At 35.4% G+C, this 72,089-nt stretch overlaps 3 protein-coding genes and 1 pseudogene across 3 annotated transcripts; 1 reads left to right on the top strand and 3 right to left on the bottom strand.

The window, feature by feature from the left end:
- Positions 1–14,932: 14,932 nt before the first annotated feature.
- On the bottom strand, positions 14,933–17,529 carry LOC145070244 (pentatricopeptide repeat-containing protein At3g04130, mitochondrial-like). Its single transcript, XM_079017179.1, has 2 exons — positions 17,244–17,529; positions 14,933–16,574 (listed from the first exon to the last, which is right to left on the bottom strand). The coding sequence occupies exon 2, from the start codon at positions 16,524–16,526 to the stop codon at positions 15,063–15,065; it is 1,464 nt and encodes a 487-aa protein (XP_078873305.1). The 5' UTR covers positions 16,527–16,574; positions 17,244–17,529; the 3' UTR covers positions 14,933–15,062.
- Positions 17,530–25,680: 8,151 nt separating this feature from the next.
- Positions 25,681–27,135, bottom strand: LOC145068115 (pentatricopeptide repeat-containing protein At3g04130, mitochondrial pseudogene; annotated as a pseudogene).
- A 6,023-nt stretch (positions 27,136–33,158) lies between these two features.
- Positions 33,159–33,584, top strand: LOC145066142 (uncharacterized). The gene has a single exon (XM_079013330.1). It carries the CDS (start codon positions 33,159–33,161, stop codon positions 33,582–33,584), a length of 426 nt encoding a protein of 141 aa, XP_078869456.1.
- A 2,215-nt stretch (positions 33,585–35,799) lies between these two features.
- On the bottom strand, positions 35,800–38,254 carry LOC145068337 (glyceraldehyde-3-phosphate dehydrogenase GAPC1, cytosolic). The gene is made up of 9 exons (XM_079015291.1): positions 38,131–38,254; positions 37,998–38,030; positions 37,804–37,904; positions 37,155–37,370; positions 36,904–37,050; positions 36,662–36,820; positions 36,443–36,585; positions 36,172–36,345; positions 35,800–36,084 (listed from the first exon to the last, which is right to left on the bottom strand). Exons 1-9 carry the CDS (start codon positions 38,132–38,134, stop codon positions 36,036–36,038), a joined length of 1,026 nt encoding a protein of 341 aa, XP_078871417.1. The 5' UTR covers positions 38,135–38,254; the 3' UTR covers positions 35,800–36,035.
- Positions 38,255–72,089: the final 33,835 nt, after the last annotated feature.

Below are 72,089 nucleotides of genomic sequence, written 5' to 3' on the forward strand. Positions count from 1 at the left end.
ATAAACATAATTAGGGTGTATATATATATATATATATATATATATATATATATATATATATATATATATGTATGTATGTATAGATATATATATATATATATATATATATATATATATATATATATATATATATATATATATATATATATTATATATACAAAATAATTATGAGATCAAATATTATAATTATCAAATATAAGATAAAAGCTTTATATTGTGATAATTATAAAATATCCCTAGAAATGATTAATATAAAAGATAAAAAGATAAAAAGATAAATACCTAAGCTCAATGCGTTAGTGAGCTATTAATTCATCTAAAGGCCTTGATTAAATTCAACATTCCCCATATACCTATAATCATTAATCTTGTGAGAGCTAGAAAGATATGTATAGATCCATACAGGGATTGACAATCCCACCTGTGATTGCAAACTACAATCCCGACAGGATAAATTTCTTATTATTCGCTCTTCGACGTCCGATGAAGCGTCAAGATGGGGAAAAGTTATTAGTCAAACAACATTGATTATGGGGGCTCATGGTAATACATTAGATCACCTTAGAGTTCAAATTACAATTAGGGGCACCTTATAATGGTAGATAAAATATGCTAGGATTGTTAGATATCCTACAAAGATAGTAAACTAGGATTAATAAGTATATCCCAAAAGATAATAAAATATGATCACTAGATATCCTAAAAGATGTTGATAAAATACTTTAGGAAAGGTTTTTCTAAAAGAAAAAGGATTCTTTATTACCTAATAAAAGACGAAAACTATAAAAACATGTGCACTCACCAACATTATGTGGACGTTTTCAAAAATACATGTATTCTTAGGGAGATAAGTGTAGAGGATAGTTGTGCCAATGAGGAGGAGGATATTCATGTCAAGAATGAGGAAATCTATAAGGAAGTTGTTGAAGTTTAGTACCATCTGCTTATCATCTTTAGTCATGTTTAGGAATTGTGCTTGTCTTTTAAAACCAATGTAATCCCAGAATAATTTATAATCCATAAAAGAAATGTTTGTGATATTCTTTATATATATATATATATATATATATATATATATATATATGTGTGTGTGTGTGTATGTATGTGTGTACCTTGACCCAATCTCCCCTCCTTCATACTACCCGGCGCTTTCGCCACCAGTCGCGGGTGTGACAATGTGTTGCATTAAAACCCTAATCCTTGGGGTTATGAACACTATTTAAAGGCTCAAATCCCGTGAGGCCCTCTTCATGCTCAGCCACCACCTTTTTAAGCAGTCACCTTGAAACCATAGCCATCTTGTGAAAGTTTTGTGAGCTTAAAGTGTTTATGTGCATCTTTGAAGGAAGAGATTCATTGGGGAAGCATTGGGGAAGCTCCAAGCTTTGTGGATCTACAATTTGCATATTATATCCTCCTTCACAAGGTATAATGTTTCTACATCGATGATATTTCATGTTAGATCTAGTTACTCTTGAGATTTTTATGCTTTTGTCCCCATAACCTTGATTTCTATGAGTATGAGCTACTCTAGACAATTTGAAGAAGGGTTTTGAGCATCTAACACTCCTATGGTGTACATGCAACCGTATAAACCTTGGATATATGTTTTCTCTATTATACATGCAAATATTTTAATATTCTAAGGTTTTAATCCTAACTAGCATAATATGAAGCAATTATACTACAAAGCCTAGTTAAATGACATACCTTTTGATGGAGCTTGCAGACTTGAACCTTTAAGAGCTTAGTGCCCCAAGTGTTGCACCTCAAATGGAATCACATAACGCCAAAAACAACTTGGAATAACTTGAGAATAAGGATACTTAGGTTCAAACTTATGAAATCGGCCTTGTCCTCTTTTCTGTGCAAAAGTGCCCATTTCATGAACCAAGTACCTCTTTATATAGTGTAGAGGATAAGGGTTACATTCATGTAAACCCTAATACCCATTACCTTTCATTTCCATAGGATCCATGGGTTAAACACTCCATGGACTACCCATGAAAGCGTAGCCCAACCTAAATGAACATGGCCCACCACACACACACACACACACACACACACACACATATATATATATATATATATATATATATATATATATATATATATATAAGAGTCCATATTTAATTAGTTCCTTTTGATCACTAAATTAATTCTAGATCAATACTAGTTAAATAATACGATTTCATATTAATATATTAGAACTTATAATATATTAATATAAATCACTAGTATCATTTTTCTCATTTTGTCTATCCAATTTTTCCGATGCCATACAATCCAAATGGACCATGCCAAATCGGGTCAAGTACATACCAATTATAGTTATGGACTTAAACACTAATCCACTCATGAATGTTGTAGCAACTCTCGTAATGTCCAACACCTTAGACATCTACAAGCCAGCTTCATGACAGTCTTGCCTTAATACCTACTTCCAATGTATTATCGACTGTGGATGGTTTGAATAACTTAGTCATTCGGGAAGAATGACCTAGTTATTCTGGAAGTCAAAACATGTAAAGTGAAACACAAGAATAATCGAATCCAATATGGTCTCAGAACTTATGAATATAAATAGAACACCTTTTATTTATCACCATATTGATTACACATTATTCATTGTATAATGTTTCAACTAATCAACTTTATACTTGAATCAAAACAATAGTCATGCCATGCTCTAAGCATGCATACTATGTTTATCCAAACAATAGTCATGCCATACACCAAGTATGCACACTATGTTTGTCTATGATCTTTACTTTGTGAAATAGATCAATTGAACATAATTCCAATGATTCTCATTTCACAATCCCAAATCCTTATCGTAAATTCCAAATTCCTACCATTTACCAAAATCTGTTAGATTTTAAAATTATATGCATTGATCCTCTTGTAATGATTATGCACAAAGTCACAAAGACTTGTCAACAGTCATTATAGAGTATTCCAATAGCGATCAACTCCATGGAAATGAAGTCTCATATTCAAAGTACATTGCTTTGAACATCCTTCTTGCATTAAGTTTTCTAATCTTACATAGATTCAATAACTTCCACCTGTGGAGACATTTCCATATTCCCATTTTGACTATCACTTCTGAACAAGAATTGCCTCCTTTCAGAATATGTCAATATGGTCCATCCAAAACTAACACTATACTTCCAACTATCCCTAAGCAACCAATTATTGGTAAACCTTAGATTGTCCTCGACAATTGCTTAATCATTTTAGTCATATCCAATTCTAGACCTTTTCCCCTCTTAATGCCCCTAGACGTTTGGAAAAATTTAGAAAGGATAAATATTATAGCACATGCAATCGATCCTATACCCAGAGCATATGGGACATGATTCATGATGTCTCACATAAAGACATGATTCTAAACCAGTCTTTTGCTACAATATTTTTATTTGCCATGTTTCCATAATTCAACCATGAAGAGGGATGCTGTAATCATAATCGAATTTTGAGAACGCAATATATATAGAATTTCCTTAAGTTGATCCATTCCAACATAAAATTCATATATATATATATATATATATATATATATATATATATATATATATATATATATATATATATATATCCTTGACTAAAGATGATTAAAATCTCAATCTAAGCTTTTTAGAATTGAAATGAAGTATAATTTCATTTCCCTTAATTATATCAAAACAACTTTTCCCAATTGAAACTTTTGTTTTCTATAATTAACATTGCTAACTTGCAACACTTATCATAATTATCATGCTCCCACTAACATGATGATTACCAGCATAACACTTATGCTCCTACTAGCTTTGACATGTACTCAAAAATCAGGTGGACTTCTAGAAATCAATACTTTATTGACTTTCTTACCAAATTTCAGACTTCTGATACAAGATGTTTTGATAAAACTTTATCAAAATCATACACCTTTCCTTAGATAGCACACATGTGTGTCTAAACAATTTTAGAGCTATGAAAAGGGATGTCATAATCATAGTCTCAATTGTTTAGACCTTTGCCATTCCTCACAAGTCCATGTTAGTGTGTTGGTTAACCACACATGCTCCACTAACAACTTTGAGAATGTAAATGTCACAATCGCTATCTACTTAAAATCTTCTTAGTGAAAGCGTTTCCTCACCATCATGTTCATGAATCAAAGAGAAACCTTATGACACTTAGAATTTTATGGTGTATGTGTTCCTATCCATGTGAATTTGTCAAAACCATAATCACAAGACAAGGTTAGTGACAAATCCAAACTCATATGGACTAAACTTGTGCAGTCTTAACTTCTTGCCACCTGGCAGCACAAGGGTCTGCCATTGCTTCCAAGTTTTTATGCAACCAATTGAGAACTCTCAGAACTCATATGCAAAACCAACTTTAACTGGAATGGGCACAAAATTAGGAATATGTCAACACGATAGGTTATAAACCTCAAGTCGTGTGTTAGTGATAAACTACAAGATTTATTCTTGATTAGATCTTGAAACTCTTTCAGCATCTTTTAGACTCCCACTTTCCTCTTGGTATATAAGAATCTCTTGCCAAGACCCATTCCTTGACAAACAAAAATTCAAGTGATAGTGCGGATTCTTATCAAGACAAACACTTCACACAATTTGGCATTACTTGGTCTTTGTTTTATCCAAAATATCACAGCTTACCAATTTCAAATGTACAAGAGTAGAACACATTTTACTCTTACATTTTACAAGTGTTATAAACCTTCTTTAAGATGTGTCACTCAAGTTACAATCTTGGAGTATGACTCTAAGACTTGTTTTGGAACGACGTATGACTCATCTTCTTGATTTAACCACTTCAACAATTCATGACTCCTCTTCTTATCCATAAGAATGCACTAAGATGTCCTTAGAGGATGAATTGTGATGTGTTCTCATAATCATTAAGATGATCATAAAAATGATATTAAAGTACTCTCCCATCTTTTCATATTTGAGAAACTTTTATCTTTCTGCCAAATTTGATTCTTCTCATTCGTTCTGCCATACATCAAAACTTTTCCAATGCTTCAGAATTATACCTAAAGTTGTAAGTATAACCATATTAACGAAACTTTATTAAATCATGACGAATAGTCTTATCATCTTTGTGGTGGACCTGACCAGCGCACAACCAAGTGTACCCAATCCCTTTTTCCTTCACTTGACTCACATATACATGCAAACAAGGAATTAGTCTTAATTTTCCAAAGATGAAAATTCTCATTCATCATACAACACAATTTGCATGATTCCAAGTTTCGGTCCAATTGAAACTTGGGTGATGAGAATCTTTCCTTATTAGGTAAACTTAGACACTACCACAAATGAAAGAATCAAATTCATATTTCCATAATTGCTAGAAACATAAAAACATCAATTTTCCATAAATGCCATTGCAAGGAGATATAAAATAAAACAAAACAAAATTTTATTTATTTAATAAAATGCGGAACCTTACAATGCAACTTTAAATGAAAACGATGCTATTACATATTTCCTAGCAATCTATCATAACTCCTAAGTAGTAGCTAAAGAATCTGATCTTCAAACCATGTGATTGAAATCCATCTTTGTGATCAGATTCAACATACTCTTCCTTTAAGTTTCCTTCCCTTTGCTTGATCCTGCCAAACATCAAAATGCAACCTAGTCACATCTTGTATTAAGAATCAACAATTAGGAACTTAATTGAGTTAGATAGTGGACTTTACCTGAAGCATAGTCAAACTTTTTAATTCTTCCTTCTCTCAGATCTTTTAGGTAGCTAGGGCAGCTTCACAACCAATGTCCCTTCCTTTGGCAATAGAAACATATGGACCCTTTGGGAATGGTAGATGGGACAATCTCAGACTTAGCCTTTCTCTTTACCATTTGGTCAACCGAGTTGACTATGGCCGATCCCTTTCCATTGGGAAGACAAGTTTTTCTGGATTTCCAATGTTACCATTGTCAATGTCCATGGAAATTCGGGAAGTCGATCTTCCAATCAAATTTTCTTTACCAGTGCTCCAAATCATTGTTGATTCAGCAGCATCAAGCAAATAGGTAAGATCATTAAGGGTAATGTCATAGTCTGTTACATAGTAGTCCCAAAGGAGCTCACTATGTGACTTAGAAAGTGATTGATGAACCTAGTCAACAACCAACTTCCTCAAGACTTTGACACCCAACTCTCCCGGCTTGTCAATATATGTGACTTCATCTCCGAGATGTGAGCACACATAGACTTTGACACCAAACTCTCCCGGCTTACCAATAGGGCTTGAGTGACCTTGAACTATTCAAGAACTTGTGGGTTAGGGAGAATAATTGGAGAAGGTGGAGGAAGAGAAGTATGATTTCCATGATCTAATCGCGGGACATCATCTTCATTAGGAAAGCTTGTTCCAAGAGATTTAGGAATATCATAGTTGTCTGAACCAAACATCTCCAATGATTAAAATTCAAGTTAGTTGATTTAAGTCCTTAATATAACACCCAATATGAAATATTAAGGCTAGGACCCAGCATATGTCACACCCCCAAACCAAGGATGGCGGAAACGTCCGGGGGTGGAGGACTTCATGTGTAGTATCATAACAACAATTACAATAGTGCTCAAAGTATAGACACCCAACATAAATATAATTGAAAAAGTTACATCATAGTATATGTTTACATGTTTCCAAATCAATTACATTATGTTGACAAAAAGAAATGAACGTTTGATGCCTTAGCGTTCCATCCTCAAAAGCGGTCGATTACCTGTTTTATTTATTCCCTGAGAATACAAGTAGTTTCGAAAAAGTGTCAACAATTAAGTTGGTGAGTTCATAAGCTTTTGAAAGTGATACTTAAAATCCTCTTCATGTAAAAGTGATGTTTGTTCGAGAAAATCCAATATTTTCCTTATGTAATGCATTGTAGTCTTAAAAGTCAAGACCGATGTGTACAAGTATTTTACCATACTTAAGGAAATTTATGCAAGTTTGAATGGACATAAAACTCGTTAAATTTAGAAGTAGAACCCGTAAATCTTATGTTGTGTTAATACCCCATGTGAGTTATTATAACCATACTGTGACTTAGATGGCCTCATAATACGAAGTTCTTCAGGCGTCGCAAGTTAAATGACACTTGTCACCCCAGACCTGTCGATCTAGCTGCTGCATGCAGCTCAAGTGTAGGTTTGTCAGACCCAATATAGATCTATACACAACTATCACGTTCTCCCTACAAGAGACTCTGGTTACAATTTACAGGACTTTGATTTCGTTACTTTGGATGTAATGCGAAGCGAATGTCTCACAAATTTATTCATTAACAGGTTTACATGAACTGAACTGAAAACCTTTGGTAATGAGCTTGAAATGTAAATGATACATAAACTATACCTATTATAGTTTAACATAATTGTTTGTAATGTATATGTAACATAAACTATACCTATTATATTTTATCCAAAACGTTTGTAATGCAAATGAACCCCATTTTATGTGAGTCGAATGTATAGTAAGAACATAACCATGTTTATCATGCCTTATCTTGTATTATTTGTAATGACAAAGGACTCTTACCAATCAGTGAGTATTTTCTATTATATAATTATACCACAACGGAAAAAACAGGTAAAATATGAAATCATCAAAGATTAACACTTTGCTCGACATGTTACAAAGTGTGATGAAAGTTGTAAGTTGTTAACTTGTTTTTAACATTTCTGCACTGTTTTGGAAAAATCACAGAAAAATCATACAAAGTCAAAAAAAAAATCCGTAAACTCTGAGAGTTTAGAAAATGTGTCTAGTTTGTTCATAAATTTTATTATGATTTTTATATGTCTCTAACTTGTGTGAAAATGTTCATATTCACAGACTGGTCCGAATTCGTAGCTACAGTGATAGGTAGTTTTGTAAAAATCGTCATAAAGTGTAGAAAATTTTTATGGACATGTTCAAGTAGTAATTTTAAAGGTATAAACCTGAACTATTTGGATCTAATACATTTTTGAAAACTAAAATGTTTAAGTTGACCAAAACAGTCTGTGAATGGAGTTCAACTTTTCTGATGAAAGTTGTTGGATGAGTTTAGTTATGTTCTTGGTGTTTTAACTTGTATTCCCCCCCCCCCCCTTAAAACTTGAGAAAAACATGAAAATATAGGGGTATGAACTCACCTTGATTGTTCTTAATGGATGGATATTGAAGAAAAGAAGTGTTCCAGTCAAGAACACTTAGAAGATGCCTTGAAGATTCGAAGATCTACCACAAATGTGATGTTGTTTATGTAAGATATCCATGATTTGAGTGGAAGGAAGTGAAATAATCATATGGAGGATGATAATACTTACCCAAAGTAGAAGAAAGCTTAATGATCAGCCCTTGAATCTCGAATTTTAGTGAGAGAGAAGTGAGAGAGAAAAGTGTTTGCTCTTTGGTGGAGTAGGAGTGAAGTGGGAAGAGAGATGAGGATTTTCCAGCTTTTGTTCAAGAGTATAGCTGGAATAATTGGAGGAAAAAGGACAATGATTGACCAAGTATGGGGGAATAGTGGTTGGGTATGGTCTTGGAGTGAGTGTGGGAGGTTGCTTGTGTTACACACTAAGGTAAAGTCAACACCCCACCCATAAATCTTTCCCGCTAGATTTTATTCTTAGGCAAGGATTTTCCCCAGAATATAATTAAAATATGAATATTTAGGGTTTATTATGTTAAAATACGAGTTTGGGTGAAAATCCCACGTTAAAATCACGAAAAACGGACTTAAAACGTGAAAATGGTCAAAAACCGGGAAAATATGCGAAAATCCGAGATCAGGGCCGGAGGTTCGGTCCCTTATGATTGGAACCGAAAGTAAGAGGGAGCCGAAGGGAGGGCTCGGTCGTAGGAGGGGAACCGAGAGAGAGGTTCGGCTGGGAGGTGAGAACCGAGAGCGAGGTTCGGTTGGGTACTTTCGCAGGCGAGGAACCGAACTCGGAAAAAGGAAGCGAAGACGAGGTTCGACTCTGACATGATCGGCTGTGACAAGCTCGATTCGGCTCCCAGGGCTTCGACTGATGCGAGGTTCGGTTCTTTGGGAGGCTTTGGCTCCTTAAGGCTGTTTTTCGCATAGCCTTCCGTTTTCGAGCGGTTTTTGACTAATTTAAGGGCCAGGATCCCCCAAGTGATTATAAGAAGTTGAGAGATAGATTTTGAGAGAGATTTGGGAGAGATTTGACATACATGGGGAGATTTCTCACACAGAGAGAGATTTGGGAGAGATTTCACATACTTGGGGAGATTTCTCACACAAAGAGAGATTTGGGAGAGATTTCACATACTTGGGGAGATTTCTCACACAGAGAGAGATTTGGGAGAGACTTTGTTTGTGACCCTTTTTGGGTGTTTAGCTTTTCAACGCAAGGTTCGTACACCCCGTTTAGCTTAGTTATGATGGTTTTATGCCCCCGAGGGATATGAAATAACGTTTTATCGCATAGTTTCATCACTTACTCTAATTAGGGTTTGAAATTTCTAAATGAATGAACTTTCCAAGTGATAACTTCTCTTTAAAATACTGAGTTGCATAATAGTACATAGTGTAAGCCCTAATATACAAGGGTTAGATGAGTTGAGCGGTTTGACCGGTTGACTTTGACTTGATCGGAAATTTGACGGTTGTCACAACATAATATTTTATAACTTGGAAGAGGGATGCCGTAATCCAAGATATAAAATATTTGAAGGTAGGTGAATGACGATTCACCAACTTCCAACATGAAAAACAAAATAGGAATTAGGTTTTAATTGGTTTTAAACTCCTAGATCTTTTGAGATTCATTGAATTTTTCAAAGGCATGTTTAAATCTCGATTGTGCCCTCTCAAGTTTGTGACTGGGATGCCGAGGATCACAAACAAGGTGTGAATAACCATGAAAATATACTTGGTGCCCTTAATATTTATCATTTAATTAATGTGTAGGTTAACCACACGCGCTCCACCGATCCTATGATAAACATTAAGTTACAATTTGCATACCTTGTTAAATCCAAGTTAGTGTGTCGATTAACCACACATGCTCCACTAACGACTTAAGAAAAGTGCAAAGTGTAATTTCATAGGTTAGCACCAAACTCACATTTTCCTAAAGTAACAAAGATCGGGAATTTATAAAAGGTTTGGTTACTTTATATTTATCATTATACTTATAATGAAGGGAGAATTATAGTCATTGTCCTACCCGTTCGGCTAACGAACCTCCACCAGTCAAGGAAGCGGTGGGTGAGAGTGGACATATTTAATTAGTTCCTTTTGATACCAAGCGGTGGGGTGTTTAAAGTGGGACTTCCAAACAGTATACTCCATATACCAAACGGACCCTACCTCCGATATGATCCTACCTGGTTATTCCTTACTTAATAGATCTTGATGCAAAAATTGGGATTAATGATGAATCTAAACTATCATTAGTCACCAGGAATATAAGACTAAGACTTAGTGACATTTGTACCTAGGTCACATGGAGGGAAAAGTTAAGGTGTTAGGCAGAGCATTGTCGAATCCTCCACTCACCCACCTAAGTCAAGTGAGTGCATAGTCCATTTCATGAACATGATTTTAATACTAGTATTAGATAAAGTATTAAAATATATGTCAAAGAGTTTATATGTGAGCTTTATGTTTATTGTCAAGAATATGTGTTAGAACAGTATTTGATAATATACAATATATGGTTCTATATGTATTAAGATATATATCTATTATTTCATGATAATAATAATAGGAGTGTTATTAGAAAGGAAGGTAAAAGTATAATAATACCAAAAATACTATGTGTCAAATAAACACACTAAGATAGAATAGTTTGCGTAAAGCGGAGTTTGTATTAAGAGTTGAGCATCGTAGTCTTACTAAGAGATAAGATAAGACTTGTAAAGGAGGCTTAGGTTTAATTAAGTTGGATATTTGGTAGCATCTTCTAAAGAGTGCCTGTGAGGTGTGAACGGAGGGTATAATTTTGAAATTGATGATCTGAGTGTATGGACTAGGTACAGTTAGTCATTCGTTCCTGATTCGAGGGTATGGACTAGGTACAATCATTTATTCCTGGTATGGGAGTATGGACTAGGTACAGACATTCATTCCTGATCCAAGAGTATGGACTAGATACAGTCATTCATCACTGATCCGGGAGTATGGATCACATATAGATATTTACCGCCAATCCAAGAGCAAGGATTAGGTGTAGTCACTTATTACAAATTTCGAGAGCACGAATTAGGTACAATAAATCAAGTGTTCCATTATTTACCCTGTTGTCTTTATTGATCCTTGGCTACTACTAAGGAATCCCCGAAGCAGCATAGTCAAATTATTGTTCACATTAATCTTTCTGGTTAAATGTCATAAAGTCGTTGTATAGAATCAATATGTGAGGATCGAGGGTGGGGTAGATTGTTTATATGAGATATATCTGAGTTAATAATAAAAGCAGATCTTGCAAGTTTTTATATATTTATCATTAAAACATTGTGAGATTGAAAACCCTATGTACTCACCAGGTTTTCCAACCTAACTCATTGAGTTTCTTTGTATCACATGTATCGGTACACATGTACACGGATAGTCATCTGATGAGATATTGAAAGAGATAAAGGCCATTAGTAGAATAAGATATTGTAAGTCCTATATTGAATACGTTTATTCATATGTTTCTTGTCAGTTATGAAATCCTAAGTTTTTAATAATCAATGAAAACACTTATTCAGAATACTTTTTATAGGACAAATTCTGCATTTATAAACAAACTATGTTTTAAAATAAGTACAAATAAAAAGGTTTTCCTAACCATGAAATTAGTGGTGTCACATGATAGGTTCTAGCCTCTACGATTTTGGAAATCATAGGTTTAGAATATTCGTATATGTCAAAAGTTACAACACTTTTCAGTTACTATATTTCAAGGAAAAATATTAGTATTTTGCTAATAATGTATAAGGGTGTTATGGGCATTGTGGGCAAGGGTGTGAGAAAGAACTGAAACCGAATAACTAAATCAAACATAATGATGTTTGGTTTATTTGATTAATCGAATAAGGATAATCTTTTGGTTTTGGTTAAATTTTTATTATTTTAGATAAATCTAATAACCAATTAAATCTATATTGTTTTATATTTTATTTTTATAAATTAACATATATATATATATATATATATATATATATATATATATATATATATATATATATATATATATATATATATATATATATATATAAGAAGTGGATGGCTTTAGGAATAGTAATCTTTGGGCGTTTAGGAGTTTTGCTACAACATTTTTGAAAGTTGGCAACTTTGGTCCCTGATAAATAGTATATTTTCTTAGTTTCGTAGTTTTGCCACAAAAGCCTTAGAATTTAATAGATTTAGTCCCTATAATTTTGTAATGTATAGAAAAGGTCCCTATAAGGTTTTTTTTACAAGAACAGTCTATATGTTTAGGATTTTTGTATGTTGGCAGGTTTGTCTCCTGTTTAGAAAATAAATTACAAAAAATGTCCCCATAATCTATAGAAAAGGTTCTTGTGCAACTTTTTTTTACAGAAACGATCAATATGTTTAAAAAATAACAAAAATAATCCCTACTTAATAGAAATTTTGCAGATTATGTCCTCCCCCCCCCCCCCCCCCCCCCGCGCACAGTAATATATTGTATTGTTTCGTCCCTACACTTTCTTTTTATTGTTTCATGCTTTTGTCACATGTTTTGTATATTTACAGGTTTGTTCCCTACACTTTCATCGCTAGACAAGTTATTACCCCCTGAAGCGGGGGTAATAACTTACTAGTTACTTTTAATTTTAAAATTCTACCAACAATTTCTTAGATCATTTTACATTCCGCACCAATTGTTACCCATTCCCATATAAATTTTGGATTTAATTTAACCATTTTCTTAATTTAAAGTCTAAAGCAACAACATGTTTTTTTAACGATTGGAAATGCATATTTGATTATTTAACTTGTAATGGAATTGTTATTGCTATTTGGTTTAATTTAACCTTTTGCTTTAACTTGTATACCGGAGTTGTTTTTATTTGGTTTAATCGAAAACCGTAACGAATAACTTAAAACCGATTAAAACAAATCTTATTTAATTTACTTATAGTTATTAAGAGATTTTAAAAAACCGATTAAATCGAACTAATTTAATTGATCTAAGAATCTAAATGACCGAATAACAATCCTAATTGCGGGACAAAAGAATAGCACTTGAATTCCATGCGCTCCAAGTGAGGAGGGTCTAGGTAAATCCATGTATGACCGAGAAGACTATGTGGGGTGTTGAGGGGGGGGGGGGGGGGCAGTTGTACAAGACTCAGTTGTTATTATTATTATTATTATTATTATTATTATTATTATTATTATTATTATATATATATATATATATATATATATATATATATATATATATATATAGTTTCTGTGAGGACTCATTTTAAAATGGGGACACTTTAAAAAAATTGAAATAAAATCTTAAAAAAATACAAATCATAAATCGAGCATAGATCCATGTCTTGGAGAAAAAAATTGGAATTTTTTTTTTTTTTTGCATCATTAAAATTGATCCATGATTCAATTTTAATAATTCAATTTTTTTCCAATTCTTTTGTTTTCTCGGACGTAGATATATTATGCTCGATTTTATGATTTGTAATTTTTTTTAGATTTTTTTCAATTTTTTTAAGATGTCCTTACGAGTTCTCACTTTAAAATTAGTCATTACCCAATCTTTTATATATATATATATATATATATATATATATATATATATATATATATGATATTTAAGGATATTTAAATCATCAAGACCGGTCACAAAGAAGAACCAATTCAAAAGATTTATCGGGTCGGTGTGTGGTCACCGGTCAGCACAAAACATAAACATACATTCATACAGTCCATGTGAAGGCTAGGTGTCTAACTTTGACCTCATTTTGACCATGAGATTAAGGGTTTTGTCGCCATTTTCTGGCCAAACCTCTCTAGTACATGTATGTTAAGACTAAGGTAAAAATCTTCAATGCTCGGAGCAATCAAGTGATTTCAAATAGGAAAAACAAAGCTTTAAGTTGTTTTAACTTGGATTAAAGGTAAACAGGTTTTTATTTTTCATTTACTAGCATAATTTCAAAGATTTCAAGTGTTCTCATTAACCTTAGTTTTTAAAATACATCTTTCATGTTGGATTGAAGTTTAAATAATCATAAATTAGGTTGAGTAAATATGATTGAAGTTAATTACTTTTATTAACATGTATTGAGCAAATATAAGATTGTGTCTTCATGAAATGGAATCAAAATAAAAGAAGCTTGTTTAATTGGATTTGGTGATGCTAATCACGATGAAATAACAAGTTGCTTGTTGCAAATTACTCACATTTCTCATGAGTATTGAAATAGGACAAATTTTATGATTACAATCTTATTGAAGCTCATCATGTTGATTAAAGAGACCAAAATTGGTTAGTTGAATGTGAATTCAACCATACCTCTAGACAAGGGTATCTCTTACATATTGGGAAAAAGCCATGTAATATCATAAATAATATATTAGGATGAAATAAATGATAGAATATTTGCATTGACATAATATGGAAGCTTATCTACATGTGTTGAATACATTACTGATGATTAAACCATTATAATGGCACAACTCACTAGGCTTGAAGGAAATAATTGGACAATGATAAGATTAGAAGTTAGACAACCTAAAATATCTTTTTGAAATATCATTTATCTCTTTATGAAAATATCTTTTTGAAATATCATTTATCTCTTTATGAAAATATCTTTTTGAAATATCATTTATCTCTTTATGAAAATGTAAAATGCTTTAAATTGTATTAGCAAAAATTATTAAAGCTTATTGCTTGATACATAATTGCAAATAATGTCATATACTTATGAGATTTCCATATGATAAAACATTAAAGATGGGTTGGTAACAAAATTATTGTCAAATGAAAATGGTGAATAAATTCCTTAACAAAAACAACAAAAGTGCAACATGTGGATCAAGATTTGGTGCTCAAGATGATTTCATACGCTTTATATATCCTTCGATAAAATCAGCAGCATCATAATTCTTCATCTGTTTAATTTCCTCCAAAAGTAAAGCACACGTATAATATCTCGGTTTAATATCTTTACCTATCATCTCCTTAAATAATCCATACGCCCACTCACATTCATTAACTCTACATAATCCATGAATCAGAAGACTATACGTACACAAATCAAGACTAAGATTATACTTATTAACCATTTCATCCAACAAATCACTCAACCATAAATCCACCTTTCTTGTTCTTAACCACATCTTCAATAAAGGATTAAACGACTGAATATCCGGTTTACAATCACCCAAATTCCCCATATTCTTGACCACATTCATCGCTTCCTCATCTTTCCCATGATGACAAAACATTGCAATCATCGTATTAAAAGTTGATGTATTTCTAGAAACCTTAAATCTCGCCATTTCAACTTCAAACACATAAATCGCCTCTTGAATTTTCCCGGATTTTGCTAAAGTATGAATCAAGGAATTGTAAAAAAGCGTATCGGGTTCACATCCAAAAGATTTCATTTTTTCAGGTATTCCCAATGCTTCCTCAAATTCCCCAAATTTTGTCAAGTAACACATGATTATAGTGAATGTTACAACATTAGGAGGGCAATTATGTACTTTCATCTCGTCAAGTAACTCATAGACTTTACCGAATTCAGAATCTTGACAATATGACTTGATGATTGTTGAGTATGTGATAACAGAGGGACTAAATCCGTACCCTTTCATTTCTTGAATTGTCCAATGTGCTTCATCAACCCTTTTAACTTTACACCAACCATGTATGAATATGTTAAAAGTATGAGGAGTAGGTGGGATGCATGATTTTAGCTCCAAGAAAATCTTGCGAGCTTGTTCTACTTTATTCTCTTTGCACAAAGTGTCAAGTAAAAGATTCATGGATTCAGAGTTCTTTTCTAACCCAAATGTGTGTAAGTCATCAAAAATCTTTACAGCTTCTTGCCATTTTCCTACCCCACAAAGCCTTCTCATAACCTTGGTGATACTACCAAGTGTAACATGATGATGATGATGATGATGATGATGATGATGTATTTGGTTGACTAGTGACATCATCTTTTCTATCTGTTTTGTTTTTCCTAATATGTCGAGGAGTATCTCGTATGATTTTGGTAATGGTGTGTGATCTTTAATGGATTCTGCCCATTTGAATACTCCCAATGCTGACTTCCAATCGTCTTTGAATCGGTGTAGAAGGTGAGAAAGAAGGGTGTCAGAGATGGGTATGGTGCTACATGCTTGATCATGCATGAGAGACTGGAAAATCTCATCATAAGTTGCTCCAGATTGAACTTTGGAAATGATAATATTGATGTTTTTGGGTGCATTGGTGGTGAATCGGAGGGAAAATGAGGCATGAGATTGAAGAATAGAGATTTGTTTCACTGTTGCTCTTGGCATAGAAGAACATGAAGTGGGTTGTATAAGATGATTGCTAAACTAGTAATCCTGCAAGTTCAATTAAGAACATGATGAATGAACGTATTAGTAATAAAATAAGAAATGATAGTAATTTGGTGTTCTTCTTAAATAAGCAAAGATTCATTAAGGTTAAGCACCCAATTGGGTATTATATATACCACACCAGTCATGGTTTAGGCTACTAAGCATTTCATCGAACACCTTGTATGCAATATTATACTAGGAAGCATTTCATCAAACACTTTGTATGCAATATACATGAAGGTGTAACGAGTTTGCTTCAAAACGCAAGGTGTACTTGATGGAATCATGCAACATAACAACGTTTCTACTAATGACGAAAGGTATGAATAAAAGATTGATGTATCATTTTTGGTTTTGTATAAGTTAACCAATCTCACAGACTCCCTTAATCTGTCAACATTGAAATTATGGTCAGGTTGAATAAGCAAAGAAAAAATGCAGAAAGTTGTAGGAACAATTTGATGTTTGGAACATTTGATTTTAACATCAGATTCAGCTAATCACATTGATGACAGATATGAGAAATCACAGGAACATCACAGCAACATCACAGAAATCGAAAATTCACAGCAACATCACAGATATGAGAAATCACAGAACATCACAGCAAATTCATAGAAATCGGAAAATCTCAAATGTTTTAGAAATTCAGAAATCGAAACAACCACTTACCTCGGTGTTGTCGGTCGATTTTAGAGAGGGGATGTGAACAGTAAAGTCACGGTCCAATATCCATGAAACACAGTCGACTGTCGAGTCGTTTCCAGCAAAACAAAGCTCGTGACGTGAAGACCGGCGGTGAGGCAGAAGGGCGTCGAAAGGCAGTGAGGCGGAAGGGCGTCGACAGGCGGCCGATGACTCTGTCGTCGTCTCGTCGACGAAGCTGATGACGGGATTGGGCTATTGGCGTCTTGGGTGGGAGTGATATTTGAGAAGTCGCCGTTTCAAAATGAAGAAGGAAACGAAAAAAAAAAAAAAAAGTCAATCTAATCAATTTTTTTTGACATTTGATTTAATATTTTTGTTTAATTTCTTTTTTGTTTTTTTAGATTTGATTTGACTTTATATATATAGTAGACACATCTATATAATTGAAATATTTACAAATACATGTAATAATATTGTTAAATTTGATATAATAATTCTTATATTAAATTGATATAATATATTATTATTTTGATTTATATGATAATATAAATATCTATTTTAATTGCATAATCTTAACCGTTTGAATGACTTCTACTCGCGAGTTACTCATGAATAAAATTATATATAATATATGGTTTAATGTTATTTATAGTTGTTATTGTTAATTAATTTTTTAAAATTTATTTGCTTAATGTTTTAATTTCTATAATTATAATTATTTAAAACATTAAACATTGTTTTTTTTATTTTAAAGGTAACAATATAATCATTTCTATAGAGTTATTTTTAACTATTATTATTGTAATTTATTTTAAGTTACTTATTTGAAAGCCATTAACGATTATAAAAATATCTTTAAGAAATATTTTAGTTAAATTGAGATTATAATTAAGGTTTTGCATTTAGCACCACAATTTTTCACTTTTAACTATTCACAAAATATGCATTAGGTTTTTTGAGTGGAACTGAAATTTATATTTAAGTTGACACTATAATGTTATATTTAAATTAACAATTTAAGTATCTTGTCCTGTGACAACCCGTAATTTCTATCTTGTAAAAGTCAAACTTGGTTAACTAAAGTCAAACATATCAATCAAAGGTCAAATTTATTTCTTTTATTATCTTAATATAGTTAGGGTAATGAATTCATAAGTGTATAAACCTAGCATTCTTAGGTGTTATGAGTATTGGAGGAAAGTCATTTGGAACCGAGAACCGCAAACCTTGCTTAGAACGCAAACGAGCCTTCGAGCCGTGAACGGACTTCGGACCATGAACCCTCGGTTTGTGGTCGTGATTTCCCCTTATATAAGTGAGTGTTGACTGATTTTACCTCACTTCTTCCCTTCTAACCGCAAACTCAAGGCTTTTCTCCCAAAGATCTTCAACCGAAAACACCTTCCTCTCAACTATCATCCATTCCCTTTGAATCTTCTTAAGATATTGCTAAAGATCTTCAAGTATTCTTCATTCTTCAAGATCCTTGGGTCGTAAACTCAAGAACATCAAGTTGTTCTTGGGCCATGAACCCTTGCATCATCATCATTTGTCAAGAACATCAAGTCGTGAACCTAAGATCATCAAGATCTTTGGGCCGTGAACACTTGCATCATCATCATTTCACCAAGAACACACACTATAGTGTAGGCCATGAACTCCTTCCAGCCTTCCCTTTTCAACTCTAGCACCCTCTTTTGTATGTTAAGCTTGCAACTCAATCCGTTTTCTTATTATATTTATGATTATGATCACTAATGGTATACATATATGCTATGTGAAATACATTTTAGGACTCGTTTTGTCTCGGGATCTAACTTGGGGAACTTATCATCCTATATCGAACATTCAATCGAATCACTCCCACAAGGTGAGTTCATACCTCTACGATCACAGTTTTAAATGCTTTTTAGGGGGAGAATACAAGTAGAACACAATATAATTGTGTTAACCACTTTCGTGTGAAAACATCAAATAAAAGGATTTCTTATACTCAAACACTTGTTAAAACCATCTTAAAACTCTTTTAAACTATTTTTAGACTTCTGTTTTTATCAAAATCATATTCGCGTATATATTTATGTATAAGTATGCTTTAACGGACTTAGGACTATTGCTAAATACCGTAACTCCGGTTCCTTGTTTGGTTGTGGGCTTAGGGTAGGATCACTTGTCCGATTGTCTGCTAAATCATAGTTATACTTATTAAATGCATACATGAATATTAAACCCCATTTTTTAAGGAACATACTTAACTCAATTGCTTATATTGAACAATTGAGTCTTTTCTACAAATCAGTAACATTTCAAACAAACATACTAGTAAACTATAATAAGTATAGTTTAGAGGATCACTACATACTATTTCTAGAACAGAGAAACATACATGAGTCAATACATACATACTATTACTATTCATTTGTAAGAACAGAAAGGAACATACATATTATAACAAGAACAATAAGGAACATACATACTATAACAATAACAATAAGGAACATATATACTATAACAAGAACAAGATAACTAAAATGTGAGATACTATTTCATGGCATAGCAATATTCTTGTTGTGTCACGTTTTATAACTAGAGTCTCCTGGAGGGATAGCATGAGTTTGTGTATAGATGTATACGGGATTGACCATCCTACACCTTGCTGCTAGCTACAGTGGGACCTGCGGGTCTACGGGTAACAAATGTCATACCATTTTCGACGCCTGAAGAACGTCGTGTTTTATACTAGTCTATCAAGTATGGTTATAACCTAATCACAATTTACCTTAATTAACAGTTTGGTTTTAAGGTAGTTAGTGCTTCAGTAGAGTATTTTTACAACACTATTGTACATCTTCATTTTCCATTACATTCATACAGTGATATTCTCACATAAGAAATGCATACTATTTTTCGAGTAAAGATAGTTTTACAAATATGGAAAACACATATTTATACTATTTCAAGTACAAACACACGGTTTACACCATTTTCAAAGAGAACAGAACATACAAACAGTAGAGTCTTGGTAGGAGGCTAATTTTCATTTTAGTAGAAAATTTAGGATTTTCTAGGAAATATACAAACACTTTCACCAAACAATACAAACATTTTCATGAAACAAATGCAAACCTTTGACACTAAAATACTTATGAACTCACCAACTTAAATGTTGATACTCTCTTTCAAAATAACTTGTATTCTCAGGTCACCAGTAGACAAGTACACTGGACCAGGTTTTGAGAAGACAAAGCATGTTCAAGACTCGTATTTTATTTTGATATATTTTTGGTGTCTTACAACTATACTAAGAACACACATGTATTAACTATATTATTAATGCAATGGATGTTGTTGTTTGTTTTACTATTATGCTTTGTTATGATACTATACATGACGTCCTCCACCCCAAACGTTTCTGTCGTTCTCGGTTTGGGGGTGTGACAAATTGGTATCAGAGCTTTGTTTATAATGAACTGAGTATATCAACACATAAAAGATATACAACTATAAACACATCAGGATTAAAACACTCTGACCAAGAGTTTATACTTTTAAAATAATAAAATAGTTTACTAAAGTATACATACATGCATTCATACTAGGACAGTGTCATACTAGATTAGAACAAAAGTATTGTGGTTGTTGAATAGCACAAGTAGGCTTGGGGACATATAGTCAGGACTGTGATGGATATAGCCTGATCAACTATATCTACCCGAGAAGTGATTAGCATATGCCTAGGAATAGTTGTTGTGTTGCAATAAGTCTAAAAACGTACCAGCTCTACTATAATGTAACTCCAGAACATAACATAAACTTAAAATACTATAGGAGTATTTTGTGGTACTATAATTACTTATGTGAAAACTAAAAACAACCCTTACTAGTAGGTTTATAGTTGCTGAGTGGATACGCTTAGGTTATATGTGACCAAGATGTTATAGACTTAGAATTTGTGATCTTCACTTTACTTCCTGTTCCTTTTTTGGTTGTTGACTTAGAGTTGGATCACTTATTCGAAAGTCTATTCTATCTTAAGTTATGTATAACCGGTATGCACTACATAAGTATAGAAGTAACTGGTAAGGATCATCTTATAATTATCTTTAGTAGTACATCTAATGTATGTTTCTTACACCCCTATTCTCTCTTAGATAACATGACTGGATTTCATCTGTCGGGAGACCCGTACTTTCCCGATCAAAGGAATGGTGGATGGCTTGGAGCTGATCCAGAAGAAGATAACTCGGTAGTCCCAGAGGAAGAAGACTTCGTGGAGAGTTTTAGGAGGAGAATGAAGATGAGATGCAAGAAGACTCTGACTCGGAACCCGAGGTGTATAATCCACCTCAAGTTGCCCAGAATCCTAACCCTAGACCGACATTTCAAGGCCCGACGCCTCTGTGGGCAGTGAAATTGGGAAGGTGGAGCAACGAGCAGAGACAACCACCTCCTTACAATGGAGACCGAAGCTTCTTCAACTTGAATGATGGAGGCTCAACAGACAGAGTCCTTCCTATCTTGGTTCGTCGTGTTGCTCGCAATGTTGAACAAGGAAGAGAGACCTTCGACCAAGTCACGGAAATCCGTGCTAACTCAGGAATCAACACAGTTCGCCTCCACCATCTGACCAATGACCAGGAGTTAGCAAGCACTCACACTGACACCCTACAGATAGAACTGAATGTCTGTCAATCCGAAGCTAGGGATCTTCGACAGAACCAGGTGGCATTGCAAAGGCGTGTGTGGGAAACAGAATAACAGTTAGCTGAATCCAGGGCAGAATCAAGTACTAACTAAAACAACACTCCTCGCGAGTAGAGCCTAATATACTCTCTCTTTTGGATATAGATTAGGTCTATGTATAGGCTCTAGTATTATTTTCCTGCTTATGTTTAAGACCTTGAACTTTCAGTCTGTTAGGTCTTTGTGCTGTCAATATTTTCTCTTTTTTGGTATGATATAAGACATACTCCAAGGTCAATTTTCCTAAACTCTATGCATCTATAATACCAATGATATTGACAGACATCTAATTGTCTTAGAAAAATCTTTATCCAAATTCTTTCATCTTTCTAGTAGTAGAACTTTATTTCAATCAATTACAAGGTGAACAATGGTGATTTAGTTCAAGGAACACTCTCATTATGCTCACTATTGAATTCTTACAATTATCTTCATCTTTTAAACTTACAGTTGGAAGATGCCTCCTCGCAAATCGAACAAGTGCAATCCGCCAATAACTCCAACTCAACCTCCACCTCCACCTCAATTCGATCTTGTAGTTTTTCAAGCTGCAGTGATTGCGGCTGTAACGACAACATTAACTCAAATCAATGCTAGCGGTACTAGCAGGGGTGGAATGGGTGTTAACTCTACCCTTTTTATAATTTCAACCAATTATTATATTATTATGAAATTAGTGACAAATATATATATATATATATATATATAATAATAATAATAATTTATTATCATTTCTTAATAACTAATTAATAATTTAATTAAAATTAGTTCTAAATTTTCACCGTGGTGTCCACGGGTTATAACCTAATATATATATATATATATATATATATATATATATATATATATATATGTATATATATATATATATATATATAGAGAGAGAGAGAGAGAGAGAAAGAGAGGAATAGTAATCTAAGGGCGTTTAGGAGTTTTGCTACAACATTAAAGTTGGCAACTTTAGGTCCCTGATAAATAGTATATTTTCATAGTTTTGTAGTTTTGTCACAAAAGCTTTAGAATTTAATAGATTTATTCCCTATAATTTTGTAATGTATAGAAAAGGTCCCTATAAGGTTTTTTTTTACAAAAACAGTCTATATGTTTAAGATTTTTGTAAGTTGGCAGGTTTGGCTCCTGTTTAGAAAATAAATTACAAAAATTGTCCCCATAATCCATAGAAAAGCTCCTTGTGCAACTTTTTTTTACAGAAACGATCAATGTGTTTAAAAAATAACAAAAATAATCCCTACTTAATAGAAAATTTGCAGATTATGTCCTACACCCCCGCCCCCCCCCCCCCCCCCCGCAGTAATATATTGTATTGTTTCGTCCCTACACTTTTTCATGTTTTTGTCACATGTTTTGTATATTTACAGGCTTGTTCCCTACACTTTCATCGCTAGGCAAGTTATTACCCCCGTGAAGCGGGGGTAATAACTTACTAGTTACTTTTAATTTTAAAATTCTATCACCAATTTTTTAGATCATTTTACATTCCGCACCAATAAACTACACATTCCCATATAAATTTTGGATTTAATTTAACCATTTTCTTAATTTAAAGTCTAAAGCAACAACATGTTTTTTTAGCGATTGGAAATGCATATTTGAGTATTTAACTTGTAATGGAATTGTTATTGCTATTTGGTTTAATTTAACATTTTGCTAGTATAGTGGAGTTGTTTTTATTTGGTTTAATCGAAAACCATAATGAATAACTTAAAACCGATTAAAACAAATCTTATTTAATTTAGTTATAGTTATTAAGAGATTTTAAAAAACCGATTAAATCGAACTAATTTAACTGATTTAACCATCTAAACGACCGAATAACAATCTAAATTGCGGGACAAAAGAATAGCACTTGAATTCCATGCGCTCCAAGTGAGGAGGGTCTAGGTAAATCCATGTATGACCGAGAAGACTATGTGGGGTGCTGAGGGGGGGGGGGGAGTGGACAGTCGCACAAGACTCAATTATTGTTATTGTTATTATTATTATTATTATTATTGTTATTATTATTATTATTATTTTATATATATATATAGGGTCTGGTTTCTGTGATGATTCATTTTAAAGTGAGAGCTCGTGAGTACACCTTAAAAAAATTTAAAAAAATCTTAAAAAAATACAAATCATAAAATTGAGCATAGATCTATGTCTTGGAGAAAAAAATTGGAATTTTTTTTTTGCATCATTAAAATTGATCCATGATTCAATTTTCATTTTTTATTTTGCATCATTATGATCCATGATTCAATTTTAATGATCCAATTGTTTTTCCAATTCTTTTGTTCTCTCGGACGTAGATCTATGCTCGATTTTATGATTTATAACTTTTTTAAAGTATCCTCACTTTAAAATGAGTCCTTACCCGATTATATATATATATATATATATATATATATATATATATATATATATACACACACACACATAACATTTAAGGATATTTAAATCATCAAGATCGGTTATAAAGAAGAACAAATTCAAAAGAATTATCGGGCTGGTGTGTGATAACCGGTTAACAGAAAACATAAAGATACATCCATACAGTCCACGTGAATGGTTTCTAACTTTGACCTCACTTTGTCCATGAGATTAAGGGTTTTGTCGCCATTTTCTGGCCAAACCTCTCTAGTACATGTATGTTAAGACTAAGGTTCAATGTTCGGAGCTATCAAGTGATTTCAAATAGGAAAAACAAAGCTTTAAGTTGTTTTAACTTGGATTAAAGGTAAACAGGTTTTTATTTTTCATTTACTAGCATAATTTCAAAGATTTCAAGTGTTCTCATTAACCTTAGTTTTTAAAATACATCTTTCATGTTGGCTTTAAGTTTAAATAATCATAAATTAGGTTGAGTAAGCCTGTTAATTACTTTTATTAACATGTATTCAGCAAATATGAGATTGTGTCTTCATGAAATGGAATCAAAATAAAAGAAGCTTGTGTAATTGGATTTGGTGATGCTACTCACGATGAAATAACAAGTTGCTTGTGGCAAATTACTCACATTTCTCATGAGTATTGAAATAGGACAAATTTTATGATTACAATCTTATTGAAGCACATCATGTTGATTAAAGAGACCAAAATTGGTTAGTTGAATGTGAATTTAACCATACCTCTAGACAAGGGTATCTCTTAGCATGAAATTAAAAAATGACAAGTATTGTATATTGGGAAAAAGCCATGTAATATCATAAATAATATATTAGGATGAAATAAATGATAGAATACTTGCGTTGACATAATATGGAAGCTTATCTACATGTGTTGAATCATTATAATGGGACAACTCACTAGGTTTGAAGGAAATAATTGGACAATGACAACATTAGAAGTTAGACAACCTAACTTCTTAGTACATGGTCATATTTTTTTACATGGGACACATGTCAAAATGTCTTTTTGAAATATCATTCATCTCTTTATGAAATGTAAAATGTTTTAAATTGTTATTAGCAAAAATTATGAAAGCTTTTGAATTTACTTTATTGCTTGATACATAATGTCATACACTTATGAGATTTCCATATGATGATAAAACATTAAAGATGGGTTGTTAACAAAATTATTGTCAAATGAAAATGGTGAATAAATTCCTTAAACAATTTGCAAATGCTTGTCTTCTGTATCAAGTTTAAACTCATCCCATTTCAAATCTTAACAAAAACAACAAAAGTGCAACATGTTGATCAAGATTTGGTGCTCAAGATGATTTCATACGCTTCATATATCCTTCAATAAAATCAACAGCATCATACTTCTTCATCTGTTTAATTTCCTCCAAAAGTAAAGCACACGTATAATATCTCGGTTTAATCTCTTTACCTATCATCTCCTTAAATAATCCATACGCCCACTCACATTCATTAACTCTACATAATCCATGAATCAGAAGACTATACATACACAAATCAAGACTAAGATTATACTTATTAACCATTTCATCCAACAAATCACTCAACCATAAATCTACCTTTCTTGTTCGTAACCACATCTTCAATAAAGGATTAAACGACTGAATATCCGTTTTACAATTTCCAAAATTCTTGAGCACATTCATCGCTTCTTCATCTTTTCCATGATGACAAAACATTGCAATCATCGTATTAAAAGTCGATGTATTTCTAGAAACCCTAAATCTCACCATTTCAACTTCAAACACATAAATCGCCTCTTGAATTTTCCCGGATTTTGCTAAAGTATGAATCAAGGAATTGTAAAAAAGCGTATCGGGTTCACATCCAAAAGATTTCATTTTTCCAGGTATTCCCAATGCTTCCTCAAACTCCCCAAATTTTGTCAAGTAACACATGACTATAGTGAATGTTACAACATTAGGAGGGCAATTATGTACTTTCATCTCGTCGAGTAACTCATAGACTTTACCGAATTCAGAATCTTGACAATATGACTTGATGATTGTTGAGTATGTGATAACAGAGGGACTAAATCCGTACCCTTTCATTTCTTGAATTTTCCAATGTGCTTCATCAACCCTTTTAACTTTACACCAACCATGTATGAATATGTTAAAAGTATGAGGAGTAGGTGGGATGCATGATTTTAGCTCCAAGAAAATCTTGCGAGCTTGTTCTACTTTATTCTCTTTGCACAAAGTGTCAAGTAAAAGATTCATGGATTCAGTGTTCTTTTCTAACCCAAATGTGTGTAAGTAATCAAAAATCTTTACAGCTTCTTGCCATTTTCCTACCCCACAAAGCCTTCTCATAACCTTGGTGATACTACCAAGTGTAACATGATGATGATGATGATGTATTTGGTTGACTAGTGACATCATCTTTTCTATCTGTTTTGTTTTTCCTAATATGTCGAGGAGTATCTCGTATGATTTTGGTAATGGTGTGTGATCTTTAATGGATTCTGCCCATTTGAATACTCCCAATGCTGAATTCCAATCGTCTTTGAATCGGTGTAGAAGGTGAGAAAGAAGGGTGTCAGAGATGGGTATGATGCTACATGCTTGATCATGCATGAGAGACTGGAAAATTTCATCATAAGTTGCTCCAGATTGAACTTTGGAAATGATAATATTGATGTTTTTGGGTGCATTGGTGGTATATTGGAAGCATTTCATCAAACACCTTGTATGCAATATACTAGGGAGCATTTCATCAAACACTTTGTATGCAGTATACATGAAGGTGTAACATGTTTTCTTGTAGTCGAGTTTGATTTTTGATTTTCAAGCTTGTAGTTTGCTTCAAAATGCAAGGTGTCCTTGATGGAATCTTGCAATATAACAACGTTTCTACTAATGACAAAAGGTATGAATAAAAGATTGATGTATCATTTTTGGTTTTGTATAAGTTAACCAACCATGTTCAGATAGCAATATGTTGAGTTTAAGGGCGTCTTACTCTGATAGATTCAGTTGACCGGAAGACTGAGCAATAGAGAACAAAGATTCTGAATCAATCGCGAAGTTGTCTTTTGTGTGTGTGATGTCCCCGTTTTTTAATAGAGAACGGATGACAGATGGGTTCTTTGGGTTCTATGCCTATGGATTTTGTTGGTCGACTACCTCGCTAGATTAGACCGGAAGGAGTGGTGTGACAACGAAACCCCACTCCCTCCCTACAGCGTCACTTCAATTTTTCTTACTATTTTAATTAAAACTTCTTTTTAGACATAATTTTTTATTACTTGAAAATTAAAATTAAAAAAAAAACATAACATTAAAAATTCAAAAAACATTACATCGCATTATACAAAAAAAAAAACAAAAAAAAAACATACATGACATTAAAATAATCCTAAAACTTAAAAAACACAAATAAAATAACTAAAGCAAACTACATAAAATCGTTATCCGAGATTGGTGATTTTTTTTAAAAGATTAAGAGAGAAGAGATTGTATTGAGGTTAAAAACAAATGAAGTGTATATGTATATATAGGAAAGAAAGGCAAAAAAAAGGTCAACTATTAAACCAACCAATCACAGGCCACGGTGCTCTACAGCCGCAGCGCGGCCAAAACCGCGGTCTGGGGGCGGTGTGCGCGGTCCAGTTGGCGCAAACCGCGGTCCCAGGCCGCGGCACACCCTCCAGCCTTATTTGTCCCCGTTTATTTAAATGAGAGGAAATGAGTAAAGTAGCTAATTTTATTAATTAACTAGGTGAATGTCCGCGCATTGTGTGAAAAACACCTATATAGTTGAAGTCTTTACAAATATATGTGTTTTTTTTTAAATATAACAATAATATTGTTGTTAAATTTGATATCATAATTCGTATACTAATTTGATGTAATATATTGATTATTTTGAATTATATGATAATATATATACATCTATTATAACTACATTATCTCAATAGTTTGGATGACATTTACCCATGAATTACACGTGAATAAAATTAAATATAATATATTGGTAAATGTTATTTATAGTTTTTTATTATTGTTAATTAATTTTTTAAATTTATTTGTTTAATGTTTTAATTTCTATCATTATAATTATTTAAAACATCAAACATTGTTTTTTGATTTTAAATGTAACAATATAATCATTTATATAGAGTTATTTTTAACTATTGTTACTATAAGTTATTTTAAGCTACTTATTTGAAAATTTTTAACGGTTATTAAAATATCTCTAAGAAATATTTTTGTTAAATTGAGATTACAGTTTAGTTTTTGCATTTATCACTACAATTTATCACTTTTACCTATTTATAAAATATTCTTTAGTCTTTTTAAGTGGAAATAAAATTTATATTTAAGTTGATACTGTAATGTTATATTTAAATTAACAATTTAAGTATTTTTATCCAAACTGTTCAAAAGTTGTAGCTTTAAACTGATAATTGTTTACATATAACAAAATTTTAAATCTAATAAATTAAGTATAATATTTTAAAAGTTAAAGATATAAATTTATAAGTAGAAGTAAAGATATTATTTTAGAATTTAAATTTATTTTATTTATGATTACACTTTAAGTTTAATATTTATTTAATCTTATTAACCAACTTATAATCATTATTAGAAGGACACTAAAATTTATCACTTTTAACTATTTACAAAATATTTTTTGGGTTGTTTAAGGTAAACTAAAATTTATATTTAAGTTGACCCTGTAATGTTATATTTAAATTAATAATTTAAGTATTTTAGACAAATGGTTCCAAAATTGTATCTTTAAAATGATAATGGTTTACATCCAGCAATATATTAACACTAATAAATTAAGTATAATATGTTAAAACTTAAAAAATATAACTTTATAAGTAGAAGTAAAGATATTATTTTAATATTGAAATTTAGTTGATATATGATTACCCTTTAGGTTTGATATTTATTTAACCTTATTAACCAATTATATTTATTATTAGAAAGAAATTGAAAAGTCATGGGAGTTTCAAATGAATGTTGTGAAAAGAAAAATACATGGAAGTTTCAAATGCATGAGGTTCAAGGAAAAATGCTAGCTTTATAAGATATATAGATATAGATAGATAGATATAGATATAGATATAGATATAGATATAGATAGATATAGATAGATTATCTTTTTTTATTCAAAAAATACCAATTATCTCAAATAGCTACTGAAATCGTATGTATTTCAAATCGTCTTTTCTTTTGCCTTGACCTATGGTTTCGATATATATATATATATATATATATATATATATATATATATATATATATATATATATATATATATATATATTCATTTTTTTCAAAATACCATACGAACTAGAATTTCATGTTAGAATAAATCGTTTCAACCTCTATTTTTCTATAGATGGCAGGTTTTGTGTACTGCTCATGGTAAAACTTTATAATTTTGGCAATTTGTTTATTACTAATATTTTAAATTTCTTTACATGTTATTCCTAGAAAACATTTGGATTATTTTGGGTGCTATTTATCATTTCTGGCAAGTTGATGTGTTAATGTTATTCACTTAAAAAAATAATTATTTTGGATGTTAGTTTTGTTGATAAGTCATAAAACAAAAACAGAAAATAAGTTTCAAATATAAATTAAAACTTTATGTCTTCTTACATCTTTTATTTTTGAAATTCTAACAATCTAACATATATCCATAAATTATATATATATATATATATATATATATATATATATATATATATATATATAAAAGTTACAAATTCTATTAAGTTATAATAGTTAATTAGTTAAAAGCTAAAAAGTTTTAGTATTAAAATAATATTTAATACAATTATAAAAGGCCTTTTGATATTAGTAATTATATGTTAAGTTAAAGAGTTGTAAGTTTTAAATGAATATAGTTAAAATATTTTGGGTTTTTTTATATATAGATATATAAGATTATTTATAAAGAAAAACATTAAACTAGCCAAAACATGATGATTTAATTTTATTTCTTTAAAGTAATTTCATACTCTTGATAATACGAATTACTTTTTAGTATTTGAATGTATACACTCTTTTATTGTAAATTTAGTCACATTCATGTATTTATTAATTACATATGTTGTATGTTTCATCAAATGGAGTATAAAGATTTGTGCATCTGATTTTGTCCGCCAAATGTTTGAATCAAATATTCCAACCAATTTTTTTTATAATATTTGAACTATCATATCTCTCTCATACTAGCTTGGAATGATCTAAAATTTGTTTCTGCATATTCTCCTTGGTGTTAGCTACAAGTTAGGTTCATAAGTCATTTAAATTTGATTAATATTGGCTTAGTTATATTCCTTCGAACATGCGATGTTACAGTTGTATTTTTAGCACTCTTTGTTAAGAAACATTTGTGATATTTGAACTGTCATATTTACCACATTCTAGCTTGGAATAAGCTGGTCTTTTTCCAAAGTATTGTCCTATTTGTTAGCTACAATGTAGTCATTGTAATTAGATTAAGTCAATAATTTGGATCAGGTCACTCGGGGAATACTTGATCAAGTGGCTCGAGTACATTCTGTTAGAATAAATTAAAAGTCTTTAATGTCTAACACATTCTGTTAGAATTATAGTTTTATTCTATCAGAATATACTGAAAGTTATACTATTTTAAAGTTGATTATGTTTTTTTTTTATTTAGGTTTTGAAGGGGCTGCTATTGATGTGGAAAATGAAGAAAACATGGAGAACGAGAGTATTCTAGCAGAATGTTGTTATTTTTTAAGAATGTTATTCATATTTGTTGATATTATTTTAGAATATTTATAACTATATTAAAATGTATAAGACTTTTAGTCTGTAATATTATGTATGAATTTGTATTTAAATTCGGATGTAAAAGAATAAATTAGAATGTTGTTATTTTTTAACCTCGGATTCAAGAATTTTGTTATTCTTCAATAATATTCTAATAGAATAAAATTATGAAAGAACATCATTCTAACAAAAAAATATTCTGGCAGAATAAAATCGTTTATTTTTCAAATTACGTTAGAATTAAAATTAAATTAATTAAAAAAATTCAAAAATTTTAAATTAGGAGAATTAATTATCCCTAAAAATAAAAAATTTCCTTTTATAAATGTAGTTAAATGTCCAAAATACCCTTTTGCTAAAATTTGTGTGATTATATGGTACATGCTATCATATTGTAATAACATACACTCTCAAATCATGTCCATTGATTAATTTCATCCGTTGGTTCAGATCTGTGCATTCTAGCACACAATAGTTAGTAAAAACAAAATAACATAAGCCTAAGAAGACATAAAATATTAGTTAGATTGTTAGAATTTCAAAAATAAAAGATCTAAGAAGACATAAAATAATATTTAATACAATTATAAAAGGCTTTTTGATATTAGTAATTATATGTTAAGTTAAAGAGTTTTAAGTTTTAAATGAATATAGTTAAAATATTTTGGGTTTTATATATATATATATATATATATATATATATATATATATATATATATATATATATATATATATATATATATATAAAAGATTATTTATAAAGAAAAACATTAAACTAGCCAAAACATTAATTAAGGATAATGACTTAAAAGGGTAATACATTCTTCGATTTGTACACATTTGGTCACTGAGTTTATTTTTTGTTCACATTTACCCCTTCAACTTGTTAAACTGTACACATTCAGTCCTTATGACCGGTTATTTCAGGTTAACTGGTAAAAATGTCTTAATAGGGTAATATATTTCTCATTTTGTACACATTTACTCCTTAATATTTTTGTACACATTTAGTCCTTAATGTTTTTTGTTGCAAAATAATTTATTTTTGTATTTGTAATCATTCAATACTTATGAATGTTTTTTTTTAAGTTTTTCTCACAACATCTTACATGGAACAATCATTAACGAGGTGGTTTAGGCTTTTGATGTTTATGTCCATCGCGATCTCGACTACTTGGTTGCTTAGGTCATGTGTTTTGAACGTCATAACTTTTTCATACTATATCGGATTTTAACGATCTTTATATCTATGCGTTTGTATTTCACTCTACTACAACTTTCGTTTATATAATTATATTACTCCCGTTAAAAAGTAATATATTTTTTAATTACGATATTAATATCCATACGTTTTTTATGAATGCATGTATGGATGTTTTTTTTTTCATAAAATCGTAAGTAAAAACATATTATATTTTAACGGGGGTAATATGAACAAAAGTTATAGCAGACTTAAAAAACGAAGATGTAGATATAAAGATCGTTAAAATCAGATATCGTATGAAGAAGTTACGACGTTCGGAATACAAAACCTAAGTCAAACCACAAGACCTATACAACCAATCAGTCGAGACTGCGATGGACATAAGCATCCACAGCCTCAAACACCTCATCAATCAGGGATGGGCGTAGGATTTGGTAGTAGGTGTTGCCGATTCGTAGTAGGTGTTGTCGGTAAGTAGAAAAAAGAAAAAGACAAAACTTCAAAAATGGTCCCTGTGGTTTCCGAAATATCAAGTTTTGTCCCTAAGTTCAAAAAACCTCACAGATGGTCCCTGTGGTTTCAAAACTTTTAACAAATGGTCCTTCCGGCTAACTCAATTAGTTTTTGGCCGTTAAGTGGAGAGTATTTATGTCATTTCACTGCCATAGGGACCATTTATGAAGATTTGTCTTATTTTAAAAAGAAAAACTAATTATTTAATATTAAAGGGTCCTCCCTCTCTCTCTCTCTCTCTCTCTCTCACACACACACACACAAACACAAACATACAAATATGGGTATGGGTGTAATAATCATCGACAGGTCCACCGTACAAGCCTTCGTTAACGATGAAACTCAGTTCAAAACCAGCGTCGACGCCCAGTTCGATTCCCTCGATGTCAACAACGGCGGTGTTCTATCCAGATCCGAGATACATAAGGCTTTTGAGTCCATGAGGTTGCTGGAAGCTTACTCTGGAGTTGACACCGCCTTGCCCCCGGAGGAGCTTACCCGTCTCTACGATTCTGTGTTTCTGAGCTTCGATGAAGACTCGAACGGCACCGTTGATCTGGAGGAGTTTAGGTCGGAAATGAAGAAGACCATGCTCGCCATTGCCGTTGGGTTGGGGTCTTCGTCGATTCAGATGGCGGTGGAAGATGATGATCAGAGTTTTCTGAAAAAAGCAGTTGATTTAGAAGCGGCCAAGATATCTGAGAGTTCTTAGATCTGACGGTGCACTATTAGCTGTGATTTTGTTGTTTGTACTCTTTTATTTTATATAATGGCATGTTAGTTGTGATCATTGACCTGAAGAACAAGGCTTTCTCCTTCAATAAAACCTTGAACTTCTTCAAAACCTTGGCCACAATTCTTCTCTCATATCTCTGATCTCTCAATTTTTTTTCTCATTCACCGAATCTCGAAAATTGCAGCAATATCACACCCATTTAGTTTCGATCACACCCCGTGAAAGGAATTAGGAATTTACCTACACATGACTGGAATTGAGAAATCGAGACTGGTTGAACAATTCCAATGGTTTCTTCCAACCTAGACTAGTGAATAAGGGTCTTCTGATTTTGTTGCTCTCTTCTTTGAAAGAAACCATGGACTGTGATTGATGGTGGTGACAAGGTAGAAGTAAGGTGAAGGTAACGAAAACGGAGGTAGGAGATACTTATTTTACTGTTGAACAATCGAAATAAAGGGGTTGCTGAAGGGAAGGGATGACGGTGGATTTGTGTGTTTTGATCGGAGTAAAGGCATGAAATCACTTACCTTGGTCGATGTCACCTGGTGGTGATGATGGTAGAAGGAGCAGATAACAACTTTAATTCTAATGGAGAAGGTGGTTGGATGTTTTTGAGAGAGAGAGAGAGAGAGAGAGAGGACCCTTTAATATTAAATAATTAGTTTTTCTTTTTAAAATAAGACAAATCTTCATAAATGGTCCCTGTGGTAGTGAAATGACATAAATACCCTCCACTTAACGGCCAAAAACTAACGGAGTGAGCCGGAAGGACCATTTATTAAAAGTTTTGAAACCACATAGACCATCTGTGAGGTTTTTTGAACTTAGAGACTAAACTTAATATTTTCGGAAACCACATGGACTATTTTTGAAGTTTTGTCAAAGAAAAAAATATCGAAAAATTTACATTGCGTATAGAAAAAGCAGGGGTTGTCGGTGCCACTACGGGCACAACCAAAGAGAACCGTCTATGTCATCAATGATAGTCTCATGTTAGATGTCGTGAGAAAAACCCTAAATAAATCATTCATAAGTACTGAATTTGTACAAAAACAAAAAATGACTTATTTTGAAACAAAAAAAATATTAAGGACTAAATGTGTACAAAAATATTAATGACTAAATGTGTACAAAATGAGAAATATATTACCCTAATAAGACATTTTTCCCGGCTAACCTGGAGTAACCGATCATAAGGACTGGATGTGTACCGTTTAACAAGTTAAAGGGGTAAATGTGGACGAAAAAAAAACTCAGTGACCAAACGTGTACAAATCGAAAAATATATTACCTTTTTAAGTCATTATCCCCATTAATTACTTACCAATTTTTAACCAAAAGTCAAAGTTAACAGTTTGTCTATTGTTTTTCCTTTTCACCTACTGTTTTGACGGTTGGGCTTAGGGATGAGAATTTGGTCCGAAAACCCGAACCAAACCGAACCGAATTAGACTCGAATAAGCAATTCGATTCGGTTTTCGGGTAATTAAATAAGGCTTATTCGGTTTTCGGGTTATTCGGTCCGGGTTACCCGAATAAGGGCTTATTCGGTCCAAATGGACCGAACCGAATATGAAAAGTCACATTTTTTTTCCATCTACACGATTGCTTATTCGGTCTTATGTTCTATCAATCGTTACCCAAAATACCCACTTAATGTTTAATGTTTAACTTATATACTTATTATAATAAATGTTATTTGGATTATTTGGGTTATTCGGCTCCTTAATCATCCTGTACATGTTATTTGAGTTACTCAGGTCGGAACCAAATCGAACCGAATAATACCCGAACCGAACCGAACCCGTATTGCTTATTTGGTTCGGTTTTCGGTTTATTCGGGTTCGGGTCGGTTCGGTTCTGACCCGAATAACATCCCTAGTTGGGCTAAGGTTTCCCCTTTTTATGTTATTTTTTTTTGAAAAAAAGGAAAAAGTAGATGGGCGAGTTGGGCTTTTTTTTGTTATTTTTTGAAAAAAAAAAAAAGGAAAAGCATTTAGATGTTTTTTTTTCTCTAACTTCTTTTAAATTCCAATTAAGATAATGAGATTTCTTGTTGGGAAAAACTAAACCCACAACTCAACCACAAATATAGTGAGATTTTTAATTTTTAATTTATGTTGATTTATTAATTAGACAATAGACAAATATATCAACCAAACTGAATCATATTTGGAAACAGATACAATTGAGAAATGTGTTTTTTACTAAGAAATAAACAGATAAAAGCTCGAAACAAAAAAGTACAATCGAGCATACTAAAAAACCAAAAAAGAAGTCCCGATCATCATCCTCAGGACATTACACATGTACCAACGTTATTCCAAAAATCTCTAGTAAAAACCTTCCACAAAAGATTTCCCTTATTCAAACTCAAAAAAACAAAAACCAACACATTCCGCAATATTTAACGCTTGCTTTAATCTAGGCCTCAACAGATGCAATGTGGCAAATCAGATCAATAACACGTGAACTGCAAAAACGAATTTTAGAAAATGTCAATAACATTGTAAAAAAAATCCGTTCAAACAAAATAAAAATAACAATCCCGTTTTCTTACCTGTAACCCCATTCGTTGTCATACCACGAGACAAGTTTCACAAAGTTGTCATTCAAAGCGATCCCAGCCTTGGCATCGAAGATGCTCGACCTGCTGTCACCAACAAAGTCGGTGGATACAACATCCTCTTCGATATATCCCAAAATACCCTTCAATTTGCCTTCTGATTCCTCCCTAAATTACAAAAATGCCCCCACAAAGTTATTTCAAAATATCAGCATCGACTGAATTTTATTTTATTATAATAAACTAAGAAAACAAAAACTCTTACTTAATAGCAGCCTTGATCTGCTCATAAGTAGCCTTCTTCTCAAGTCTAACAGTTAAGTCAACAACTGAGACATCAACAGTTGGGACACGGAAGGACATTCCGGTCAATTTGCCATTAAGAGCTGGCAAAACCTTGCCAACAGCCTGCAACAAGAACAGGAAATGTAAGATTAGTTGGTGGTGGTGGTGGTGGCCGGAGAGTTCGCCGGAGAATCCTTACCTTGGCAGCTCCGGTGCTGCTGGGAATGATGTTGAAGGAGGCGGCTCTTCCACCTCTCCAGTCCTTCATGGATGGCCCATCAACGGTCTTTTGGGTGGCTGTAATGGAGTGGACAGTTGTCATAAGTCCCTCAACAATGCCGAATCTGTCGTTAATCACCTGAAAATTGTACAGAGTAATTTACAACGGCTGAAAATGAAACAAAAACAAACTTGAAGGTTGGAATTGAAAATTGAAAATACCTTAGCCAAAGGAGCAAGACAGTTGGTTGTGCAACTGGCGTTGGAAACAATGTTAAGCTCAGGTTTGTATTCGTTCTCATTGACACCAACAACAAACATGGGTGCATCCTTGCTAGGAGCAGAGATGATGACCTTCTTAGCACCACCCTGATCATATATAAAACCAATCGAGAAAAGTCAAATAAACAATCTATGATCTTCTTGTTAAGAAACAGAAAAGGTGTATAGATTTAGATCAAATCAAGTCAGACCTTTAAGTGAGCAGCAGCTTTGTCTTTGTCGGTGAAGACCCCGGTGGATTCCACCACGTAGTCAGCTCCGGCCTCACCCCATGGGATGTCTTCTGGGTTCCTGATACCGAATACAGTCACAGGCTTGTCTCCGAAGAGAAGGGTTTTCTCATCCTTCACCTTAAGTTCATTGTGCTTCCATTGGCCATGAACACTGTCGTACTTGAACATGTATGTCTGCAAGTAAAATAAATGGATCGGTTATTATACAGATTCAATACTATATAAATCCATACATCTACATTCACGAGGTAAACAGATCTTGTAGTACACTGTGATAAATGGATTTTTGATCCACTGATAGAATAATCATTTGTTTCATTCGAGTAACTTTTTATCATAAAAGGGAAAGAGATGATAGAGATTGTGCCAAATACGCCGAAACATACTGAGATCACGCACTCTATAAACCCAGACATTGATAGTGTGTTCATTCAAACTAAATAGCGTTCTAATACGTGATCCTAACTCCTAAGCATCAGTATGAATATTCCTGTTTGCAGCTTATCTAAGATCTATAATATTGAAGTGTTGATTAGCTAAAACAGCATTCGTTTATAGATCGAATCGTATTTAACACTAAAGTAGCAAACCAAAACGAGTAGTATACCATGTAATCAGTGGAGATGAAAGGATCGTTAACAGCAACAAGCTCAACATCATCTCTCTGAAGAGCAACTCTAGCAACTAGACGACCGATTCTTCCAAATCCTGTATAATATCAGTCGGATCCAGTGAATCAATAAGCAAGAAACCAAAAGGAGCTCAAAAACAGATCAAACCACAATTAAAAAAAAAATGTACCGTTGATTCCGATTCTAATCTTCTTGTCAGAACCTGCAAATTCAAATGAAGCATGTAGAAGTTAGAATCGATCGAAAACATAGATGAATAGAGATGAGAATGAAGAAAACTAATCAAGGAACGACGGGATTACCCATGGCGATTGAGTAGAGTTTTGAAGGGTTTAGAGAGAGAAATAATGTAAAGAGAAATGAGTGTGAGAATGATATGAAAGACGATTGGGGCAACTGGTATTTAAAGCTTCGGCGGATGAACCGAAGCCGTGGGTGAACGTGACAGCGGTTTCAATTTACTGTCTTGGAGAAAAAGAAATCGGAAAAATTTTGAGATCGAGCCGTTGGAAATAAAACGAATATTCCATGGATCTTTTCTTAGGGTCAAAATTTGGTAAAATGTTAGGAAAATAATTTTTACTAGTCAAATTTGGTAAAATGTCGGGAAGATAATTGGGTATTCTTATAAAATATAAAAAGATTAATGTTAATTAAAAAAAAATTATCATCACTAATTGTCCGTTTATAATATTTTATAATACTCCCTCCGTCCCAAAATTATAGTCCATCTTTCCTTTGTGGTTTGTCCCAAAATAATAGTCCACTTCTAAAAATAAATAACATTTTTACCAAAATATTCCCTCATTATTACTTAAACAATTAAACATTTAATGGAACATTAAATATAAAGTAAGGACAAAACTATCATTTTATTAAATAAAGTTAATGGTAATTAATGTTTTTTTTAATCTGTGTGTTTTTTGTCTGTGGACAATAATATTGGGACGGATGGAATATTATATTGAAGGGTATTTACGAATAAGGCTATTAAGAACAAACAATTCACCGAATTGACCACGGTTTTAAGAATTGTAACAATGATTATAAAAGTTATGTTTGACACATTATAGTGAATTAATAAATTATTTTATTTTTTAAGTTTTTTTAAGTTGTTATACGCTTATAAACTAGTTAATAAGGTAGCTTTTTAAAAAACTATCTAAACTATGTTTTTCATGACCTAAAATGTATCTTTAAGTCATTATAAAACACATATTCTTATATATGTCTTTTTATATTTTATATTATTTTATATCTTTCAACTAGTTTATCAGCTAATTTTAATCAAATGCCATTTTTATCAGCTAGTCATTTTGCTAGTATGTCAAACATAGTCTAAATCCTAAATACTATGAATATCACATTCTGAAACATTCGATTTTTTTGGACTATTAGAGAATTGGTGGAAATTGACATAAAGTAATCAGGAATTTGACATTACTGACTATAAGGTTGATTGATCCTCGTACATTCAAAATTTTCAATTATTAAAAACACAAAGAAGATTACCATGCTAAAGATAGGTTTGAAGTAGGTTATCATATTGGAGATTATGGATAAGTACATTTGTGTACACCTGCATCTTCTCATCGCCAAGCCAATAAAATTGTTTCGAGTCACATCATGAAGGATATATTGGTTGATAGTTTAAGAAACATGTTGTATGGAAAATCGATCATTCAAACTCTCAATGACTAGTGTTTAGTGTTTATTATTCCTACTGCAAATCAAGACGAGTGAAATATACCTATTGGTGAATAAGGGCCCCTTTAAGAAGGTTTTTCAAGACCATATGTATATTAATTTTTAAAATCAAGAAAAAATAAATCCAAGAATAGTTATCTACATTAAGATGGATGACAACCATCGCTTAGAATACTTTTTCGCCGCTATCATTTGTGTGGTAAAAACAACTTTCTAAATACTATTTGTATTTTCATTGAAATATATTGATGTAATTAGTTTAAATTATGTGTGTCCACTTATTGTAATTGGCAATGCTTAACTAAACTATAAATACTCAAAACTATATTCCTAGAGTTTTCCACATATGATAACAACCAGATACTTCCACTAGCCTTCGGTGGTTGAAAATTATAAGTTAGAGAATCATATAATGGGGATAGAGTTTAGCCATTCTATTGATGTTCCACCTTGTTGATTATGGAGTTTGGATGAGATCCCAGCTTATATATTGTGAGTTAGGGATTTTCCAAACCCTAGTTGCTCATGGATCTAAATTCATACTCCATTTGATGTTTTGATAATAATACATTTTCATAATGGTATTTCATCACCAGTTGATGATTAGAGTTAAAATCTATAAACATTAATGTCATATTTGGTGTATTGGTGTCTTGTGGAGTTTAAATGAAGTTTAGAGCTCAATGACAGTCCGTGATTGAGTTATAAACCTTCATAACTTCCTTATTCCATGTAATTTAAGTTGTACGGATGATATTCAATCCAATTGGTTTCAATTCATGATTCATACATAATGATTTAGTGCAAATTAAGTTTTATGTGCTTATTAGCTTTTAGGTGAAGTTTGTGGAATGTTTTGGCGTTTGATGTTTATTCTAAGGATATAAACCATGTGGGGAGCCTTTATTATGTAAATTTGAGTGTTTAAACATTTATTTTAAGCTTTTAGATTCAATTAGTTCGGATTTGAGGTTTATATGCAAGTAGGATGGCTTAACGAGAATTAACCAAAAAAATGATTTGTTGTATAGGGGAAATGACGAGTCTAGTGGAGGGACATGATGTGTTGAAATGATATGTATCGTTTTTAACATTGCGATTTATGTATGTTTTGAGTCCATTTCTTTCCTTTGGTCTCATTTGGCTTCCATAATTGATATTAGGACACTTAAGGAAATTTGTGAACTTAGAATGATGGGTTGACCCAAATAAGGGTCATAATGATATTTTGTTTTTTATAGAGGATCTTGGTCTTTTATTTATAGTTCTTGCATTGACCGGTCCGGAATTAGGTGTAGCTATATTACAAGCTTATGTTTTTACGAACAAAAAGCTCCAGTCTTAACGCCCCTACTACTGTTGTGCAGCCTTTCCTCGGGTTCGTAGAGTCGGGTTTCCCGCTGTCTTTATCCTGAGAACCCTCGGGAATATTCAGAGACTCGGCTAATGCTACTAGGCCCACATTCGGAGACAGACCAAGCGCTTCTCTTACCCACTAACCATTTATTTATATCTATGAAAAATCCCAGGTGAGATTACCCGGATCATATTGTGACATCCTCTAATTTTCATATACAATTAAAACTTTTCTTTATGCTTTTAAAACCATTTATTTATATCTGCAAAAAATCCCAGTACAAAAGATCATTTTAATTACAAATGTCTGTTTCCAAAATGTTAAAGCCCTAAGGATGTCATAATCAATACAAATACATAATTTACAACGTAAAGACCTGATGGTCCTGAATAATATTACAAGTTGTCTCTTAATCACTCACCATCCTAATCAAGTTTCACTGGCTTAAGTCTTGATACATGTGATGCATATAAATTGAGTGGGTCAAATTGGGGAAACTTGGTGATATACATATGGATTTCAATCCCAACATATTGATATGGTAATATTCCTTAATTATCAGACCCGTAAAACCAACCGTCACCATACTAAATCCATATAGGCTTACATTCCCACATATCTATTCCTACCGATACTCACAAATCCTAGTCCAAGGTTATCAGAGAGAATTATATTTCCGATGAACCATTTAAGGTAAGGGTTTGACTACACAGCTAGGGGCTCCCTTGGCTGTTGTAAGTCTTAAGTCACTCGAGCCTTCAGAGTAATTCGATGAATGTGGTATTACCTTTCATCTACGTCTGTAAGTAATGAGCTCACACTAGCAACGTAATTCACAAGACCGTCTAGAATGATCACCTGTTGTCACCTACTATGCGGGGTGACGAGACATACCGCTAACACTTGCATGATCGGGACCCACCATTTCTGGTCATCCCATACGGAGTTACCGTACATCGACACTTGATAGTGTCATGAAACAGAACTTTACTCTCCATTGATAGGTTACACACATTCTCCTAATGAGACTACCTGATATTAAACTTGAATGGTCTAGGTATCTTCTATAAGTCTAAGTTTATCCCTATACTAGATTACAATGCATGAAACCAACTTTTTAATACCAACTCTATTCTTGGGCAACACTAACCTATATTAGTGTGTGTGTGTGTATATATATATATATATATATTCCATAAGAGTATTAAATATTATTAATCATTTACCTTCTCAACAATTTTACTTTGAATATTATTATATAATATTATATGTTTATCCTAACATAAAATAGAACCATATCTGGTTCGCACATAGCATGTTATGTGTGTGTGTGCATATATATATATATATATATATATATATATATATATATATATATATCCTAACATATAATCCAGGAAATAAGCACATAATTCACATATGACTTCCAACAGATATTTAATATTTTAACTAATACTTATATTCAATCTTGTTCATTAAAGGGACTTTACACTCACTTAACAAAGTGTCTGGTGATTGGTGAATTGGACAGAGCTTCTCCTTACACCTTTTTTCAAAAGACCTAGATGTACATAACGCTAAGTCTTATCCTAATTTCATACTGCACGGAACTATTATCCCAAAGGTTCAAATTTCTCAACAATCCCAAAGTGTACTTCTAGATCTAAATAAGGAATAACCAGGTAGGATCACATCGGAGATAGGGTCCGTTTAGTATACAAAGTATACTGTTTGGAAATACCACTTTAAACATCTCACTAAATCTAGCCTAGACATCACTCCCATAAGTAGATTAATGAGTATAACAACTTGGAATTGCTAATAAAGCTTAGTTATAGATTCATAATAACGACTATGACTATAATTAAAAGTTACAATTAACATGACCTAAGTGTAGATTAACTTACAGAGGTTCTTGATGTAAACCAGAATCTAAGCGGGCAGAATATTGACTCGGGATCTCCTACACAAAGGCAATTACTCAGATAAGTACTCAGGGGTGTGGCAAGGCTTCGTCGTTGGTAAGAAATGAGAGAAAATGGCTTAAAAGGTAAGATCGCTCAAGAGAGAAAGTGTGTAGGGGTGTGGAGGTGAAAGCATATACGAAGCCGAATATTTATAGGCCATAAAAACATTGTGCGCCACATACACTACGTATGCGCGCTGCACAGTAGGACCTGGGTGGCTCCATTAGGCTTCTACCACGTGCCGCGTCGTCGTTCGCCCACATCACCCCCTTCTAGAAGGTGACATGTGTTACACTCTTATGGAGCCACGTGTCGCGTTATTGTGGAGCCACGTCGACGAGTCTCTCGGAGGAAGCGGCTCCCGACCATGCCATGTGGTACCTTCTTGTGGTGCCACGTCATTAGTGTGTGTGGCGCATTCGCACGCGTGAATTTTTTAATTTGCAAAACGCCATAACTTTTTCATACGAGCTCCGTTTTTGACGTTCTTTATATCACATAAAGCTCTCGACGAGATCTCCAACTTTCATTTAAACTATATTGGCTAGTTTTGACTTTATTTTTAAAGTTATATTTTTAATAGGCTTAGACTATTAAGGTCCATTAAAAATTCATAGCTCTCTCATATGGTATCCGTTCTTGACTTTCTTTATATCAATAGAACCATATAGACGAGGTCTTCAACTCTCTTTTAGATTGTTTTTCCTAACAATCAACCGATCTCTACTTCGGTTTTTGAGTCGTATACTATCGCGCCGAAACTTCAAAAAATCATAACTTCCTCATTTGAAGTCAGATTTAGATATTTGCTATATTCACACTCTCGGTTTAACAACTACTACGACTTTTTTTAGATTACTTAGGCTAAAAATTAATATATCGAAAATTCACCTTTTACGATACGCAGAGTCGTGCCGGTTTAATCGCGAAACTTCGAAGAAGCATAACTTCTTAGTACGAATTCGGATTTTAGCGTTCTTTATATACAAGAAAACCTTGTCACATACACTAACGTTGGTTAAGTTTATTTATCCTAAATAACATTCTATAAAAAAGTCAATTTTAACGCTAAATATGTCTTAATTGACTAGCCCGAATCTGTGGGTGTTACAATTATTTCCCTCTTATGATGATTACGTCTCAAAATCATCAACAAAACAGGGCTTATATAATGATTCTACATGTTACCTTTCCATCCTATGTGGTAATTGTAACTCTTATGTCCTTTTTTTATTGAGCTTCTAACTCCTAGACTTCTTGACCACTAACGGTGTTGCATCTATTCTTCCTTCTAAATTCGATCTCCATTGGAAGCTCCTGCTCTTTCTTAATCTAAATTAAGGTCCTTAATTAGACTACTGTAACAGATCGATGTTTCATGTCCTTAATGACATCTCATCGATGATACAATGGTTAGACTCAGGTCTCTTTGAGTCAGAATCTTAACACGAAGGATACCTTCCTTTATGTTCTAACGTGATATAATCACAAGCACTTCTAGCTACAGGTTATGGGGACTGCGATACTTCTATCGATCACTTTGACCATCTGTTCCTTCAATCTAAAGTTGGACGCTATGACAACTTACTTTATAGATTAGTCGGACTTTATTTGCTTTGACCACTAGGGTCGGAACATAAATCATCACTGACACAAACGTAATGATGGAAATGAACAAGAATGAGTCCAATTACTAGGGCCTTAGTAACCTTGTGACTCCTCCCGATCCAAATACGAGTCTTGTGCTTCCATTAGTATAGGCCCATACTACCTTCCACACCTACTCATACACGTCCCAAAAGTTGTCTCGTAGTTTTCCCAAGCTACAGGTTATGGGGACTGCGATACTTCTATCGATCACTTTGACTATCTGTTCCTTCAATCTAAAGTTGGACGCTATGACAACTTACTTTATAGATTAGTCGGACTTTATTTGCTTTGACCACTAGGGTCGGAACATAAATCATCACTGACACAAACGTAATGATGGAAATGAACAAGAATGAGTCCAATTACTAGGGCCTTAGTAACCTTGTGACTCCTCCCAATCCAAACACGAGTCTTGTGTTTCCATTAGTATAGGCCCATACTACCTTCCACACCTACTCATACACGTCCCAAAAGTTGTCTCGTAGTTTTCCCAAGTTATTATTTCCTAAAGATCACAAAAGCAATTTAACACAAATAGGTGTGTCCAAGTAATCACATACAACAAATTTCCTAGGCTCCACTACGTTTTCTTCCAAGCGTATCTTCAACTGCAATTCTATTTTCTAACCTTGGGTATAAGTTCTTTCTCGTGTAGTGTCCTGCTTACAAGACACAATATACCAGAATTTATTCTTAACTGGTCCATTATGTTGAAATCATAATTTCTTAATGCTACACAATGATGTAACTTAACTAGAAATTTTATAATTTTCAAAAATGATTACAACATTTATTTATAAATTATGCCCCTTATATTGGCCTTTTTATCTACATAGGATGAGTATTCATATATTGATCAAGCAGTTTCCTACTCTTGCTTTACAGTAACGATATTCGCTTCATCAAGGATCATTTTGTAGCTTTTACCCTTAGGATTTGTTGGTAGAATCCTTCGGGTATGATGCTCAGCTTTTAGGCACTTTTCCTTCTTGTGCCCTTTTTCTCCGCAACTGAAGCAAGCTTTTCCTTTTACTGGGCAATTTGTAGAGATATGCCCAGACTTCTTGCATTTATAGCAGACAATATACAGTTGTCAAAATGCCTATTATTGCATTGGTCACACCACTTTCCTTCCTGGTTTCTTCCAGACTCGTTGCTTGACTTTGAATACTTCTTCTTCTTGTCATTGTTGTTGTTGTTGCTTCCATCCGCCCTCCTCTTCTCATTGAATTCAAATTTTTTGGCCGTACTTTTCTTCATCATCCCTTCGACATACTTTTTTGTTCAGATGACCGCCTCAAAAGTACGTGTCTACTTAATCCGCACAATGTACTCCCAAGGTAGCCTCGTGACATACATGTCAATCTTGGTCAGTTCGTCTGGAACAAGACATAGGGATAACTCCATTTTATCAGTGAAGGTGTTGGTGTACTCATCCACTGACATGCTTCCTTTTGTCAAAGCTAGGAATTGATTCTCTAATTCCAACATTTTCTCAGCTGAGTAGAACTTCCTCTTGAAATGGGTCAAGAATTCGTCCCAAGTCAGTTTTAGTTTCTTGTTGGGGCTTACAATCGTCCCTAACGTGTTCCACCAACGAAGTGTTGTGCCCTCGAACTGTCTCACATTATAGGCAGTTTGTAGCTTACATGTGTATCCGCACATTATGAAATCCGACCCCATTTCCGATATCCAATCATGACTCCTACGGGATCTTCCTTCTCGTTAAATGATGATGGCTTGAAAGTCATCAAATCCTTATACTTGCAGTAGCCTCTAGTTTCAACATTTCTCTGGACCTCTGTCACAACTAGCATTTTAGCTAGGAAATTTTATTCTTGTGTAATCATTCAACCATTGTAAAACACATACTCTAAGTAAATATCACCCGGTGCTCATTTAAATTCACCTCTCATGTTGAACAAAGAGTTTGAAAACCCTAATAATCCCGGTTTAAGTCCATATTGGACTAGGATTTCCTTATTGGGCCTAATGGACCAATAAGCAATCAATTCAACGATTTTGGGCTTGGAAACCCTATTTTTCGATTCTAAATGGACCCAATTCACAAATCTATAACATTTTGAACCATTTGGGCCTAGAATGATTCATTCTAACCCTAATGGGCCTTATTGGGCCATAACTAATCCAATTAACCCTAGTAAGCCGTAAATCCATTCTTTTATGCCATTTTGGGCCGTGAACTACCCTAAAGGCCCAATGGGTCGAAAAGTAATTATTGGGCCTCATAATTTCAAACCAAGGCTAGAATGGGCCAAGCTAATCTACCTCCCTTCTCTTTAGCCCATTTTCGACCCAAGTAAAAAAGAGAGAGAGAGAGAGAAATGGCTAATTATCCAAGCCATGCCACCTCACTAATACATGGAGGTAATCCATGCAAATTACCCAATAAACAAATACCCAATCCCATACATCTATGCATCTATCACATCTTAACCTCTCTTTTTCTTCCTCTCGGCCGAAGGTAAGCACATACACACACACACCAAACTCTCTCAAACACTCACAAGAACAATCCTTCTTTTCTTCTCAAATTTTCAAAGATCTAGGGTTGTTCAAGAAGATTTCCACCATAAATCATCATTTTCTTGGTAAGTCCTTACATATCCAGGTGATATAACTTCATTCTCATGTTAGATCACTCCTTCTAAGCACGTTTTTGGTGATCATACTCCTAGAAACCTCCTAAGTTTGAGATTCACTCAAGAAAGCTTGCTAGGACCAAAAATCTCTTTATCTCTTCTTCAAAACCGAAACATAAAAGAAAAGGTGAGTTCATACCCCCTTGTTTTTTGTTTTTACATGATTTTTGGGGGAGAATACAAGTAAAATGTGTATATCTATGTGTTATATGCATGTCTTGTGTGATTTCTTAGTTTATTTTGTAGAAATGTGTTAGATCTTAACAAATCTCGACATCTTAAGTAACATAGAGTAAATATCCATGAACTAAGAGACTTTATACATCATATTATCAAGTTAAAAGTGTTTATATGTTGAAGATATAAAAATTTAAGGCAAAAACCTTGTTAAGGGTCAAAATTGTCACTAAAACAAAAGATAAGGGCAAAAAGTGACATTTATGTTTTTATAAGGATCAAATAGGTCCTACTTGTATAAAAATGGATTTTTATGATAAACATGCTTTCCAAAGGGGCAAAAATGTAAATTTTAGCTTAATGGGCCGAACATGTGGGCCTCACGGTTTTGGGCCCAAATTTGCGAAAAAATGAGAGTTTTGGGATTAAAAATGTTATTTGACCAAAGTTTGAGTCATAAATGTAAATAAACCAAATTTAGGGGTGAAAATAACATTTATTTCTAAATGGGACCAAAAATGTAACTTTTATCAAAATTGGGCCGAAAGTGTCAGTTTTTACAAACAAGGGGCTGAAAATGCACTTTTCTGCAAAATTACAATTTTTTATAAATTATGGACTAAAGTGTTATTTTTACAAAACTTTAGGCCTTAATTGAAAATTTGAGGCTTATTGACCAAGAATGTCGTTTTTACAAAAAGAAGATTTTTTATAATCAATTTGGTAAACCTCGAGCTAAAATATACAATGAAACAATAACGAATGGACGAAATACATCGATAACAATTTTATTGGGCCTAATATTCACATTACATGGCCAATGGGCCTTTAGGACCCATTCAAGTGTATATTGAGCCCAATATCTTCCATGACATGTTTATTGGGCCTCGCGACCATTTACATGTTAATTTGGGCCTGATCTATGGGTCACATGTTTGTTGGGCCTTGGTGGTCCATTTACATGCCTATTGGGCCCAAATTACCCTCTTACATGTTATTGGGCCTTTTTGGTCCATTTTCATGCTAATTGGGCTTGGACTGAAATTCACATGTTTGGTAGATTGTAACTCTATCCTTTACATAATTATTGAAATTCGTATACTTATATATGCACCTTTTGATATGAAAACATGCAACATACACATAAACATTAAACATAGTGAAAAACATAACAAACATGAAAGGTTGAGAATCTAGTGAGACTTGTCGGTTGGCACCTTTGAGTGTATAATCGTAGCATGTAGTTATAACCAGGGTTTCTTGGAGGTAGAGCGGGAGTTTGTGTGTAGATCTATACGAGGTGACCCCCCACACCTTAGTTGTTCGGTACAGCTAGACTAGGCCAGTCTGGGGCGACAAAACCTTGAGCAAATATCGACATTTGGAAAAATGCCAAGACAGGCAACCTAGTCATTATCATGTATGGTTATAACGACTCATTTAGAGATCCAACACCAATTTAACATTTCGGAGATTAAACCTTCGACTGTGTTAATACAAAATAAGTTATTTAACGATACAAGAACCTCGACATTATTATAAATAAGAAAATATCGGATTTTCTGGGGAAATATTAATATTCAATTATCACTTACTTACAATACAAATAAATCTAAACTATATTCATATATGTTACTACTATGAAATTCACCCATGCATCTATACTTGATTTTCACATCATTTTCAGACATTTTACTAGAAAATATCAGATTTTCTGGGTTTTTACGAAAGATACAAAGACTTTTATTCAAACATACTTATGAACTCACCAACATTATATATGTTGACCGTTTTCAAAATAACTTGTATTCTCAGGTAATCGTTAAGCAGGAAGATTTTCAAGTATGTATGGACTTATTTTGTGTAATATCACTCATTGTACTATTAATACTTTGAATTTATGTAATTTATAACAATGCCGGTTGTTATATGTAATGTTGGTGATGAATGTGTTATGTTTCATGTATATTCATTGTGATGATAATTCAATTGTTAGTCACACGAGCCCCATAACGTTTTCACCCTCTGGTTCGGGGGTGTGACTGGTTGGTATCAGAGCAATGTTTATTGTGGACTATCATATCTAACCATACATGATATGTGATGGGTTTTGGTCTTAAGAACATCCTATGTGCTCATACAAACCCTAATGCTTGGATCTAGGTTTCTCTATTGTACATGCAAGTTATCCAAGACTATAAACCCTAATTCTAGCATACAAGTAATCATATTAACATGAGAATAGGTTTAAGATGTTACCTTGATTGTTATGTAGCAATAATAATCCCAAATCTCCTTGTATTGACTTTAGAAAGCTTAGAGTCACAATTGTCACTCCTCTAATGGTTCACAAACACCATAAGCAAGAGGATGAAGAGGAGAGAGGATGGAGGCTGCCCAAAACGTGTTCTAGCCCTAGAAGAATGATTCTCCACGTTTTTGGGTCATAAGGGTCTTATATATAGTTAGGCAATTAGGGTTATCTAACAAGGAAACCCTAATTTGGATGCTTAAGCCCTAAGCAACCCATGGACTCCTTTAATTAGGGCCTTGGACGATTTCCTTATGGGTTTCCCCATAGAATTCATCCACTCCTTAATTTAAGACAATCCATGGCCCAAATTGCAATTATCCTATAATTACAATTCCAGTCCCTTAAGTTTAATTAATCTCTTTTAGTCACAAAACTAATTACTAATTAATTATTGACTAATATTAATTAAACAATATGATTTCTCCTTTAATATATCATTCTCATAATATATTAATAAATCATATTGAATCATTTCTCTCTATGATTCATCCTATCAAGTTGCTTTGGTGAAGGCAACCCAAAAGGACCATGCACCATCGGGTCAAGTACATACCAAAATAGTTTTGGACTTAGACACTAATCCAACAGTCTCCCACTTGGATGAGTCTAATAACTATTATGCGTATGACTTCAGATCCTGATCTGCAATCGTAGCTTTCCAAAGCCGTTGTCTACTCTGATCATATCAGATACGCGTGTCCTTAAGATAAGGGATCATATATTCCTCCATTCTAGATATCATATGAGATATGATTTCAAATCATTCTCTTTGTACTATATCTCGATTCCCGATTTATGACGACTGACTAATTGAACAAATCAAATTAGCCCTAGCCCGGCCAAGCATTTACGTTTGTCATCATTAAATCATAGAGGGGCCCAAAGATATCGCTTTTATCCTACTTTGAATAAAAGGAACAGATAAACTTTGATACAATGCTTGCTTGCACTTACTCACCGAATCACACACAACAATATGTTTTATAACACCAAGTTACTAGTGCGTTTACATATTATCAATATGCAACCGATTTGCAAGATACAACTCACACATCTCAGTTTCAAGAATATAAGATGTTATCGTCTCACTAATCACTCGTGATACAATTCATGGAGTGATCCAAGTGAGCGTGGGTTTAATCCAATGCTCAAATTCATATTCATAAGCACTCATGAACGTTGCAGCGAACATTTGCTTATGTCTAATACTCTTTTAGACATTCCACACACCAATTCACGACAGTCTTCATTCATATCTACTTCCAACATATGAACGACTGTGGCCTGTTCGAATAATTCGATTATTCTTAATAAATTCAATTATTCTGGAAGTCAAAACATGCAAATGTGAAACACAAGAATAATACTAATCCCATATGGCCTCAAACCTTTGAGTATAAATAAAACACCTTTTATTTATCACCATATCGATTACTCATTATTTGTCGTTTCGGGTGATCAACTTCTTACTTGAATTATTACACTTGTCCCATGCTCTTAGCATGCACACAATGTTTACCTATGGTTCTTACCTTGTGAAATAGACCAAATTGAGCATATTTCCAATCATTCTCTTTTCACAACTCCAAATCCTTTTTCATAAGTGAAAGAATATCAAATTCTTGCTACTTATAGAATATGCTAGATTCTAACATTCTATGCAACGATCCTTTTGTAATGTCACCGCACCAAAGTCACAAAGACTATTGCCAATGATATTACAAAGTCCTCTATCAGAGATTGTTACAAGACAATTCCATAGACGTGATGTCTCTCACTCAAAGTACATTCCTTTGAACATCCTTTTGCATAAAAGTTTCTAATCTAGTCATAGATTTTCAATATTCAATTCCCAATATGGACATGCTTCCATATTTTCCATATGACAACTCATTCTTAATAGAATCTTATCTATTCGTAATGATGTCGATATGGTCCATCCAATATGGAAACATTTCCATATTTTCCATATTACAACTCATTCTTAATAGAATCTTTTCTATTCATAATAATGTCGATATGGTCCATTCAATACCATGCTTCCAACTACTCACAAGCAACCAATCCTCGTCGAACTTTGGATTGTTCTTTGATAGTTGTTTAATTATTTTAGTCAAAACCGATTCTAGTTCCTTTTCCCTCTAAATGCGCTAGACATTTGGAAAATTTTAGAATGGTCAAACATTAAAGCATTTGCAATCGATCCACGACGCATAATGTTTTATTTGCTATGTTCTCAAAATTTGAATTGTGAAGAGGAATGCCGTAATCATAATCGAAATTTTAAGAACACACTATGTACCTTTGACTAAATTTATTAACATTTCTCAACCTAATCCTTTAGATTTGAAATGAAGCATAATATTCTCTCCCTTAATTATAGCAAAACAACTTTACAACCCTTACGACTTTGCAAGGTATAACTCTTGTTTTCTATAATTAATATTGCCAACTTGCAATACGTTCCTTAACAATCATAACATTTATGCTCCCACTATCATGATGATTATTATAAAACATAACACTTATGCTCCCACTAGCTTTGACATGTATTCAGAAACAGCTTAACTTTCAGAAAAACAATGCTTATTGAATTTCTTAAGTTCATGTTTCTAATACTTAGTGCTTTGATAATCTTTTATCAAGGCTTCTTGAACTTATACACCTTTGCCTTAGATAGTTCATATGTGTGTGTAAACAATTGCCAAATCTCACAATTTAAATTATGGAAAGGGATACCGTAACCATAATCGAATTCGAGAATGCAATTTTACAATCACTATCTTCTTAAAATCTTTCTTAGTGAAAGCATTTCCTCACAATCATTTTCATGAAGGAGGAAATCTTATGACACTTAGATTTAAACGGTGTATTTGTTCCTATCCATGTGAATTTGTCAAAACCAAATTTTACGACAAATTCAAACTCATATGGATCGAACTTTCTTGATCTCGATTTCTTGCCTTTATGGTAGCACAGCTGCCCACCATGTCTTCCAAGTAGTTAAGCAGCTAACCTTTTCTTATCAATGTACTTTCCATTGATCAAGGTCCTTGCCTTTTATGCATTTAAATGAGAACTCATAGGACTCACATGCATAATTAACTCAATTGGAACGTCACATAAACAAAATAATGTCAACACAATATGTTGTAAACCTCAACTCGTGTGCTAGTGATGATCGATAAGGTCTATTTGATTTGTTCTTGAAACCTTTCAAGACCAATAAGACTCCCACTGACTCCTTGACATATAACAATCTCTTGTCAACAACCATTTCTTGACAAACAAATATTTAAGAGTTAGTGTAGCTTTTATCAAAACAATTCATAAATGGGTCCTAGTTGGTCTTTGTCTTATCCAAGACATCACAACTTTCCACATTTGATGAATGTTACAAAACCTTCTTAATACTTTTCCACTCAATGTCACAATCTTAACTCTAAGACTTGTTTTGGAACGAAGCATGATTGACTTCTTGATTTAACCATTTCTTCAATTCTTGATTCCTCTTCTTAGACATACAATTGTACTAAGACTCACTTAGAGGATCAATTGAGATATGGTTCTTAATCATTAAGACCTATCATATAGCATAAAAGCTACTCTCCCTTCTTCTTAGAATGGAGAAACTTTTATCTTTCTGCCTACTTGATTCTTCTTATTCGTTTTGCTATTGATTTAAACCTTTTCAATCAATTCATAATACACTTAATATTGTAAGTATGATCACATTTACTAAACTTTTAGTAAAACATGACGAATATCTTTGTTACTCTTATGATGGACTTGATCAACACGCAACTTTGTGTTCTCGATCTCCTAGTCCTTCACTTGACACTTTGTCAATGAATTAGTCTAATTTCCAAATATGAAATTTCTCATTCATCGTGCAACCAAGTTGCATGATTCCAAGTTTCTGTCCAGTTGAAACTTGGGCGATGAGAAACTCTCCCTATTTGGTAAATTCTCGACATTTCATAAATAACATAAATAAGAACCAAATCCATTATTGCTAATAATAGAAACATTCAAACATCAATTTTTCATATACGCCATTGCAAGGATAAATAAATAATATAAAATCAAAATTTATTTTATTGCGAAAATTTTTTGTCCTTACAATGCAATTCATTGAAAAACTATGCTAATACATCTTTCTTAGCAATCTAATTCTAACTCTAAGTAGTAGCTCAAGAATCTAATCTTCGAGAAATGCGATCGAAATCCATTCCTTCACGGTTAGATTCTGCTCACTTCTTCCTTTAAGCTTCCTTTCGTTTCTTCGATCTTACAAAACATCAATTGTAATCTTATCACATTACGTATTAAGAATCTAGAATAGAAGCTTAAAAGAGTTAGCTAATGGATTTTACCTATATTAGAGCCATACGTTTCGACTCTCCCATCTCTTAGATCTCTTAGGTAAATGGGGCAGCTTCGTCTCCAATGCCCTTTCTCTTGGCAATAAAAGCAAATTGACTCTTTTGGAACATGACATGGAACTACTTTAGACATTGCCTTTCTCTTATGATCAAACCTTTCGATCATAGCATGTATTTTTTTGCCATCGTCTATATCCATAGAGGTCTTGAAGGCAGATTCACCCATCAACTTTGCTTTTCTATTGCGCCAAACCATTGTTGATTCAGCAGCAATAAGCATATAGGTGAGATCTATAACGGTCACGTCGCAGTTCATCATATAGTACTCTCTTATGAACTCACTATATGAGTTATGAAGTGACTGAAGAATCCAATCAACAGCCATTTCCTTACAGACAACGGATCCCAACATTCTTAACCTATCAATGTGTGACTTCATCCCTAGGACGTGTGCACACACCGGCTTTCCTTCTTTTGTTTACTTGCCAAAAGGGCTTGAGTGATCTTGAACTTTTCAAGCCTTTGAACTTGTGGGTTAGGGAGAATAATTGGAGGAGGTGGAGGAAGTGAAGCATGATTTCTTGTTCCTCGATCGAATCGTGGAATATCATCTTCATGTGGAAAGCTTGTTCCACGGGATTTGGGAAGACCATAGTTGTCAAAATTTGACATCTACAAAACGGGAGAAAACGAATTCAAGTTAGTTGATTGATTGAGTCCTTAGTAAATCACCCAAATGAGATACTAAGGCTAAGATCCAACACAATATTCTACAACTTGGGAGAGGGATGCCGTAACCCAAATTGCAGAACATTTGAAGGTAAGTGAATGACGATTCACTAATTTCCACCATGAAAAACGAAAAAGAAATTTAAGTTTTAAATCTATGAAAACTCCTAGATTCTATGAGATTCATTTAATCATTTCAATGACATGTTTAAATCTCGATATGCCCCTCTTGTTTGTGACTGGGATGCCGAGGATCACAAAGCGGGTGTGAATAACCATGCAAACTTACATAGTGCCCTCACATGTTACAGTCACCTATTTGATGTGCCGGTAAACCACACACGCTCCACCGAACTATGACAAACATTGAGTCACCCTTTGCTACCTTTGCTTAGAACCATTTAGTGTGCCGGTAAACCACACACGCTCCACTAACGTCTTTGCAAGGGCACAAAGTGTAATTTCATGGAATTGCATCAATTCACTTTTGCCTAAGTAACTAAGATTGAGAATTTTATTAAAAACATTTAGTTACTTTTATATTTCATTATACTTATAATGGAAGGTTTCGTCCTATCCTACCCGTTCGGCTAACGACCCTCCACTAGTCAAGAGTGCGGTGGGTAAAAGTGGATACCCATTCAATCGCCATTTTATAGGCAATTTCCTTAAACACCCCTTATAGACCAGCTTCGTGAATGAGGTCTACTAACGGTAAGACTGACTTTTACTCATACATATATAATGTTAGACTTTTAATGTTATATATATAGTATAGGGTGTATTTTACACTTTTAAAATACTAGGTGGTTTAATTTAACAATTATACCTTTTATTCAATTAAATTGTTAACCTAAACTTTTATGGATTTATTAATCCTCTTTTAATTATACACCTTAATTAATTAATAAAACCATAAGGGATTGATTTGAACTTTTCAAAACATTACTAGGGTTTTAGAATTTAACATTCCTAATTAAACTTTTAATCAACTTTTAAATTCGAAAACTTGAGGGCATGTTTTGAAACATCTCAAAACATTAGGGTTTAGAATTTAAATATACATCAAAATTAAACTATTAATCAAAATTTAAATTCCAAAACTTGAGGGCAAGTTTTGAAACCTTTTTCAAAACATTAGGGTTTCAACTATTTAAATTTCAAAACAACAAAACTTTTTGGGTTCAAATTTAAACTATAAAACCTAAAGGGGAAAATATGAAAAATTTCAAAGCACAAGGATCAAATAACAAATAATCTAAATTAACATTTAATTACATAATTATTCATATTTGATTTATTTAATGATTTCTTGCAAAACAATTTACGAATTTAATCAAAATAATTAATCAATTATCACATAAGGAAACAAATATTTTATTAATTGATAAATATCTTCAATTAGATCAAGAATATAGTCAAATATATCATAAAATCGGATTTATATTGATCTAATATGATAAGGCAACTATCCTTAAGCAAAAACAGCAAGAAATCCCGAAGTCCCCTCTTTCTGACGCATGAACTCGCCGAGTACCCATATGGACTCGCCAAGTAGGGGGCTACTCGCCGAGTCCACAATGGGACTCGCCGAGTTCATCAGGCAGATGAGCCAAAAATCGATTTTGCAATTTGAATAAACACATATTGCATCAATACAATAGAAACCAATCAAGGCTTTGATACCACTGATGGGTTTTGGTCCTAAGAAAATCCTATGTGCTCATACAAACCCTAATGCTTGGATCTAGGTTTCTCTATTGTACATGCAAGTTATCCAAGACTATAAACCCTAATTCTAGCATACAAGTAATCATATTAACATGAGAATAGGTTTAAGATGTTACCTTGATTGTTATGTAGCAATAACAATCCCAAATCTCCGTGTATTGACTTTAGAAAGCTTAGAGTCACAATTGTCACTCCTCTAATGGTTCACAAACACCATAAGCAAGAGGATGAAGAGGAGAGAGGATGGAGGCTGCCCAAAACGTGTTCTAACCCTAGAAGAATGATTCTCCACGTTTTTGGGTCATAAGGGTCTTATATATAGTTAGGCAATTAGGGTTATCTAACAAGGAAACCCTAATTTGGATGCTTAAGCCCTAAGCAACCCATGGACTCCTTTAATTAGGGCCTTGGACGATTTCCTTATGGGTTTCCCCATAGAATTCATCCACTCCTTAATTTAAGACAATCCATGGCCCAAATTGCAATTATCCTATAATTACAATTCCAGTCCCTTAAGTTTAATTAATCTCTTTTAGTCACAAAACTAATTACTAATTAATTATTGACTAATATTAATTAAACAATATGATTTCTCCTTTAATATATCATTCTCATAATATATTAATAAATCATATTGAATCATTTCTCTCTATAATTCATCCTATCAAGTTGCTTTGGTGAAGGCAACCCAAAAGGACCATGCACCATCGGGTCAAGTACATACCAAAATAGTTATGGACTTAGACACTAATCCAACAATATGCAACTATAAACACAATGAGACTAAATAACTCTAAATAAAACAAAAATTTCACACTTACACATATTAGAATAATAACCTAACAATACTTAATAAAAGCTTCTGGAGGAAATTGAACACTATGATTAAACCTGGGCAGTTATGTAGTCATATTAGGGATAAATATAGCCTGATCAACTATATTTATTCAGAATATAACCAACATGTGTTCGGGAGTAATCATAGCGGGAAAGGAATCCAAAAGCCTACCTCACTCCCCAATAACTCTAGGGAACCCAAACTTAAATAACTAAAATTATACTATAGGGATAATCAAAATGTGCTTTATTTATGCACTATCGTGCAGTCAGTATGGCTGGTTTCCACCTTCCCGCAGATCCTTATTTTCCCAATCAGGAAAATAACGGATGGCTAGAAGAATCTGAAGGGGAACCTGAAGAGGACCCCGAGGAAGAGGAAGAACCGGAAAAGGAAATCGAAGAAGGACCTACGCAACCTATGGCAGATGTTGAAGAAGAAGATTATGGGGACGACAACGATGATGATTCGGACGCGGAGTCCATAGTCATCAACCCACCGTACCTAGTGAGGGTGTCGGCTCATCGAATAGGCCCTAGCAGACCTACACCTCCCTGAGGTATCGACATTTGGAGGTGGAGCAGACAACAGGGACATCGACCCTCGTTTGGCATGGCTCGAGAGTTCTATGACTTGAGGGATAGAGGACCTGCTGACCGAGCACTTCTAGTCATGGTGAGATCATTGAGGGATACTAGCGATTTGGCTCAGAGCACCGCCGATCAGATGCACCAGATGCGAACTAGGGTTGTGAGGGCCGAGCAGGAAACGTGAGAGGTTATCCGGGAATTCCACATGAGGTAGGTGAGGTGGGAGGCTCGACTTTGAGACGCGGAGCGACAGGTGGCTCGCCTTCAAGGAGCATCCACTTCCTCAGCACCACCCCTTAGCACATCCTACCATGACTAGGACCAACTGTATCTTTCGTTAGGATTATTTTTATGTGATCTATGATATGTACTATCGACTCTATGTTTAAGTGACCACACTACTCATAGGGTCGTCATGCTGCCAGATTTTTGTAACGACCATAAAATTCGAGCCAAATTAAAACATTTTAATTCATTCAAAACCATTAAATTCATACATTTGTTTTCAAAATAGTTTAAACATCAGAGTATTTCCCAGAACCATATCACATAAGTCATAAAACATGAGGAGCGGTACGATCACGCCTTTGCCTTGCCACGATCTCCAGAAGTACCTGAAACAATACACTGAAACTGTAAGCCCGAAAGCTTAGTAAGTTACCCCCAAAATACCAACCATAATACCATACACATGTCATATCATAAACAGAACAGTCATGCATATCGAGTCTACAGTGTGACTGGTCCGCCTGCACCGGGCCTTCAGTCCACCCGGTCCACTCTCTCCCTCCGAGTCTACAATATGACTGGTCCGCCGCACCGGGCCTTCAGTCTGTCTGGTCCACTCTCTGAGCCTCGGCACGTCTGGTCCACCCTCTTGGGGCCTTCAGCCTATCCGGACCGCTCGTCGGGCCTTCGGTCTAACCGGTCCGCCCTGGGTATATTGGCCTACAGCACAAAGCAGGACCCGCCTCAACCCAACCCAGTCCAACAACCATGTGCACATAAACATATAATCATATAACAATTCACAACTAAGCAACCGATATAGCAGATCACATAACATAGTAATAGCCTAACTAGGATACCGACCTAACCGGTCACTAACATAGTGTCATCCTATATACCAGGATACCGACCTTAACCAGGATACCTCACTGCTTCCAATACATAGCTCTGGACTCCTACGGCCAGTTTCACACGTAAAGTTTCCAACATTACATGCATGCAAGGCTCAACAAGCTCCAATCAAGCTATAAGGAGGTTTTTGGGACAAAGATACTCTAAATCAAACCCCATGGCTGATGCTTTAAGCTTTCATAGCTCACTATTAACCTAGATCTGAAGTTGCAACTTCAGATCTAACCTCTAAACCCGAAATGGGTTCCAATCAAGCTAAAATTCCCAAAACAACAACCAAGAATGGATCTAGAAGGAGAAAACTCAAGGTAACGACTTGTTACCTCAGAAATGTGCCCAAGAAGGAGTAGATTTCGGATCTACAATGATCTCGTGATGCTAGCCTCTTGATCTTCTAACTTTCTCCTCTTAAATTCTTCTTCCAAGCTCAAACTTCAACAATGGAGGCTCATACACACTAATTAGGGTTTTTGGAACTCAAATGTATAGTAAAGAGGCTGAGGGTGGCTATAATGTGCTTTATATAGGGTACAACTTCCGGGATTAGGGTTTTCTCCCTTCAGCACCAACTCGTCGAGTCCATCTGCTGACTCAGCGAGTTGGCCACTTAACCCGTAACAAAATCCCGCTCAGACTCGACGAGTAAGAGGACCTACTCGTCGAGTCCCTGAGTTAATTTACACTTTACTCCCTGGAACTCTTGCTTCTGACTTGGGATGTTACAATTCTCCCCCACATAAATCAGGCTTTGTCCTCGAAGCCTGCTGCAGCACAAAATTCCAAAATAATAATCCCACAATGCAACTTCGGATCTCAACTGACTCAGATTCCTCCAAACACTGCCATCAAATCTCATAGAATCCAACTTTTTCTCTGTAGAGTTCTAACAATTGCTCCAAACTGGCTACCGGCTTTCTCTTACTGATAACAACACTTATCAACTCAGGGTCACCCAGAGGATACATCCTTATTTCTGAATTTTCCCACTCATTCGCCTCGTGCGAAACTAGATATCATTACAAACCACCGGTCCTGCCCCGGTACCAATCTGTCACCCCTTGCCCAAACGAACACTACTTTTATTGAATTGCACTGCTGGGAACTCATCCTGATTTTTTCTTGAAACGACCCTTTCTTTCCATGCTAACATGATGATAAATCCTACAGCTCCCGGGCAACTCTTATAAGCTCCCATCTACAAAGATATACACACATTAAACCTGATCAACATCCTCGGGCTAGAAAGACCCAACACACTGACGATACCTCCAGACATCCCCCGGATGAAATACCACTACATACATAACCTCCTAATCACAACCCTACTAAAAATTCAAGACTCCATCCTTGCATCCCTTCCGAACTCCTCTGGTTCTACACCACCGGAAATTCTTCCGCGTCCTCAACGGACACCCAACCCGGATGTGCTTCCGTACCACTAGTCTAAACACAATGCTCAATAATCATAATTGGAATACTTTCAATCATCCATCCACACTACTGCTTCCACTGCAGTGAACCAACACTCCTTCTCGGAGCTACATACCCTTCTGTTTCCTTATCCAAGGAAACCTGCTCGACGACCTTGCCACAACAACAAGTGCCACGGTGCTCACACCCTACTCTACAATATCCCTTGTAGAGTAACCGTTGTTCCATGCATCACATATACTCTGAATCTGATCACAAAGGCTATCGAAGTCCATACACCGCCTTTTACTAACATAATCAATACCCAGGGCCAGACCTACTGGTTGCTATTGCATCACAACATACTCAAGCCATCTCCTCATATAGATCTATCAACACATACAGAATCTTCAGCATGACTGGAACGCCTTACCAGGCCTTCAACCAATCTGGAGCACTCTCTGAACCTTCAGCATGTCTGGACCGCCCTCCAGGGCCTTTAGTTTGTCTGCACCATTCTCCGAGCCTTCGGCCTAACTGGTACGCCCACCGGCCTTCAGTCTCCCCGGACCGCTCAAGTTATCATACATCATCCTGAACTATGCTTCCTGGGAATCTCTCCCGTACATACTGTTCTAGCCCTCTAGGGGTTTCGAACTCTAACTCCATTCCCGCTACTCAGATCCCGGCCTAATCCTAGGCCTCGCAACAACCAATCACCTTCTTCTGAAAATCTTGGTCTGTATCCCGCCCCATTTGTCTGACACTTACTTATACCAGCCCACACTCTCGGCTGACTGAAACACTGCTGAATCCCGAACAGCTAATCAACCTCTGATACTTGTCGATCCTCCTGAGAATTTTCCAATTCTCCCTACTTAGAGCACTGACTACCATCCACCAGTGACTCAACCTGCATAAATCAATCATCCCTACACAACTTACTCCTCTTATCCATGAACCGATTCCCTCTGAAACGATCAACCTCCACCAAAATCACTTTCTGGCATCGCACATCATGAACTCTAAGGGAGTTCGACTCCCCCGCTGAGCACTTCTCAAAACACAATTGCTATACCCGCCAACAAGACCATCCAACCAAATTCTGACCATCAATCCCTTGGATGCTAACCGCCTACGACTTCCTAGTTACTAACACTCTCGACCAAACCATGATATACGTAGAACGGCGAATAAAATACAACACTACATAATCACTGAGATAAACAGGCAACAAGGAAACGAAAACATACCCGCAACCGCAACCGCATTCGACTCTGCCCTGACCTCCTCTGCTGTGAGCTGAAAAGCATGTCCCTGAGCCCTCGGAGGCTCCGCTCCACCCTGACCTCCACCCGTAATCCTCAAAGTGATCGGTACTGGAGCCCGCACTGGTCTTGCAACAAGTTGTGGACAGTTGACCCTCAAGTGTCCAATCTGATGACAGTGATAACAGATCCTCAAATCCTGAACTGGGGCTGACTGACGACAATCCCTCACATAATGCCCCTCTTTCCCATACTTGCGGCACGCACCACCGGACCTACAAACTCCGGTATAACCCTTGCCACACCTCTTACAAGTGTGGCTACCCTGACCTCCCAACCTGGAATCAACGGTCTTGGACCGTTTCGGCGCCGACTGCGACTGCACCGGGGCCTGCCTCTGCCCTCACAACTCTAACTCAATCTCCAACTCATGCCGTCGAGCAGCCTCCTACAACTCCAACAAGGTCTTGCACCTCTACGTAGACACAAACTGCCTGATATCCCTCTTGAGCATACTCAGATATTGGGACATCTGAGCCTGCTCCGATGCAAACTCCGGGCAAAACATCGCCCTCTCAGTGAACATCCTGGTGATCTCTGCTCTGAATCCTGCTTCAGCTCCAGGAACTCCTGAGCCAACCTCTCTCTCTCTCAACTCGCAAAACATAACGAGTACTGAACATCTCCCGAAACTGGTCCCAAGTAACCGCGGCCTGCTGCGCATCCGAATAAGATCCCGTAGTCAACCTCCACCAATTCTTCGCCCCGAGCCTCAAAAGGATCAGAGCACACCTCACCCTCTGATCAGCAGGGCATGAACACGTGAAGAAACAACCCTCCACGTCTGACAACCACCTCATAGCAATGATCGGATCCTGAACTCCATCGAAAGTAGGGGGCTTCGTATTATCGAAGTCCCGATACTGAAAACCTCGATGGGCTCCTGCCCCTGCCGCTGTAGCTGCCGCGGCAGCTGCCTCCGTAAGAGTTGCATAGCGCTCATCCAAGTACTCAACCATGGCGGTCTTGATCGACCCAAACATCTCCGGCAACTCAGCCCGGAACATAGCAGCAACCTCACCATGTAGGATCTCATGAATCCTGGCATCCAACTCATCCGTACTCATCTGACCAATGACCTCGGGTGGTACTGATCCATCCTGATCCCGATCCCGAACCGGATCCTTCCCCAATACGTCTCGTAATCGCCATGCTGCAAATACGCCACAAGAATATTAGGCATTTCTCATAATAACCCTGAGGACTAGCTCCCACCAAAACCCTAGGGGTTGTGACGTCCTTGATACGCGTATGGGTCATGTGCTTTCGGTAGTATGGGCCCATACTACCTTCCACACCTACCCATATTTGTATCAAGTATCACCACAACACCCTATCAATAGCATATAATGAATACTCGATTCCCACTCCTAAAGGAGTACCACTAACTCATAACTAACCTACCAATCTCATGCAATCCTCACATCCATGAAACTTCCACCAACCCTGTAGCACTAGTGTATGCTAGTCATACATAAAGCTGGACCCTATAGACTTTCGAATATCCAATCCTACCCTAAGCTCCCAATCATACAAGAACAGAACATAATGCTAAATCAAACATTCTCAGGCTATAAGATCTTAATTATGTATAACCATGATGCATGCACTAAATAACTACAGTAATGATGTCAATTTCATACAAAGGAAACCCTAGGCTAGCATGCATCATATAATCAGACAATTCTATCATGCAATTCCTGAAGATCCCAAGCCTAGTACTAGCATGTTGTTCTAACATATCACATAATCAAATAACTTGTATGGTATTTTGGGGTCTACTTACTGGCTCCGGCTGATCGTACCCTCTGCATCCTCATTTACTTATTTTGAAAACCATTTAAAACCATTTTGAAAATTCGTCCTTGATTTGAGATTGGATTCACACGACGGAAACCTCTGGAATTCTAGGTTGGAGACCGTGTCCTGTTGAAGGTCTCGCCCTGGAAAGGCATGGTACGCTATGGAAAGCGTGGGAAACTTAACTTGAGGTACATTGGACCTTTCGAGATCCTCGCCAGGATCAGTCCTGTAGCCTATAAACTCCAATTACCTCAAGAGCTTAGTAACATCCACCCCGTCTTTCACGTCTCGAACCTTAAAAAGTGTTTATCCGATGAAACCCTAGTAATTCCTCTTAATGAAATCGAGATCAACGAAAACCTAAACTTCATGGAGGAACCAGTCGAAATCATGGATCGAGAGATCAAACGTACGAAGCAAAGCCGCATTCCAATAGTGAAGGTTCGCTGGAATGCCAAGCGGGGACCGTAAACTCCATATCATGGGCAGTAAACTCCTTTTAAGGTGTTAAAATGCCATTTAAACACCTCCTAAGCCTTGGATTAAAGTCTAGAAGCAACCACAATCGATTTAGGGGCCTTAAACATGATGAAAACCACCTCCATAGGAGCTTATGGCCGTAAACCCCCCAAGGATAGGTTCCTGTGCCGTAAACTCCTATACCTTGGTTAAATGATGCCCTAAATCCATTCCAAGGCTTGTAAAATTAGTTTGAATCACATGTGATTGATCTAAAGCCACCAAATCATTAAGAGAAGGAAGGTATAGGAGCTTACGACCATAAAATCCTATTTTAGGGCCGTAAACTCCCTTTGATGGTTCCTTTGGTGGTTTAACTCCTTCCTATGCCTTAGATTAAATCCTAACAACTTTCCCCAAGTGATATTTGACCATTTAGCACCTTAAAACCCATCAACCATGAGTTCACGGCCGTGAACTCATGTGGACATGGTCTTAGGGCCGAAAACTCCATAAGTAGTTTACTCTTGAAGAGCAAACACATTATCTAAGCCCTATTCGTCCGTAGATGTCACCCGGGTCACTCCAAACACTCGATTTGAAGTGTTTTCGCGTCTTGGAGTGTAAAATCATATCTAATTAGTGAATTAAAGTCTAATTAGATACATTTATGTATCATTCCATATTACAGAGGAACCTTGCGCGTTATCAAGCCCCGAACTGACACTTAGCATCCAAATCGACTCGTTTCCCGACTGGTGAGTTCATACCCCTACACCTTTTTTAGTGTTTTTCAATGTTTTCAGGGGGGAATACAAGCAAACTATAAATGTTTTCGAAACTTAAAACTGATGTAACTTTATAAATATCTGGCAAACTTTTGATATCTTTACCCCTTATGTATTATGCGGAGCATAAGGGATGTTTTATCGAATACAACTACATGGATTTCAGTAAAGGAAACAATCAAACTAATAAAATTATTATGGGAATAATTTGGGATCTTCAGTTCTTGTCTTATGAATTCGGATTTCATGCAATGTTAATAGATAAACTATGTCTGATTCAGTTTATCTCTGTTTATTGTAAAGTATTATGCCAGATAGTTTCTTTATATTAAATCATTTATAATTTATTATGTTCCAAAACGATTATGATATTAGATAGCAACCGAGTACACCGTGAATAATTTAATACTAGCTTGTGAGATTCTTCTTCATTAAACCCTTTGGGAATGTAAATCCTCCCTGGAAGTGTAACCAGAGTCTCCTGGAGGGAGAGCCTAGAATTTGTGAATAGATCTATTCGGGACTGACAATCCCACACCTAAACTGCTAGCTACAGTTAGGCGGGCATGCCTGGGGTGACAAATTCTGGATATCGTCCGACGTCTGACGAACGTCAAGGAGGTCTCGTTGTCGTATTAGCATGGTTAGCCGACTCTCAATACGTATTAATATAAGTTTATTCACGGATTTGTTATATCTATCTTTGATCTATTACGGGATGGTATTCCCATGATTTTAATAGTTTTACGTATTAAAAACTATCTAGTACGGGATGGTATTCCCATGGTTTGCAATCTATAGTTTTGTGTACTATAACTACCTACTGTGATACGGGATGGTATTCCCATGGTTTTCAATCTAGGGTTATACGTATTAAACTGTCTTAATAAGAAAATATGGGATTTTCTTGGATAGCAACTTTTCAGAAAACTAAAGGAAACATGTTCATTTTCAAAAAACAAAACACTTATGAACTCACCAGCTTTATGTTGATTTTCAAACTGCTTGTATTCTCAGGTCCACATTGGACAGGTACCCAACAATTCCTTTTGGCAAAGATTTAGTTCGTAGAAGACACGTCTTTACTTTTGATCATATATACATATGTATAACGCTTGTAACTTTTTACTTTCAAACAAATGTAAATTCTAATATGTAATGTAATGGTTGTTTACTTCGCTTACTATGTACATTGGTTATGATACTTAACATGAAGTCGCCTCCTCCCCGTAACGTTTCCGCCCTGGGTTTCGGGGTGTGACAGATTGGTATCAGAGGCCTTGTTTATAGTGAACCAAGTATACCAAACCTTACATGGTATAAGACTATAAACACTAAGGGGCCTAAGTGCTCTGAATTAAAAGTATACTTTAAAATATAAGTATTTTCAAAAATATATAAGTATGCCTAACCGTCGAAATCCGTAACTACAAGTAGAACAAAACATAAGTAAATGGGTGTTGTACGCTGCGGTTAAACCTGGGCAGTTATGTAGTCGTGTCTAGGATCAATATAGCCTGGCCAACTATATTCGTTTGAGACACGACCAACATGTGCTTGGGAGTGATTGTAGTGTTCAGCATGCCTAAAAGTTACCCAATACCAAACAATGAGCCGTCGTCGCAACGAATCACGAAATACTATGGGAGTATTTCTAGAGCCAGCTTCGTTGTAGAAATCCTCATTCCAACGTTGCTCCAAGATCATTCTTTTAGCGATAATTTATCTGCTTTGATAACTCATTCCTGCTTTATCGCTTAATAGAATTCAATATCTGTCATATCGCTTGATTCAATTCAGAGGACTTACCATCCTCTCTTTCCTGATCTTTACAGATCAAGATGCCTCCAAGAAAGAGACCCAACTCAAAGAACAATAATCCTCCTCTGCCACCACCTCCTCCTCAATTTTATCCTGTGATGTTCCAGGCAGCTGTTACTACCGCAGTGGCAGCCGCCATGTCTCAAATGAACCCCGGTGGTTCAGGAGGTGGTCCCCAGCCCCAAAACCAGGAAGGTTGTCAGGGACACCGAAATGAGTGTTCCTATAAAGATTTCATGAATGCGAAACCCACGTCCTTCGATGGCATTGGAGGTGTCATTTCCCTCACCCGATGGTTCGAGAAAATAGAATCTATCTTTGAAATCTGTGCTTGTTCGGAGTCTAATAAGGTGAAGTTCGCTGCTTGTACCTTCACCGATAAAGCTTTGACTTGGTGGAACGGACGAGTCAAATCCTTAACTCTACATGTAGCTAAGGCTATGGGTTGGGAGGCCATGAAAGATCTTCTTCTTGCTGAGTACTGCCCGCGGGGCGAGATGCAGAAATTGGAACATGAACTATGGAATCTAAAGATGAAGGGTTATGACATAGTCGCTTATACCTCTAGATTCGAAGACTTGGCGCTGCTCTGTCCGGGAATCGTTACCCTGGAGAGTAAGAAGATTGAAAGGTTTATCTGGGGGCTGACCCAGCCAACAAAAGGGAATGTTTTGGCCGCAAAGCCAGACACTTTCGACAACGCTAAATGTCTGGCGCAAACCCTGATTGATCACGGAGACAATCTTGACGAGGAGACCACCACTCCTAAGCCGGTTAAGAGTAGTGGTGGAAGTAAAAAGAAATTTTGGAACAAGCGGAAGGCCCAAAGTACACAAGGGTCCTCTAAGAAACAACAAACGGTAGCAGTCCACGCTGCTACTGCCCCTGCTGCTGTTTCTACCGTCGGATCCGCAGCTCAGACTCCTACTAGTGGATATACCGGTACCCTTCCTTGGTGCAACAAGTGTAACTACCATCACCGTACTCCCGGGCCATGTCGTGAACGTCTCTGCAACAACTATGGCAAGAAGAGCCACCTTTCTCGAAACTGCAGAAAACCAGCCCAATCAACCGATCAATCATCCGGAGCAGGTGTCAGTCAGGCCTGCTACGGTTGTGGCGAAGTAGGTCATTTCAAAAGAAATTGCCCCAAGGCAGCATCAACCGGCAATACAGGGAGAGTCCTAGCTACGGGACGAGAGGAGGCTGTCGCCGACCCCATTGTTGTCTCGGGTCCGTTCCTTCTCGACAACTCTTATGCTAGTATCCTTTTCGATTCTGGTGCTGAACGTAGTTTTGTTAGCCATTCATTCAAATGCCTTCTTAAAAATAACCCCCAACCATTAACTGAAACATTTACCGTCGAGATGGCTAACGGTGACAAAGAAAACGCTAGCGATATCTTCATAGGTTGTACCTTTACCCTGAACGACCAGTCTTTTCCCATTGATCTTATGCCAGTCTCCATAAAGAGCTTTGATGTTATTATTGGCATGGATTGGTTGAGTCCCAATCATGCTGATATCCTTTGTTACAAAAAAGCCATCCGTCTCAACCTCCCCTCTGGTCAGACTCTCATGATCTATGGCGATAAGCTTAGCTCCAATCTTCACATCATTTCCTGCATCAAAGCTCAAAAGCTTCTACGGAAGGAGTGCCAAGCATTCCTAGGCATGTCATTAACGAGAAACAGGAAGTTAAAGACCTCGATAGCATCCCCGAAGTCTGCAACTTTCCTGATGTCTTTCCCGAAGAGCTCCCAGGAATTTCTCCCGAGCGTCGAGTTGAATTTCGTATCGACCTAATCCCTGGAGCTATCCCCGTAGCCAAGTCTCCATATCGCTTAGCTCCAGCAGAAATGCAGGAGTTATCTTGCCAACTCAACGAGCTACTCAGCAAAGGGTTCATCAGACCGAGTTCCTCACCCTGGGGAGTTCCGGTTCTGTTTGTAAAGAAGAAAGATGGATCCTTCCGAATGTGTATCAATTATCGTGAGCTAAATAAGTTGACCCTCAAGAACCGATATCCTCTTCCTCGAATCGATGACCTCTTTGACCAACTTCAGGGAGCTAGCTACTTCTCAAAGATAGACCTTAGGTCAGGGTATCATCAGCTACGAGTTCATGAGAGTGATGTTTCCAAAACAGCTTTTAGAACTCGGTATGGACACTACGAGTTCGTAGTGATGCCCTTCGGTCTAACCAATGCACCGGTTGTGTTCATGGACCTGATGAACCGGGTGTGTCGCCCTTTTCTGGACAAGTTCGTCATTGTGTTTATTGATGACATACTTGTCTACTCCAGAAGCGAAGAAGATCACAAACAACACTTGAGGTCAGTGTTGGAAACCCTTAGATCTAAAAAGTTGTACGCGAAATTCTCCAAGTGCGAATTCTGGATTCAGAAGGTGACTTTCCTTGGTCACGTGGTTAGGGAGGAGGGTATTCACGTGGACCCTTCCAAGATCAAAGCAATAGAAAATTGGTCGGCACCGAAGACACCCACATAAATCCGTCAGTTCTTGGGTCTCTCCGGCTATTATCGGAGATTCATCCATAATTTTTCCAAAATCACCAAACCCTTAACTACTCTGAAGCAGAAAGGTGTACCCTTTTATTGGAGTGAAAAGCAAGAAAACACGTTCCAAACGTTAAAACGAGCCTTGTGCAGCGCACCTGTCCTGTCCCTGCCCGAAAGAACGGAGGACTTCGTTGTTTATTGTGACGCGTTTAACCAGGGCTTAGGCTGTGTACTTATGCAAAGGGGAAAAGTAATTGCATATGCCTCGAGATAGCTGAAGGCACACGAGGTCAACTATACCACTCATGACTTGGAACTAGGAGCCGTAGTCTTTGCATTGAAAATTTGGAGACATTATCTTTACGGGACTAAGTGTACGATCTTCACTGACCATAAGAGCCTACAACACATCTTCTATCAGAAGGACTTAAACATGAGACAACGGAGATGGGTAGAGCTGCTCAGCGATTATGAATGTGAAATTCGCTACCATCCCGGCAAGGCCGATGTGGTAGCAGATGCCCTTATCCGAAAGGAAAGTTCAAACCGTAAAGTGAAGACACTGACGATGACTATCCATTCTCATTTATCCATGCAAATCCGGGAAGCCCAGTTAGAAGCCCTCAAACCAGAGAACATGTCAAGCGAAGCCTTGAGGGGAATGGATAAGAAACTTGAGATCAGAGGTGACGGAGTCTACTGTTTCATGGACCAAATTTGGACTCCAAAATTCGGAGGATTCAGGGAAGTTGTCACGGAGGAAGCACACAAGACCAGATACTCTGTTCACCCGGGTTTGGATAAGATGTACCTGGATCTCAAGAGACAATATTGGTGGCCAAACATGAAAGCCGAGATCGCTACTTTTGTGGGCAAGTGTCTGACTTGCGCCACGGTAAAAGTTGAGTATCAGAATCCCTCGGGTCTGCTCCAGCAGCCCGAAATACCTGAATGGAAATGGGAGATGATTACCATGGATTTCATCACCAAGTCACCCAAATCTCCGAGTGGCTACGATACCATTTGGGTAATTGTCGATCGTTTGACAAAATCCGCTCATTTCATTCCGATTAAAGAATCGTTCAAAATGGAAAGACTTACGCGAATTTACATCCAAGAAGTAGTCCGACTGCACGGTGTGCCTGCGTCCATTATCTCCGACTGAGATAGCAGGTTTACCTCAAGGTTTTGGCAGTCCCTTCAAAAATCTCTTGGAACTAGGCTGGATATGAGTACGGCTTATCATCCTCAGACCGACGGACAGAGTGAGAGAACTATCCAAACCCTAGAAGACATGCTGAGAGCATGTGTCATCGATTTCGGAAAGTCGTGGGACACACATTTGGCATTGATAGAGTTCTCGTATAATAATAGTTACCACACCAGTACCAAGGCTGCCCCGTTTGAAGCCCTCTACGGTCGAAAGTGCAGATCCCCTCTGTGCTGGGCCGAGGTAGGAGACACGCAGCTAGCTAAGAGTCGAGTCCCCAACAGTGCTTTCACTTGTCCTGAAATCATCCGCGAAACTACCAAAAAGATTATCCAAATCCGGGAACGATTGAAAGCCTCACGAGATCGAAAGAAAAGTTACGCCGATATACGACAGAAACCTCTGGAATTCCAGGTTGGAGACCGTGTCCTGTTGAAGGTCTCGCCCTGGAAAGGCATGGTACGCTTTGGAAAGCATGGGAAACTTAACCTGAGGTACATTGGACCTTTCGAGATCCTCGCCAGGATCGGTCCTGTAGCCTATAAACTCCAATTACCTCAAGAGCTTAGTAACATCCACCCCGTCTTTCACGTCTCGAACCTTAAAAAGTGTTTATTCGATGAAACCCTAGTAATTCCTCTTGATGAAATCAAGATCAACGAAAACCTAAACTTCATGGAGGAACCAGTTGAAATCATGGATCGAGAGATCAAACGTACGAAGTAAAGTCGCATCCCGATAGTGAAGGTTCGCTGGAATGCCAAGCGGGGACCGGAATTCACTTGGGAGCGCGAAGACTCGATGAAACAGAAGTATCCGCATCTCTTTTCAAATCCATGATTTGTATCTTAATCTTGAATTTCGGGACGGAATTCCCTCTAACGGGGGGATGATGTGACAACCCGAAATTCTTTCTGTCATTGTAACCCGTTCCCTCAATAAAATTCGTCGTTTTTCGAATTGTTTCCGTTTCGTTATTTAATTAAGTCATTAAATTTGAGTCATTTATTATGACTTAATGGATGCTCAAACACATTAATAACATAAGAAAATATTCCAAATTATCAATTAGAAAAAATTTAGTTTCGACTATATCGGGTTACGACAACTTTATCGGGTGCGACCAAAAGCATCGTATGACGTTAGTATCGGGTAGAATTCCACCGTGTCCAAAACTTGAACCATATATAAAGTTCAAAAGGCTTCCATTTGAAGCTTTTGCACCCTCTCTCACTACTCTCTCTCTCTCTCTCTCTAAAACTCATTTCTTGGCCAAAATCATCCAAATTCAAGCTCCAAATCATCAAGGTAACCATCCTAACTCGTAGTATAACCTCTTCAACCTTCAAATTCATGTTCAAACTATGAAAATGGACCATAAACATGTGTTTACGGCCCTGGAACACTCATGGGCCGTGACGACATATAAGTTGGGTTTTGGAGCCCAAAAACCCTCCCAAATCACTCTTGGAGCTTGGAATCGACCTAAGGACTTAATGGAATGGACTTGTAACACCTTGAACTCAACATTTGGGGAGTAAACATGAGTTTACTGCCCAAGAACATGCTTGGGCCATAAACTCCATATCATGGGCAGTAAACTCCTTTTAAGGTGTTAAAATGCCATTTAAACACCTCCTAAGCCTTGGATTAAAGTCTAGAAGCAACCACAAT

The sequence above is a fragment of the Lactuca serriola genome, chromosome 8 (genome assembly GCF_051521515.1).
Source record: "Lactuca serriola cultivar US96UC23 chromosome 8, Lser_US96UC23_V15, whole genome shotgun sequence".
Classification (NCBI taxonomy): Eukaryota; Viridiplantae; Streptophyta; class Magnoliopsida; order Asterales; family Asteraceae; genus Lactuca; species Lactuca serriola.

Coding starts and splice junctions, on each gene's coding strand:
- LOC145066142 (XM_079013330.1), top strand. CDS start 33,159: ATGGGTGTAATAATCATCGACAGGTCCACCGTACAAGCCTTCGTTAAC.
- LOC145070244 (XM_079017179.1), bottom strand. CDS start 16,526: ATGCCAAGAGCAACAGTGAAACAAATCTCTATTCTTCAATCTCATGCC.
- LOC145068337 (XM_079015291.1), bottom strand. Junction 37,905..37,997: donor GATTAGAATCGGAATCAACG/GTACATTTTTTT, acceptor GATATTATACAG/GATTTGGAAGAATCGGTCGT. Junction 37,051..37,154: donor AAGCTGCTGCTCACTTAAAG/GTCTGACTTGAT, acceptor ATATATGATCAG/GGTGGTGCTAAGAAGGTCAT.